Genomic DNA, 65,944 nt, shown 5'->3' with positions numbered 1-65,944 from the left:
AAGTACTTGAAGAGCGCTATCATATCTCCCCTCAGTCTTCTCTTCTCAAGGCTAAACATGCCCAGTTCTTTCAGTCTCTCTTCATAGGGCTTTGTTTCCAGTCCCTTGATCATCTTTGTTGCCTTCCTCTGAACCCTCTCCAATTTGTCTGCATCCTTCTTAAAGTGTGGTGCCCAGAACTGGACACAGTACTCCAGATGAGGCCTAACCAGTGCTGAGTAGAGGGGAACTAGTATGTCCTGGGATTTGGAAGTGATGCTTCTATGAATGCAGCCCAAAATAGCATTTGCCTTTTTTGCAGCCACATCTCATTGTTGGCTCATATTCAGCTTGTGAACTACACAATTCCAAGATCCTTCTCACTTGTAGTGTTGTTGAGCCACATATCCCCCATCTGGTATCTGTGCATTTGGTTTGTTTTTCCTAGGTGCAGAACTTGGCATTTATCCCTATTAAATGTCATTCTATTTTTTTCTGTCCAGCGCTCCAGTCTACCAAGATCACTTTGAATTTTGTTTCAGTCTTCCAAAGTATTAGCTATCCCATCCAATTTGGTGTCATCTGCAAATGTGATCAGCATTCCCTGCACCTCCTCCTCCAAGTCATTCATAAAAATGTTGAAGAGCACTGGGCCCAGGACTGAGCCCTGCGGTACCCCGCTTGTTACCTCTCCCCAGTTTGAGAAGGTCCCATTGATAAGCACTCTTTGAGTCCGATTCTGTAGCCAACTGTGGATCCACCAGATCGTTGTTTCATCTAGCCCACTTTGAGCTAGTTTGCTCATCAGGATAGCATGGGGCACTTTGTTGAAAGCTTTGCTGAAGTCAAGGTATGTTATGTCTACAGCATTCCCACAGTCCACAAGGGAGGTGACTTGATCAAAAAATGAGATCAGATTCATCTGGCAGGATTTGTTCTTGACAAATCCATGTTGGCTTCGTGTAATCACTGCATAGTTTTCAAGGTGCTTACAGATGTATTGCTCTATAATCTGATCCAGAATTTTCCCAGGGGTTGATGTCAGACTGACTGGTCTGTAGTTCCCAGGTTGGTTCCTTCTTTTTACCCTTTTTGAAGATAGGGACAACATTAGCCCTCCTCCAGTCATCTGGCACTTGACCCATCCGCCATGATTTCTCAAAGAGAATGGACAGTGGCTCTGAGAGTTCTTCTGCCAGTTCTTTTATTACTCTAGGATGCAGTTCATCTGGCTGCATTTTAACATCTTTTAAGCCACCATGAATAGTTCATAGGCACTGGAAGGGCTGAACATTAATATTCAAACAAAGAAATATCCCTTGACCTGCCAGAGATGATCCCACTCCTCATTCATGCTAAGTCTCTCAGCCCTTCTTGGTCTCTGCTCACCATTAGGGACAGGTGAATAAGACTGCAATCCCGTATTCACTTACCTGGGAGTAAGTTCCATTTATCTCAATGGGGCTTTCTTCTGAGTAGGCATGCATAGGGTTGCACTGTAAATCTAATTCCCATCTGTGTCCCTTTCAGATGTGTTCACCCATAAGTCTGCACTGTCCCATTTCTGCATTAGTATGCAATATAAAAATGACCCCCCCCCAAATAGCCTTTACATATGTTTTTAAAATACATTTCAAACATATTCATTCCCAAAATACACATTTCCAAATGTAGCCCAGAAAACCAGTGTGGTGTAATGGTTAGCGTGACGGACCGGGACTCGGAAGACCCGGGTTCTAGTCCCCACTCAGCCATGAATCTCACTTTATGACTTTGGCCAGCCACTGACTCTCAGCCTAACCTACCTCGCAGGGCTGTTGTGAGGATAAAATGAGGAGGATCATGTATGCCACCTTGGTCTCCATGGAGGAAAGGCAGAATATAAATGTAACAAATAATAAAATAAATAAATAGTCTGATACATCAGTTTGATACATTAACCAAAGAAATAGTTTGATACAACAAAGTGCCAAGCGTTGCAGTGCAGGATTTGGAGACGTGCAAAACCTGGTAGACGGTCCCAGCAATGCGTATCGGGTCAGTTCGTGCTGGGATGCAGAAAGATTAAATTCCTCAAGCACCCCTACTCACTGTGTAGCCCCTTCCCACTCCAGGGTCCTGATCTCTCACCTGCTAAGAGCAGCATCTGCCCGGACCAAACAGATCCAGGGGTGTGGCCCATCTTGTGGGTTTCCCTGTGTGGGGGGGGGCACTTTGGCAGTACGGTGTGTCTCTGCCCAGCCGGAGCTCTGGAGTCTTTCTGTTCCCTGCCACCAGTGTCCAGCTCCACTGCTGCTGCAGATGCCAGTCAAGCCTTTGAACAAACAGAAACTTGGCATCCCTGATCTCAGGATGGTGTTTTCCCCCGCAAGGGTTGTACTTCCGTAAAGCAAAGCTCTCTCTTTGTGGTCCTGTTTTGCTGTTTTAGCCAAGCCACTCCCGCAGACTATTAGCTTGAACAGTTAACCCCAGCTGCACCTTCCTCTCAGGGCTCGCAACAAAGATGCTAACACAGATGCTGGAGTGCACAAAGTCATGTGAACACAAACACAGAGACAGAGACAGACAGACAGACACACATATACTCTTTGCCCTGCAACCATCTGGGCAGAGATCAGGATGTCTTCTACACTCTACTGGAGATGCAGGAGAGCTGTTGCCAATCACATAGTCATTACTGGGCTATATGGACCAATCACCTGACTCAGTATAAGGCAGTATCCTATGTTCACACCCAGTTTTTTAAAAAACCAAAGCATGTCAGTTTCACCTGAATATGGCACCCTACCAACTCCACACCAATTAGATATAAGAGGGAGACTTTTTTCTCCCTCTCTCATAATCCTAGAATCTGAGGTCATCCCATGCACCTGATTGGTGGGAGATTCAGGATGGATAAAAGGAAGTCCTTCTCCACACAGCACAGAGTTAAACTGTGGAATTCGCTATCATACGATGTAGTGATGGCCACCAACTTCAATGGCTTTAAAAGGGGGTTATACAAATTCCTGGAGAAGGCTATTCATGGCTACTAGTCCTGCTGGCTATGTGCTACCTCCAGTATCAGAGGCAGTATGCCTAGATATGCCAGTTGCTGGGGAACATGGGCGGGAGGGTGCTGTTGCACTCATGTCCTCCCTGTAGGTTCCCTGTGGGCAGCCGGTTGGCCACTGTGTGAACAGAATGCTGGACTGGATGGACCCTTGGTCTGATGCAGCAGGGCTCTTATGTGCTTATGTAGCTATTAACATTCAAAGCATTACACTTTCCCCACTCTGCCAGAAACTCAGTTAAGTTCTGAGTCAGTCCAAGGAGGAGGGCACCATCCCCATCTCCAGACTGATCCTTGTGGTTGACAGAAAAATGTGAGTACTGATATACTGTTTACTGATCTACAGCGAGCTGTGCAGATGACGACAGCATGTGCTTCATCACAGTGAGGCGGCATGGTATATGTAACCTGAAACGTCCATCTGTATGCCATTCCTAGGCTTGCTCCTAAACTGAAACTGCCACACTGAACTGCGTTGGAATGATAGGTAGGGCTGCGTTGCCATTGCCCCTAGATCTAGTTTGGGTGGGCTACCCCAGTGCCAGAAAGCCATTTCCCTAATGACGGCTATCATGGTGGCTGATGAAAGCAGGAGGCTTGCAGGAGGAATATATCAGCTGCCTGGCCAAGCCTGGGGAGACGGGGACTTTTCGGCCACATCCTGAGTGGCAACAGGGCTGGCCCTGTCATTAGGTAGAATGAGGCGGCTGCCTCAGGCAGCAATTTGGGGGTATCATGAAAGGACAGAAAATGGTTAGTTATTTAATTCGTTGGTATTGCTGTGTTTGTATTGCCAGAGAGGGTGAGAGGTGTTTAAGGGACTTCATGCCTCAGGTGTTGAAATAATTTGACTGATTTGGGGCACCATTTGCCACTGTGAATCAGGCAGGAAAATGCCTTGGAACCAGGTCCAGCTTGGAGGGCCCTTGGACAAGACACCCTCCATGGCCCTCTCCCTCGGTGAGTTCAGCTGCCCACCACCGTTGTCACCAGGTCTTGGTCCTCTTCCGCATCACTGCTCCCACGTGCTTGCTTGACTGGCAGAGAACCAGGCATGGGTGTTGCTAGATCTGCCCCAGTTGCCTCCATTGGCCTTAATACACGCCTGCTCCTTCCCTCTGAACACAGCAGGCTTGCAGTTACTAGGTGACCCTAGGACTCGCTCCCTTCGCAGCCTAATAGGGCGTGTAGCATGAAGGCACTGGCCTTCTAAACCAGAGGGGGGACGGCCCCCTTTCCTTCCACAGTCTGCTCCTTGTTTTCATTCAGTCCAGAGCCGCAAACTGCCAGCCGGCTTTCTCGGGGTGTGCCTGACTCTGCAGAGACCTGCCTGGCCCATTGCTCCTGGGCAATTGCACGTGGGCCCCGGGCTACTTTGGGCAGCGAGGCCCTGACAAGAAGAGGAGCCAGTGCCTTGGCTGCTCACACATCAGGGGGCCGGCCAGAGGCCTTCCTCATCTGCTGCTGCCTCCAAGATGGCCCAGGCCCCTTACCTTGGGGGAAAGCAGAAGTGGGTTTGCCAGCAAGCCGGGTTTGAATGAGCAGCGGTGTCTGGTGTTGGGGCAAGGTAATGTACGAGCGTACAGCTTGCCCTCACTTGCGGGCTTGCTTGAGTGTGTCTGGAGCGTCTCAGCTCTGCTAGCATCTTTCTGGAGTGCACCTGCCTTTTGCATGATCCGTGTGGCCAGGCTCTGGTGGGTGCACAGAGCTCCTTGGCATCAGGGGTTTGCACTAGGCAAGAGAAAGGTGAATCGCTGAGGGAGGTGGGTACGGGCTCCTTGCTAGGGATGTACAAAATGACTTACCTGTTTCGTTTCGTGACATCTGAAGTGGGGGGGGAGGTGCTCCGTCCCTCCCCCCAAAATCCTCGCCAGCCGGCTCCGCTCTGTGGCAACTCCGCAGAGCCGCCGGCCAGGGCCGCCTGTAGCGACATCCAGCCACTGCTGGGCTGCGCAGGGACGCAAAAGGCGGCCGCTGTAGTGGCCGCCATTTGCATTCCCTTTTTTCCCTGTGATAGGCTACGTAAATACTTATGTAGCCTATCACGGGAAAAATCATGAAGCAAATGGCAGCCGCAGACGCAGACGCCATTCGCAAAGCAGCACAAACGGCACCAGGTAGGTGCTCCGTTTCATGCGCCTTTCGCGGGGTGGTGGGGCGGGGGGGCTTCGTTCCGCCACGGATTTCAGGGGGCCGAATGCACTGGTATTTGGCCTCACTGAGATCCATGGCGGAATTCTCCACCATCCCTACTCCTTGCTGTTTGGTGTTCAAAACCTATAATGCCTTGGGACTCACAACTGTATGGTGGCATAATAAGCTTTCCTGGACAGGAGTCTACTGTACAGAAAGGTATTTTGAAACATGTTGCTTTTCATGTAACTGGAGAAAAATGGCACTTGCTGAAATAGAGGTACAGGAGCCCTGATGATCTCCATTGCATCTGACCCCCCTGGACTAGCTGGGTTTTTGCCCCCATGTACTCCCCTTCCTGCTGCCCCCTTCAATTTTTCTGCTTGAGGGTTTTTTTCTGAAATCAAATGCCCTCCTCTCCCCTGTCCATATACCCCCCTTTTTTTTTTTTACAAATGGGGGTATCCTTAGGAGACAGGGTCCTTTAAACACACACACACACACACACACACACACACACCCCTTAGAGCCTGAAGCAGCCACCTCAAACAACTGATTTGGATGTCATGAATAAGCAGCAACATAATTAATTATTTACTTCATTAATTGTTATTGTGTTTTCACTTGCTGGGAAGGTGAGAGGTGCTTGCAGGATTTTCTGCCTCGGGCCCAAAATGGGAAATTATGTGGGATAAGGAAACAACTTGGGGCACAGAGAGATCTGTGGATCCAGCGTCTCTCAATCCTAACATATCAGGCAAAGGCACATGGAACCCACCCCTATTGGCCCTGGCTAAACAGTATGGATATGAAAACAGTATGGATATGATCATGCAGCAGATATTTCCAGAGAACACTGGTGTGCGTGTGCATGTGCATGTGTGGGGCTGCTGTTGGTGAGCCTTCAGTGAACAGACCCTGTTTGAAAACATGAAGAGCAGGATGTGACCATTGATTTGCCTGCCTGAAATCAGAGGTATGCCAAGTGAAAAGGCAGGACAGGAGATGATATCCTCCTCCATCCCCTATGAAGGACATGTAAGACAGGCAGATGTTAGAAAGATGGATAAAAAGACAAGATTGTGAGAGAAGCTTTTGGTTATGGATGAACAGATAGATGGATGCATGGATGGGGAGATATCCAGACAGACAAGCAGATAAGGACGTGTCTCAAAAAAGGCAGATGAATAAAAAGAAAGTCATCAGGGACCAAATCACACCCTGCTTGAACCCCTCACATCATCCCTGGTATGTGGTTGGCTAGTATTTATTTATTCATTCATTCATTCGTTGCAGTCATTCAGTATTGTAGGAAATTCATTCTGCACATGCTCAGGGGAATCTCCAGCCCCAAAGGCTAGATCCTGGTTCTAGGTCAGGACCCTGGCTTAAATGCATGGGTCAATGGATGGACAGACATGCTAGTAAAGCCTGCAGCTATCACCTTGTTCTCTTTAGCCTTTGTATACTGTCCAGTACTTTTAGGTGCTTGCAGGTAATTATAAACTGATAGCTTCATTGCTTATATTTTACCTTCATTAAGTAATGAAATGGCCACAATGAGGGGAGCCATCTATTTCCCTCATAAGAAATCAGCTTCAAACTATGCTACACATTCCGTCCCAGGAATGTGGTGCATCCAGGCACAGGTTGAAGCAATGGGGAGGGTGGGGTGTTTTTTAGTGGAAAAACTAGAAAGAAAGAAAGAAAGAAAGAAAGAAAGGGAAGGAAGGAAGGAAGGAAGGAAGGAAGGAAGGAAGGAAGGGGGAAAACCTCAGACACCTTGTTGTCAGAAAACTTTATGTCCAGCACTATGTTGCCCTCTGGTGCCTGTTCATGAAATTACAAGCTCCGTTGCAAGCCTCTTCTGTAGGCATCCTTCTATTCTCTTAGCTGCAACTTCCAATCTCTAACATGGTAGTTTCTGGGCATTGCATCTAAAATGAAGTGCAGCTGTACTAGCTTTGTGCTGAGATTGCAAGACTGCAGGTGCACAAACACACACACACCAGCATTACGAGAAGATGCTTGGCTTCCAGTTGCTCGTTTAATTTGACACAATCTGGGGGCGTACTTGAAATTGAGTTCTACCCCACAGAAATTGACCCGAACTGAGCATTTGCCTTACACCAGGTCAGCCTACTTTGTCCATCCAGCTCAGAATCATCTACTCTGACTGACAGAGGCCAACCAGAATCTCAGGTAGAAGGGTTTCCCATCAGCTGCTACTCCATCCTTTATAAATTGGGAGGTGTCAGGGGCTGTTTTTGTTTTTAATTGCAGCAGTTCATTGTTTAAAAGCATTGCAGGTTGGGTGGCCGCTTACACATTGCCAAAAGACAAATTGTGCCACCAGGAATGAAGATAAGAGATTAGACAGATTTATGCATAAATCATAACATTTGCAGTCTTGGGGTTCTTGATCTTTAAACTGGAGAGCCCTTCAAATAGAGGACCATCCTTTGTAAAGTATGGGCATGCCTTAAAAAAATGAAAAGAGAATCTGACCCCAACAATTCCTTCCCTTCTTGTCACAAAATGTAAGGCTTCTCTATGGACTCCGCCATCAGTCTGTTGGCTGAGCTAATCACAATTTCATGGGATTAGTCTAATCACAAGTTCATGCATCTTTTTAAGTATCTACAAGTCTTCGCCATCATGCTCCAGGATGTTTTGGGTATTGAGGAAGGCTCTCTTCTTCAGAACAGGAGCTAGGATTCAGTGGAGGCTGGTGGTTCCAATGTCAGTGGGGCAGTGAATAGTTAAACTATAGAATTCATTTCCACAAGACATAGCGATGGCCACCAATTTGGATGGCTTTAAAATGGGGTTAGACAAATTCCTGGAGAAGGCTTTCAACGGCTACTAGTCCTGATGGCTATGTGCTAATTCCAGTATCAGAGGCAGTATGCCTATGCACACCAGTTTCTGGGGAACATGGGCAGGAGGGTGCCGTTGCACTCATGTCCTGCTTGCGGGTTTCTGGTTGACAGCTGATTGGTGGCTGTATGAACTGAAGCTGGACTAGATGGACCCTTGGTCTGATCCAGCAGGGCTGGATTTTTATATTCTTATGTTCTTATTCTTCAGGTTTCAGTCAGAACCAGTCAGAACTCTAAAGGAGCTATCCAAAGTGTTTCATACCTTGGATAACTCCTTTAGAGTTATGACTGAAACCCAGAGTGGATTCACTGCCCCACTAACATTGGAGCCACCAGCCTCCACTACTAGAATTTCCGGAAGGATAGGTCTCAAAGGGACAGCAGGGTATGGCCTGGAGCATTGAGGGAGGCCATGCTGGTCCCTACAGATCACTCAACTGAGGCTGAAAGAAACACATCTCGTTGGAAAGGGAAGAGTGAGTCAGTGGCTTGCAGGCCAAGGAGAGGACTCAGGAGGGGAGGGTGCTGTTGGTGGGTTGGTCTGTTATCACTTCACCTCTTGGTAACTGGTTCCCTTCTTTGTGGCAGGGTCTGAAGAGAAAGTGGAGATATGTCAGGTGGAAACAACAAAGGGCATCTCTACCCCAGCCTAAAATTCTGCATTTAAAACGGGGCTTTTGGCTTCCGTTTAAAATGCAGGATCACGACTCCCCTTTTCACGTGCTTCCTTTCCCCCCCCTTCCCCTTCCTTCTCCCCATATCTGAGTCTTCCATTATCTTTCACTAATTTCACTCCTCTTGCCGCTTTTCCTCTTTTCACTGAGGAAACTGAAGCGGAACACAACGGGGGTAATCTGATAGCTCATTATCTGCGATCTATTTAAAAATGGAACAAAGGGCATTTCGTGCAGGAGGCACCTTGGAGGTTGACAGCGTCATGAAAAGAGCCCCCAAACTTCTGTGAAGGAGCAATCTCAATTACAGGATAAAAGCTCAGTGAGAAGGAGCCCAAAGTCAGATTCATTTTTGGTTTGGTTTGTGCTCCTGGGCACCATGGGAATATGATTAAAGCCACTGAGTATTCAGGGAAGCAGTATACATTTTTGAAGGAGAAACAAATACATGAAAATGTTAGAAATCTGCAACATGTGTACTGATTGAAAGATCTGAGTCTGCTTTGCATGAAATGTAGGGTTCTGCATAGCATCAGGTACACCTGGGTGACCAGATATAAAAAAGGGTGGAGCTCCTGTACCTTGTTAGAGCTGAGCACTGTGTGTGTGTGGGGGGGGAGGGGTGAAGAGGGTTCAGCAGGTACAGTGCAGGTTGACCTGGGCTTTCTTCATATGGAGCCTTTATCCTGTGATTGAGATTGCTCCTTCATGGAAGTTTGCGGGCTCTTTAGATGACGCTGTGATCATTCAAGGCGTCTCCTGCACTCAATGCCCTTTGTTCCGTTTTTAAATAGATCGCAGATAATGAGCTATCAAGCTACCCTGTTGTGTTCCACTTCAGTTTCTTCCGTGAAAAGAGGAAAAGCAGCAAGAAGAGGAGTGAGATCAATGAAAGATAATGGAAGACTCTGATACGGGGAGAAGGAAGGGGAAGGGGGTGGGGGGAAAGCAAGCGGGGAGGGGGGGAAGGGAGTCGTCGTGATCTTGCATTTAAAATGGAAGCAGAAAGCCATGTTTTAAATGCGGGATTTTAGGCTGGTGTAGAGATGACCCTGGTGGGCAGAAAATGTACATCTGCTGAAATCCCCCCATACCCTCTGCTCAGCTCTCAAAGGCCAGAACTGCACTAGTGCTTTTTATCAGTATAGAAGTGCGCTGGTGACTGTTGGGCCACATTCCGTATTCGTATACCGCTTTTCGAGCCTTACTTCCCGCTTTTTATTCCATATTGTTCAAAGTACTGCCACAGATGTCATGTTGTGTGCTACGAGGTATACATGTGCAAGGGGGATATAGCGTCACCGTGATGGGATTGTGTTGATCTGACATGAGGTGTAGATCTGGCCTAAGATTCAGGAGCCCAGCCCTTCTTGGCATCTGGCCACCCTGAGGTACACACAGCCCGGCCTTCAGTCCCATTCTTGGCTCGGCTCCCTCTGGGTCAGATACACCTTATGAGAGAAGGATAAAGGGCTTCCACTTACCTCATATATATTGCCAGGGGAGTTCTCAGGAATGACCTGGGTTCAAAAAGAAGAAGATCATCCACTGGTGATTAACTTAGTAGTACCACCACCAGCAGCAATCATTGACTTCTTGAGCTCAGAAAGGCATCAGTGCTAAATTAGCACTGAAAGCTGAAACCTCTGCTGATACGCTTGTGACAGAAAGGACCAACACTGGCTGCATTTTAAAAGTTTGGACAACTTACCTAACCTGATTCGCTCTATTTTCCTAAGGCCCTGAAGCACTCAGATTTCAAGTAGCCTGTTGACTGGTGTGTGTGTGTGTGGATTGGTGTCTGTTACTTGACAGCAGAAGTTTCAAATCTCACCTGCCCTCACCCTTCATCCCATTACCTCATCCTTGAATGTCCTATCAGCACTTTAGAGAATTCTCCTCATTCTAGCCAGCGACTACCCCGTGTTGTGCAAAGTATCTGCACATCAGTTTCTCAGCTCATTAGTTTACTTGGGCTGTGCACTGCCTCGGCCAGAAGCCCGAGCTCCAAGTCGAAGTGGGCCGCTTCGGGCCGCCTCTGGGGTGAGGCAGAGGGGGCATGAAGTGGCATGAAGCAGGTCGGGTTGCTCCGAAGTGCCTCAGCATGATCCAGAAGCCCAGTCCAGCCATGCCTCCGCCACCACCCAGCCCCCAGCTCCTTACCTGGGCCCTCTGGACACATACCAGCAGCCACCTCATTGTTCCGGGGGGAGCCAATTTTAGAATGGGGACACCCTGCATTTCCGGAAATGGATCCTGCAGATTGCAGTGGCTCCCCTGGTGGCAGTGGTGGCAGTCACGGAGGCAGCTCCCCCTACCCCGGAACAACAAGATGGCTGGCGGCTTGTGTCCAGAGGGCCCAGGTAAGGAGTTGGGGGCTGGGTGGTGTGTCGGGGCATCCAGGGGGCACGGGAAGTGGGATTTGGGTGTCCGAATCCTGCTTCAGTGGGTCAGGAGGGGGCCCTGAATCAGCCCGAAGTGAATTGGGCCCACCTCGGAAGCCCAGAAGCAGCCTCCAAGGTGGATTGGGGGGTCCATGCACAGCCTACAATTTACTCACTCAGCTAAGTAAGATTAGTTCAAATTTCCTCTCACAGTGACTCTGAATACTGGGTTAGATCCAGATGTAGTCATAGTTAGGATAGACCTATTGAACCCAGTGAGACTTGTTAATCCTAATAAGTCCCATTGTTTTCAATGGGTCCATTTCACTGCTCAGCGGTTAACCCATAACTCTCTCCTTTGCCCACTGATTCCCCCATCTAACCTAGACCATACTTCTCTGGGGAAGGCAACCCATTACTTAGCTATGTGCTCTTTGAACACCTAGCTCAATGCTGATGCTGAAAATCAATACCAGGTTAAATACAGGAGGCAGTAGAACCGCCTTGCAAAACTCACCCAAGGCCTCACTTGTCCGGAAGGGGGAATATTCCCATAGGGAGGAGGTTGAGGCGGAGATGCGATTATGACTGGGGCAGATGTCATGCTCCTCAGACTACGCGCACCTGAGGGAGAGAGGCAGCTGGGAGTCAAATCTTAACATTCACCTCTCCACTATATGTATGTTCATCACAGCACGGGAAGGGTACAGCGGTTTTTGCACAGACAGAAGTGCCTGTCAAAGGCTTACAGTCTAAATATAGCAGAGCTGGACTGAAATTTCCCCTTTTCATGGGGCAATTCATCTGCTGTGAAAAGGGGGGGGGATTTTTGGCAGCTTTGGGTGGAGAAATTTCTTATTATTTTCCATGGTGGTGGTTGCTTACCATCATAGATACAAGCCATAGGTACAAGCCAGAGATACAAGCCATCAGCCTTCCTTAACAGTTACAGAAAAGCTTTGCTGCTGCATTAGGCAGTCATCCTAAAATAAAGCAACACACACACACACACACACACCGCCCCTGAGAATGCTACTTCATGACTTAGCATCATTGCCATCAGACTGTTCTCAGGAAGGAGCACTGATGGGCTGTTGTGTCACTAATACGGAACACCCCTGCCCCCGCCAATGAACTATTCCCCTAATACGGAACACCCCTGCCCCCGCCAATGAACTATTCCCCTAATACGGAACACCCCTGCCCCCGCCAATGAACTATTCCCCTAATACGGAACACCCCTGCCCCCACCAATGAACTATTCCCCTAATACGGAACACCCCTGCCCCCGCCAATGAACTATTCCCCTAATACGGAACACCCCTGCCCCCGCCAATGAACTATTCCCCTAATACGGAACACCCCTGCCCCCGCCAATGAACTATTCCCCTAATACGGAACACCCCTGCCCCCGCCAATGAACTATTCCCCTAATACGGAACACCCCTGCCCCCGCCAATGAACTATTCCCCTAATATCTCCCCTACATGTTGAACAAATTACTTGCAATGAATGTATTGGTTTATTACATTTCTTGTTTGTAATGGGTTCTATTGTTTGTCATTGATGTCATTGTTTACTAAAAAATTGACACCATTTAAAATGGAAAGAAAAGAAGTGGAGACAAAGCTTTTTGTAAATGCTAAAAGGAAGATCCCCTTCATGGATCACTGCCTTGTTGTGGCGAAGGGGCTTGAGTAACTCAGTGAAGCCATAAGCTATGCCGTGCAGGGCCAACCAAGATGGACAGGTCATGGCGGAGAGTTCTGACAAAATGTGGTCCACTGGAGAAGGAAATGGCAACCCACTCCAGTATTCTTGCCAAGAAAACCCCATGGAACGTATCACAAGGCTAAAAGAGATGACGCCGGAAGATGAGCCCCTCAGGTCGGAAGGTGTCCGATATGCTACTGGGGAAGAGCAGAGGGTATTTCCAAGTAGCGCCAGAAAGAGTGAAGCAGCTGGGCCAAAGCCGAAAGGACACTCAGCCGTGGATGTGTCTGGTGGTAAAAGAAAATCTGATGCTGCAAAGAACAATATTGTTTAGGAACCTGGAATGTAAGATCAATGAATCAAGGTAAGCTGCAGGTGGTCAAACATGAGATGGCAAGATTGAACATCGACATCTTGGGAATCAGTGAACTAATATGGACAAGCATGGGCAAATTTAATTCAGGTGACCATCATATCTACTACGATGGGCAAGAATCCCTTAGAAGAAATGGAGTAGCACTCATAGTCAACAAAAGGGTGGGAAAAGCAGTACTGGGGTACAATCTCAAAAATGACAGAATGATCTCAGTACGAATCCAAGGCAAACCATTCAACACCACAGTAATTCAAGTCCATGCCCCAACCACTGAGGCCGAAGAAGCTGAGGTTGATCGGTTCTATGAAGACCTACAACACCTTCTAGAACTGACACCAAAAAAAGATGTCCTCTTCATCATAGGGGATTGGAATGCTAAAGTAGGAAGTCAAGAAATCACCGGGATAACAGGCAAGCATGGCCTTGATGTACAAAATGAAGCAGGACAAAAGCTAATAGAGTTTTGCCAAGAGAACACGCTGATCATAGCAAACACGCTTTTCCAACAGCACAAGAGGCGATTCTACACATGGACATCACCACATGGTCAATATCGAAATCAGATTGATTATGTACTTTGCAGCCAAAGATGGAGAAGCTCTATACAGTCAGTAAAAACAAGACCTGGAGCTGACTGTGGCTCAGATCATGAGCTTCTTGTTGCAAAATTTCGGCTTAAATTGAAGAACGTAGGGAAAACCACTAAACCATTCAGGTATGACCTAAATCATATCCCTTATGAATATACAGTGGAGGTGAGGAATAGATTTCAGGGATTAGACCTGATAGACAGAGTGCCTGAGGAACTATGGACGGAGGTCCATAACATTGTTCAGGAGGCAGCAACTCAATCCATCCCAAAGAAAAAGAAATGCAAGAAAGCCAAGTGGCTGTCTGATGAAGCTTTCCAAGTAGCTGAGGAAAGAAGGGAAGTGAAAAGCAAGTGAGAAAGGGGAAGATATATCCAACTGAATGCAGAGTTCCAGAGAATAGCAAGGAGAGACAAGAAGGCCTTCTTAAATGAACAATGCAAAGAAATCAAGGAAAACAACAGAATGGGAAAGACTAGAGATCTCTTCAAGAAAATCGGAGTTCTCAAGGGAATGTTTTGTGCAAAGACGGGCATGATAAAGGACAAAGAAGGCAGGGACCTAACAGAAGCAGATGAGATTAAGAAGAGGTGGAAAGAATACACAGAAGAACTATACAGGAAAGATCTGAATGTCCCTGATAGCCATGATAGTGTGGTCACTGAACTTGAGCTGGACATCCTCGAGAGTGAAGTCAAATGGGCCTTAGGAAGCATTACTAACAACAAAGCTAGCAGAGATGACAGTATTCCAGCTGAGCTATTTAAAATCCTAAAAGATGATGCTACTAAAGTGCTGCACTCAATATGCCAACAAATTTGGAACACTCAACAGTGGCCACAAGACTGGAAAAGGTCAGTTTACATTCCAATTCCAAAGAAGGGCAACGCCAAAGAGTGTTCAAACTACCGTACAATTGCGCTCATTTCACATGCCAGCAAGGTGATGCTCAAAATCCTACAAGCTAGGCTTCAGCAGTATGTGAACCGAGAACTACCGGAAATACAAGCTGGGTTTCGAAGAGGCAGAGGAACTAGAGATCAAATTGCCATCATTCACTGGATCATGGAGAATTCTGGAAAAACATCTATCTCTGCTTCACTGACTACGCTAATGCCTTTGATTGTGTGGATCACAACAAACTCTGGCAAATTCTGAAAGATATGGGAGTACCAGAACACCTTACCTGTCTCCTGAGTAACCTGTACGAGGGTCAAGAAGCAACAGTAAGAACCGGACATGGAACAATCGATTGGTTCCAAATTGGGAAAGGAGTATGACAAGGCTGCATATTGTCGTCCTGCTTATTTAACTTATATGCAGAGCACAACATGAGAAACGCCGAGTTGGATGAATCACAGGTCGGAATTAAGATTGCTGGGAGAATTATCAACAACCTCAGATACGCAGACGATACCACCCTAATGGCAGAAAGCGAAGAGGATCTAAAGAGCTTCTTGTTGAGGGTAAAAGAGGAGAGTGCAAAAGCTGGTTTGAAACTCAACATTAAAAAAAACGAAGATCATGGCATCTGGCCCCATCACTTCCTGGCATAGAGATGGGGAAGAAATGGAAGCAGTGACAGATGTTATTTTCTTGGGCTCCAAGATCACCGCAGATGGTGACTGTAGCCATGAAATTAAAAGATGCTTGCTCCTTGGGAGGAAAGCTATGACAAAGCTAGACAGCATAGTAAGAAGCAGAGACATCACCTTGCTGACAAAGGTCTGTCTAATCAAAGCTATGGTTTTCCCAGTAGTAATGTATGGCTGTGAGAGCTGGACTATAAGAAGGCTGAGCGCCGAAGAATTGATGCTTTCGAACTGTGGTGCTGGAGAAGACTGTTACGAGTCCCCTGGACTGCAAGGAGGTCAAATCAGTCCATCCTAAAGGAACTCAACCCTGACTGCTCATTGGAGCTCTATCCATCTTAATATGCTGAGAACCTAATGTCATCCATTTGGAAAGAGGCTCTAGACAGGAAGATTTCAAAACTGACCAAGGTGGAAAATCAAATCTGAGTGGAAAAGACCAAAATATAGTACAGGTCAGCAAATAAGTCCGATGATATGCAGCAAAATCCGGAAAGCCAAACTCACCTTCTTTAACTGGAAGTTGCATCCATCCATCCATCCATCCATCCATCCATTTATTTATTTATTTATTTATTTATTTATTCATTTCATTTCTATACCGCCCAATAGCCGAAGCTCTCTGGGCGGTTCACAAAAATAAAATCCAAGCAACACACAATAAAACAATTTAAAATATACAGAACATTAAAACCACAATATAACAATACAACCACAATAAAACCTAGCAGCAGTGCAGGAGTTTAAAATACAGATTTAAAACAGCAAAGATAAAAATTTAGAAAGCTAAAATGCTAAAATGCCTGGGAAAATAAAAAGGTCTTCACCTGGCGCCGAAAGGAATACAATGTATTGAATAACAATGTTTTGTTTTAAAAAATATTCTTGGTGGAAAGGAACCCCAAAAGAATTTACAAAAGAAAGCATTACATTTTTGGAATTATTTGACAGGTATAAGTAAAGGTATCCCACATATAACATAAACAATTCAAGGTATAGTATTCATCTTAAGTGTATTAACTTTCCCGCATAAACTCAACTATAAAGATGCCCATCAATCTATATCCCATGAAATATCATTGATCAACTTATTTAAATTTAACCTAATCATTTGAGATATATCTCTAGGGATAATTTTTCCCAACTAAGTAATAAACTCTGGGCATCATTGTAATTGCCAATTGGCTAATATACTAGAGTATACCCTTTCTCCAATCGGTATTATTTCTAATTATGACCAATTAATTGAATAACCGGACAAATCACTGAAAGTATCAATCAATTTAATAAAAGCTGGAACTGATGACTGGAGTTTCGAAATAAACAGCAAAAGATCATCAGCATAAAGGCTAATTTTAAATTCTAAGCCAGAATGCACACATCCATGAATACTACTGTTTTGTCTAATAGCCAGGTGTTCCAGGCATATGTTGAATATCAATGGAGAAAGTGGACAACATTGTCTGGTGCCTTGCCCAAGTTAAAAAACACACACACACTCCAAAAATAAACCATTAGTCTTTACTCTCGCTCTTGGAGCTGAGTATATTGTACAGGAAAACTGAAATTAGTCAATGTAGTAAAATACATGTCCAGTGAGTTTTGTCAATGGCCTTTTTCTGCATCCAAGGAAATGGTGGCTGCCTGGTCAGTTCTTTCAGGGTTTAAAGTGACTAGATCAACAACTAAGCTAAGATTATCTGCCCCCTGTCTATTTTTAATAAATCTCACCCAGTCTGGTCTAACCAATGCAGCAATCACTTGTTGCAATCTATCGGCCAAAATTGCTGTTCATATTTTGATATCTGTGTAATAATGGTATAGGTTGATAGTTAGCACAATAGGTATGATCCTTGTCAGGCTTCAGAATCATGGTAATATAAGCATCATTTAACAATGAAGAAAGGGATCCCGCCTCAAAAATCTGCTTATAGAGGCAGCACAGCTTTAGAGTTAAAAAGCTGGAAAGTGTTTTCTACCACTCAGTTGGGAATCCATCTGGACTGGGTGATTACCCAGTGTTTGTATTCATAATTGCATTCATAATGTCCTCCAAATGCAAAGAAGCCAAAAGAAGCTTTCATTGTGAAGAGTCTAAGCATGGAAGATCATTATGAGGGGAAAAAAGCTTCCATATCTTGCTCTGATACCTTGCTTCCGGTGCTGTAAAGATCAAAATAACACTTTAAAAATTGTGGGTTTATATCTATAGGAGAAGTATATACCTTGTGACTCTCATCTTTAATAGCTGAAATGACATTTTGATGTAGATGCTGTTTAAGACGATGTGCAAGGATCTTACTAGGACATTCACCATTTTCCCCATATACCTGTCATAAACAAGTCAGAGCAAATTCCACCTGCTGTGAAAGAATATCATTCAACTCATGCTTAGCATTCTGCAGCTCTTGATAAAGTTGTGCAGTAGGGGAAATGGCAAACTGAGTTGTAGAATCATAGAATCATAGAATAGTACGGTTGGGCCTACAAGGCCATCGAGTCGAACCCCCTGCTCAGTGCAGGAATCCAAGTCAGAGCATCCCTGACAGATGGCTGTCCAGCCTCGTCTTGAATGCCTCCAGTGTGGGGGAGCCCACCACCTCCCTAGGTAATTGGTTCCATTGTCGTATTGCTCTAACAGTCAGGAAGTTTCTCCTGATGTTCAGCTGGAATCTGGCTTCCTGTAACTTGAGCCCATTATTCCGTGTCCTGAATTCTGGGATGATCGAGAAGAGATCCTGGCCTTCCTCTCTGCGACAGCCTCCCAAGTCCTCGAAGAGCGCTATCCTGTCTCCCCTCAGCCTTCTCTTCTCAATGCTAAACATGCCCAGTTCTTTCAGTCTCTCTTCATAGGGCTTTGTTCCCGGTCCCCTGATCATCTTTGTTGCCCCTGTCTAAACCCTCTCCAGCTTGTCTGCATCCTTCTTAAGGATTTCCAGAAAGACAGGGAGCTGCCATTTTAAAAATGGCTCCCGCCCTCCAGAACAAGAAGACGGCAGCCAGCGTGCGCCCAGAGGGCCTAGGAGCTGGCAGCAGCAGCAGCTCCCCTGGCAGTACTGGCAATGGCTCCCCTGGCTGTACTGGTGGCAGTGGCGGCGGCAGCTCCCCACAGCAGTGCCAGCTCTCCCTGGCAGTGCTGGAGGTGGCTTCCCCCAGCAGCAGCTCTCCCTGGTGGCAGGGGCAGTGGTGGCTCCCCTGACAGTGGCTCCCCTGGTGGTGGATCCCGCAGTGGCGGTGCCCCACCATGAAACAAGGTCCCAGGTAAGGAGCTTGGGGCTGCATGGTGTGTCTGGGGGTGGGTGCAAAGCTGGATTCGGATGTCCGAATCCCTCTTCGGCTTCATAGGCCAAAGCAAGTCAGGGCTCCCCCCAAATCGGCCCGAGCCAAATCAGGCCTGCCTCGGAAGCCCCGAAATCAGATCAGGGGGTCCATGCACAGCCCTGATTAAAATACTCTGTAAATTCAGCTAACACCTGAGTTCTAAACTTCTCATCATTAAGAACAGAAACGTTCAGGCGCTAAAGGCTGGAGGCTCAAGGGGTGTCAGAAAATTGCAGTTCCAAACATACTGAGGCATAATCTGACACTACCAATGTGCCAGTCTTGCAGTCTTTTATTTGACATACAAAGATATAGAGACCAAAAAATAATCTAATCTAAAGCAATTTTGGTGAACTGGTGAAATAAAAGTATACTTTCTGTCAGCAGGATGTAAAATTCTCCAAGCATCAATTAAAGCATATTCCATCATGTGAGCCTGGAGTGCCGGTCTCACCGCAGATTGGGTCTTGGGAGGAGGTGTACTCCTATCCAACAGGGGATCTAAAGCCTTGTTAAAGTCCCCACCCACAAGCAAATGTTCACAAGCGATATCAACCAGTTTAGCAAAACAATCACAAAACATAACCAGAGAATCAATATTGGGCCCATATACATTGACCATAGCAATTACTTTATCCATATACTTCCCAACCAGGATCAAAAAGCACACCTCAGTGTGAAGGATCACCCATTGAACTGAAGTAGAAAGCTGGTTATGAATTAAAATCACAACCCCTTTACACCGTGTTGAAGTATCTGTAACGTACACCACACCGACCCAGTCCTTTTGCAGCATGTGTCCACCTACAGCCATCAAATGGGTTTCTTGTAAAAAAAAGCCCACCCTCTAACTTAAGAAATTTCTCCAAAGATCACAAAAATCAATGCAAGAAAAGAAAAGAAGACGACAACAATGATAATAATAAAAAAAGATTGCAGACATGTCACCCTTCCTTAACCAGGAGCCATGGTTTCCCATTTGCTTCCTGTTCTGGTTATTCATTGCTAATCCTCCTGCCCTAGAGCTGGGAACAGTAACCAGAGGTCTGGGACTCCCAGATTCCAAAGTCTTACTTACGGAGACAGCAGAAAAGAGAGCACCCAATTCCAGCCAATACAATGATCAGACCTATGGTCCCCAAAGCGATCCCAGGCACGTACCCTAGGTTCCAGGTAGAGCGACTCAAAAGAGAAAACTCTGGAAGAGGAAAACACATATTTAGGTACTTCATATTGCTGTCATTAAGGACTGACTTCAAACTGGTTTGTGATCCATTTTCAAAAATAACTTGATAGCTTGGGTAAATGCAGGGAATTATATTTATTAAGCATATACAGCCTTGATGTAAAAGGGACAAAGACAGAAACGGGCAATAGAATGGAGTTTGCATTGCACCCTAGAGTCAAACGGTCCTGCAGTTGCAGCGCTATGGTTGCTGTTTGGTCTAATTCTGTTCCCTTGGACAAATCTAGAGAGGAGCAATAGTAGCATGCAGTTTGAGGGGTGGAGATAGGAAAGGGAAGCCACATCCTTTGTGCATAGCTGCACTGCTGCAGTGCAGTGATGCTGCCTTTGAAGATGGTTCAGCAGCTGCAGCTTGTGCAAAATGCTGCGTCTGGATTGATAACAGGGACAAAACTACGGACTAATATCCCTTTTTAAGAACTTGTCCAAAAGTCTACTTCATTTCTATGAACCTGGGCAGTATTACATGCGACTAACACAGGCACATTATTTCCAAAGTTTGTGCAAATAAAATACATCTACAATTTAAAGTTGTATGAGTGTTCAGTGCTATCTTGGTGTGTGTTTTTAATGATTTTATGAACTGGGGTTGTATAATCTTCTTTGATACATGTGCAATACCACATACCACAGCATCTGAAAATAATTAGTATGTATTTGTCTACAAATGGTGTAAATTTTCTGTCTTTGTGAAAAAGAGGCCTGATTGTGTTATATGAATGACTATGTTTTATACCATGCTGGATTGGCTGTGCATGCACACACACACGCACTGATGCATGCCTCCATATTTGAAACAGATCCCCATGCTGTCAGTGTGGTGTTTTTCCTGGAAACGTGCATGATTGCTGTGAAACGCTGAGCTATGCAGTTGCATGAAAAGCTTCCTCCACATATCAAGGCTTAGAGCAACTCGTGGCCTTCCAGATGTTTTGGCCTACAACTCCCAGGATCCCTCTCCATTGGCCATGTTGGGTAGGCCAGATGGGCAGTGTAGGCTGGTGGCTCCAATGTCAGTGGGGCAATGAATCCTCTCTGGGTTTCAGTCTGAACCAGTCAGAACTCTAAAGGAGCTATCCAAGGTGCTAAACCCATTTTGGGGATTGGTCCAGTGCTTTGGATAGCTCCTTTAGAGTTCGAGCAGGTTCTGACTAAAACTCAGACTGGACTCACAGCCCCGCTGAAATCAGAGCCAGCAGCCCCCACTGGTTGTAGGCCATAAAAAGGGAGTGCCCCAGCCCTGCCTTAGGGAGTAGGGGGTTTGCAGCCTCCAGGCAGATTTGAGCTGCAGCACCTCTCCTCTCAGAAATAGGGGATCATGCCCATAAGTAGTCACTAACACTTTCCTGGCCATACACACACATGGAGCAGGGGCAGGAGGGCAGGGGTGTCACCAGATAAATTAGGCTGGGATTACTCACGTGTCACAACTAGCTCACTGGGGTTGCTCATGGCACTGCTAGCAGGGTTCTGGGCCTCACACGTGTAGGTCCCGGCATCATCTTTGGTGATGGCAGTTAGAGTGAGGGTTCGGTTCCACTCAGAAAGTATAGCCTTCTGGGGGACAGGATTGCCGCCTTTGAACCAGGAGACAGTGACATAAGAGCTGTCGGAGGTCATGCACTTTAAGGTGATTTCTGTGTCCTCCACCACCACGGATTCTACAGGTTGCAGCAACGGCCTGGGCAGTATTCCTGCACACAAAATAGAAAGAGGTCATCCTTGGCGGGTCCTCACAGCCTCCAGACTTGGGCATGGTATTCCTGCTGCCTCTACAGGTACGGATGGGTGGAGCCACAGACCCCTACAATCTAGGCTTGCCACAGGCCAGATTCATCCGAGTACCAAGGTAACCCTCTATGCCAGAAATGCAAAGCTTGGGAAAGAATCTGGTTGAGAGAATGATGGCCAAGAGGGTCTTGAACCAATCAGGATATATACCCTGGAGCACAAATTGCAACAAGGGGAACTTATCTGTATACAGTATACAGTATCTGAGGAACTAGACCCTTCTCAAACCTGAGGCAGGGGGATTGGATTTGGGGTGAGGGTCACTGAACTAGATAATCAGGGGAAACACTCAGCATCCTTTACCTCATTGGTGGAGACAGCTCAGGGAGCATAAAGGGGTCAGAAAGGCTGGAGAACAAGTTCATGCATACCTGAGACCTCTATGTTCACATGCCCTATTGCAAGGAGTACCGCATTTCCATCCATTGTCACTGTATACATTCCAGAGTCCCCTTGCACTGAACTCTCAATGTGAAGGGAGCAGTCTGGTCCCATAGTCTTCCTCCCAGTGTTGGCATCTCCAGTAACATAGAAGGAAGTGTTTTCATCATGGGCCAAGATCAGTTTCACTGACTCAGCTCTCATTCCTTGGTACCAGCTGCATCGTGCAAAGGATTCCGGGATGACTCCTGGTGTTAAAGTGATGCTCTTTCCTTCTATTGGGTTTGAGGGTTCCAATATGACTGGAATTTTACTGGTGATGATGTCCTGGCCTTCAGTCAGCAGGATGGAAGGACTCAAGATGGAGCCTGGCATGTGGGGTGAAACAGAAGAATCTTCACTTTGCACCATGGACTTATTCTAGGTAATAACAACAGATGTAACAACACTCATGATGACAATTCAAAGAGGGCCTTGGACTTGAGCATGCTCCGGGAGAGAGCAGAGGACAGGAAGGCCTGGCGTGCTATGGTCCATGGGGTCACGAAGAGTCAGACACGACTGAACGACTGAACAGCAACAACAACAACAAAGTACAAAATAGGTCTTTCACTCCTCCAAAGAGACTATGCATATGCCTCAATGGACGTGATGAGAGTTGTTTTCAAGTAAACATGCACAGGATTGTGCTGCAGGGGTATTTCCCCCTGCTCCCCCCACACCCAGATGGCTGCTCTAGAAGTAATTGTATGCCTCTTACTATATCAATAAAGCCCGGACCTCATCAAGCTAAAGAGCGTGTAGATTGATCATTGCTATTAATAGGTAGGTTGATCCTATGAATTAGGCAAAAGCAAAGGGAGAAGAGGGGACAATGCTTCCAAGAAAGCCACCGAATCACCGAACTGCAAATCATAGAAGAAGCAAGAGGGACTTGCAGTGTTGTCTGAAGGTGATAAGGTGATGGTCAGAAAAAAGTAATTCCATGAAGGAGGCCCAGCCCAGCGACAAAGCTGGATTTGCGGAAGACAAGATCAAGGGAGTGCCCAAGGGAATGCAGCGAGCATGGCAGGGGGCAGCTGTGTAATTGAGACCGTGGCTATGACTCATGCTGAAATCATCGAGACACAACTAGGGAGGAAAAAGGCAAGCTCAGATTTGAGATGAAAGCTGTGAGGGAACTGGGTGACGTAGTGTAACCCACTGGTATATTTCTTTTAAAGAATTCTGAGGGGGATCTTCCTGCACATGCTCAGTTAGAGAGTGAGATGAGGAGTTGCTACCATTATGGGCCGTTACCTCAAAGCAGTTTGGAAGAAGCTTGTTTTCCCCTCTCTGTAAGGCCCTCAACCCTTGAGACAGGTTAGTAGTAAGGTTTCCTTTAAACTTTTTAAAGAGCCATGATTTCCCCAAACTCTACGACTTCTTTGTCTATGTTCTTTGATATTATATAAAGGGCTGTCTGTAAAGTTTGTTCCTGTGTTACTGGACTTTGATCCACTTTGAGAAGACTGCTGTGGAGCTTTGAAATGAGAAGAGACTATTTTCTCTTTTTGGCCAGCAGAAAGAGAGAAAATAGCTTCAGGGAGAATGAAAACACATACACACACACACACACACACACACACACACACACTGTGGACCCAGTCTGGAAGATAGAACTTTGGGAGGGCTGTATTTGTTTGATTGTTGTGTGATATATGAATGGTTATTTATATAAAATTCATATATGTGTATTATTATTGTTAACAATTAAGAAACTAAAATAATATATGTTAATTGTCCCTGTATAAGGCCTTCGCTGTGAGTCTTATTATTCATCTCTGTAAGCTGGTCTGGGAGTCTTGTGTGGCTGGAAAGTGGGGGAAAATGCTGGAAAGGAAAGGAACATGTCCCCTAATGCTTGAGGCTGCAGAAGACACAGGGGTGGAGAAAGATTAAGAAGGAACCCTGAGAAAAAGGGGGAAAGTCTCTTTGGCAGAGCAGGAAGAGTCTAGCCGCCCACCCCCATTGCCTTGGTACCTTTTCACTGCGGAACCCCAGGGTGAAAGGGCCGATGGCTCTCAGCAGGCCCCTTGCCGCCTCTGCCTGACCACAGGCTAACACAGCCTCTGTCAACCTGAGGCCCTCCAGATGCTTTGGACCTCAGCTACCAGCCAGCAAGGCCAATGGTCCAGAAATGCTGGGAGTTTTAGTCCAAAACATCTGGAGTGCGCCAGGAAGGCTGTGCTAATGGGGCTGAGCCAGCATCGCCCTTTCCTCCAGGTCTTGGTGATCCTTTAGCACTGGGGATTTAATTGCTCTGGCCTCTAGTCCAGAGTAAAGGGACTGCGGTGGCTTAGTGGTTAAGACGCTGAACTGCAGACTGGAAAGACAGCAGGTCGAGACCCGAGTGCTGTGTGACAGAGTGAGCTCCCGTCTTCAGTCCCAGCTCCTGCCAACCTAGCAGTTCGAAAGCAAGAAATTGCAAGTAGATAAATAGGTATCGCCTTGGCGGGAAAGGTAACAGCATTCCGTGCACCTCGATGTTCAGTCATGCTGGCCACATGACCACGGAAGTGTCTTCGGACAGCGCTGGCTCTTCGGCTTAGAAACGGGGATGAGCTCCGCACCCTAGAGTCGGACACGACTGGTTGGGGACACCTTTACCTAGTCCAGAGTACACAGTACACAGTGTACATAATATGCCTCTAAACAGGTAGCTAGGCGAGCTGGGAGTGGTAGGGCTTTTTCCTGTCTGAACATGCCCACGGTCGCTCCTTAAGCCCCTGCCCTGCTCAGATTGATCCACCTGGTGTGCTTAGCACTCTGTATATGTAAACACAGATGAGTTACCCCTTCACAATATACTCAGTAGCCTCCCTGCTGTTATAAAGACTTGTGGAATGTGGAGCTCCTAGTTCCAATCTTGCAATGCCTTTTACATCAGAGAACCAGAGATTTCTACCCAAATCAGTGACTGAGAATGTGAGTGTGGGGATATTAGTCATTCTGGAGTAGTTAACATGGAGTGCCAGAGTGTGCTCTGGGATATGTAGTGTCAGGAGCATCTTTTAGACACACACCCACAAGGTAAAATCTAGCATAAGTCCAGGTTAGAGCAGACCTGTTGAAATTAATGAGACTTGAGTTAGCCATGACTAACTCAAGTCTCATTCATTTCAACAGGTCTACTCTAAGTGGGACTTAGGTTGGATTTTACCCGCAGAGAGAGGGAGTCCCAAGGGTCCAACACTGCAGTTCGAAATCGTTATTATTATAGGCCATTTGGTCACCACTACTGGGACCAAAGCCCCATTTCAACATCAACGTCGTCGTCATCCAATTTGGGAAAAAAGCTCCCACCTCCTTGCCCCATCTCCTGGTAGGTCTCAATCCCTCTCACCTGCGAGCAGCGCTGCCTGCCAGACGCCCTTCCACCCAGGAGGCCCCCGAGAGTGGCTCGGACGCTCCTCCTGCCTCCTCATCGTCAGCCGGATGCCTGGGTCCCTTCGGCCCCCGCACCCCAGCGGCTACCTGGGCTTGTGGCAGGCTCCGATCTGGGCGGGCGGGGCGGAGACTTGGCAACCGAGAGACCCCGCCCGACCCGGAGCCAGTCAGGTCGCCAGACGCGTCCACCCGGAGACGAGAGCCGGAATGTAGGTTCTGGGCAGGGAGGAGGGCGAGGGCGGTCCTGCCCGGCAGCAGAGCGCCCGAGGCGGGGAGGCCAAAGGAGCGAACGCTGCCGGCGCTCGAGACGGGAGCGGGGCGGCGAATCCGGGCGGAGAAGCGCTGGGGGTGGAGGCAGAGCGAGGAGAGCAAGCAGTCGCCCTTCGCAGCCTTCCGGGGCCAGCGGGGGAGCCCCCCGGAACGACGCCGCCCCCTGTGGCGTGGGCGCGGGCGACCCTCCGGCGCCGCAGTCGCGCGTTTCCGCAGCGCTTCCTCCGGGTCAGCGCGGCTCCCCGGGAGACGGGCCCGAGGGACGGCGCGCCGAGCGGCCCCTCTCCTCTGCCGCCGCCGCCGCCCTTCGTGGCACCGCGCCAGCCGCCCCGGGCCGGGGGCAGCTGCCTGCAGCGTGGAGGGCGCGCGCCTCTGGACGGGCAGCGGCGGCCGAGGCAGCCCCGGGAGCGAGGGCCAGGCAGGCCCGGGGCGGCCCGGCCCGCGGGGGCTGCTGCGGCGCCAGACCTGGTGCCGGAGCCGCCGCCGCCTCCGCTGGCGGCAGGAGGAGACAGCCGGCAGCGCCCAGTCGCTTGGCTGCAAGCCGGTGCCCCCAGCCGCTGCTTGGGCGCGATGGGAGGTGTAGTTCGACGTCTGGAGGGCGCGAGGCTGGGGGGCTGTTCTGTTGGGTCGCTCCGCGTATGAGAACGGGTCAAGGGAGCACCTGCGTGTAAGGGGGAAACCCACGCGATTCGAATGGTGTGAATCGGGGCGTTGCTAGGCCCGGGCCATGCGGCCCTCACCCCAAGCCTATTTCCCCAAGCCGTAGATCTATTCCACAGCTTTGAGAATCCACTGATGCCAATGGAAGTATGTTTTTTCTCAGCTTAATTGCCATCTAGGGGGCAATTTTCAAGGGGGATTGCAGACGGGAAGGAGACAGTCAACTCTCTCCTTTCCACATGCCTCAGCACCCTTAATCATCATCAGCAGCATCAGCTTCCCCTGCATGGTGGTAACAACAACAACAACAACAATAATACTCTTTTCCTATTGGTTTGGGATGATATGTGTCAGGGGACAAATTAATTTAAGAATTTATTTTATTTGGATGAGAAATTCGTTGGCTGGCTTTGCCTCCTGTGAAATTTAAATAAACCCTAGCAATTATTTCAAAATTTGCATATAAAGATATAAATTACCATATGTAGATTTTATGCACATATTTTAAGTGCCTAGCAACATCCCTGGCTGTGGATGGAAAAGCAGTGTGTGTCACCTTATGGACTGGTAAGTGGTTAAAGAACAGGAAGCAGCGTGTAGAAACAAGTGGACAGTTCTTGCAATGGAGGGATGTAAATAGTGGGGTCCCACCCAAGGATCTGTATTGGGGGGGGGGAATGGACTAGAGCTTTTCAACTTGTTCATACGTGATTTTGAGTGAGGTGGCCAATCGCCTTTGCCCCTGTGTAGAAGACAATGGAGCTCGAGGGTGCTTTGTTGCTTACACTCTGTATCATCAAAGACAAATGGCCTGTCCTGGTTCACACTTAATGACAACCCAGGTATGGGTTGAGTGTGGGTTGTCATTGAATTGTGGGTTGTTGTAATGACAACCTGCAATTCAATGTGTGAACCTTGCATTACGGTTTAAATATGGGTTGTTCACCATGAACAACCCAAGAAGAGAACTCATGGTTTATTTTTAGGCTGTGAACTCCGGGTTGCTTGTGGTTAACAATCCATAGTTCAAACATAGTGCAGGGTTCACACATAATGACAAACCATGTTTCAACAACAACCCACGATGCAATGACAACCCATACTCAGGCCATACTGAACTGACTGAGTTGCTGTTACGTGCAAACTAGGTCAGACACTTTGCTCCTGAACCATCAATAAACATTTATTTAATCAAAGATATGGATTACAACAAATGCAACAAGAACATTATCAGGCTTTAACCCTTTGCCTTCATTGTGATCCTAATCAGAATCAGGGGGCCTGCTAGTTGCAATAGGAGGTAAGCTTCCAGTGCCACCATGGGAGCGATTCTTATACAGACCACAGTGGGGGCAATGGATGAAAGCCCACTTCCCCCAACACACATACTATGGTCTCAGTCCTGCCCAGGCCCCTCCACACCAGCTATTTATTTATGAAATAACAACAGCGCTCACACATGGGTGATGGACATAATTCAGTGTTCCAGAGTGAGGTACAAGGCAAGTGGACAGAATACAGAGAAAAGAGAATGTTGCTGTGACATCATGCTTCTGTTCCTTCCTAGGCAGGCATCTTGGTCATGCGCTTCTCTTATAGTTGGAAGAATCTTCAGAATCCTCCAGAAACACAGATCTACAGACACGAAGGCCCTGTGTGCCATGAGGACCACACCAGCAGCAGCTGCAGACAAGAGCTCAATAATCCTGCATTCTACCAGCTCTTGGCTCATGAGCAGCCAGCCATGTGCATCCACCAATACATCAAGCTGTGTCTATTTCCCCCTGCAAAATGTTCTTATAAGTGGTATCTCTGAGCATAGGCAGAGAAGGATGGTTGCTCCAATGCCAGTGGGACTGTGAATCCACTCTGGGTTTCAGTCAGAGCCAGTCGGAATGCTAAAGGAAGTATCCAAGGTGCTGAACCCATTTGGGGGATAGGGTTCAGCACCATGGATAGCTCCTTCAGAGTTCTGACTGGTTCTAACAGAAAACCAGAGCGGATTCATTGCCCATTGACATCAGAGCCACCAGCCTCCACTGCTTCCCTCCCCAATTAACAAACACCCCACCCCCAACTGATTAATTTAGGGGCTTGGCTTTTTGAAAGACTGCATGACTTTTATGCTAGTTTGAGCCCCAGTAGCACCCATTCCCCTGTAAATTAAGTGGCATTAAATAGGCCTAAACAAACAAAAAGATTAGTCCTACCAAAAATTGTTTCCTCCACATTGTAAAGATGATGTGACGTAATGCTGGACTTTGACCAGGGGGTTCTGGCTTCCAGTCCTCATTCAACCATGAATCTTACTGGGCATTGTTGGACCAGTCACCATCTCTCAGCTCAGCCTACCTCGAAGGATTTATGTGAGGATAAAATGGAGCAACCCCATAGAAGACTCACAAGAGTGGGGTACAAATGTGATTAAAAACGGGAAAAAGTGTTGAGGTTGGGAGACTGATTGTGACTAGAGAGAAAAATGCATTCTGCACATACTCTAGGAAGCAAGGAGGGGGGGGTTAGATTAAATACCCTCCAAGGTTCCTTTCCAACTCTTTAATTCTATGATGAACTCTTCACAGGTTGAGCATCTTCCTCTGCCATATAAGGGAAGGGGACTGGAGCAGTAGAAAAGCACTTTGCCCTGAGTTTAATCTCAGCCTCAAGGAGATTGGAGAAAAGAAGAAGGGAGAATATTCCCCCCCCCCTGCAAATAACAGCTCTTCCTGGAAAAACTTGGCTGGTTGCATCACTCCCTCCCTTTCCTGTATTCTCAGAATACACTACAAAAAGCCCACTTCAGGTACTGGTGATGCCCTTAATCCAGAAATTAAACTCCTTCCAGCATTTAGAGGCTGCCCCTTCCTTGTGTACAGGGTGTGGGTGGTGTCCTTTTACCCACAGAAGTCTCAGTTTCAAATGTTGATTCAATCTGTGCCTTAAACAAGAAAAGAAATCATTTACCAAGTTAATGAGATGTACAAGGAAGTAAAAACTGTCTGAGAGAAAATCCAGGTCAGGCTTCTCCAGTTGGGCCAACCCAACTAAGTCTTGTGTTTTACATTCTCTTCACATTTTCCGTTGGGACCCCTTTGATATTGGTTCCTCAGACTTGGGCTGTATCCATTCCTGAATGGCAGGGTCTATGTTCTGTGTCTTTTGTTGTCTCAAGAAGGAGAGGAGGCCAATAGGGAGACAAGTGGGAATGAGCCTGATGCAGCTAAACTCAGTTATGAGTTTGGCCGGCCCTACCACTGGGCAGAGTGAGATAGCCCCTTCAGTTAGCGCATGTGGCAGGCAGGCAGTGGCAGCAAGTTTGGGAGGACAGAACTGTGTGTGTGATGTGGTCTGTCCTGCCCCTAGGGTGGCCACTTCTGCTTTGCCAAAAAATTGCACCACCCCAAAAGAGGAGAAAAGAGGACACCAATTGGCATAACAACTGCATATGCTTTAAATAACTTATTTGAAGAGAAATACAAGTCATCTCACCATAGCGGAGAGATTGACTAGCTGTCCTGTGTGCCTGCTCAGTCTGCTCTCCAGGTGCTGCTAAGTATTGATGGACAATGCCAAGGCCCCTGCTGCTCTCTCTCCATGTGGTTCTTTGACTTTAAACCCCTTGGGCCCATCAAACAGTGTCCTCTGTCAGTTCTCCAAAATAATGGACTGTCCTCTGTAAAGCAGGCCACCCAACCACCATACCTTCACTGCCTCAACTGCCTGATGGACTAAGTTGTGGTGGTAGATGCTGTCCTGTCTCTAGTGCTGCAGGAAGATTCAGCTCTCAACTGACTTCCATATGTGGAGTGGAGAAGGGGTTGCCGTCTCATCCTTCACCACAAGAAGCAAAATGTCTTGGACAAGTCCTGAGTAAGCCCCATTGAAAATCACTGCAACATGTTGGCGACGACTAACATATGTCCCATAAGGACTGCAGGAAGCACATGGACGCATGTATATCTCTGGCTGTTTTCTCTTCTTCCTGAAGCCAAGCTGGCTAGGAAGAAAAGACTTCTCTCATTTCCTAGCAAGGAAGCATGAGAGATGGGTGAATTTGTCGCTTACATTCATTTTTTAAAAAATCTCAAGTTCTTTCCATCCTCTTTGTGAATGAATTTGGGGAATGTGGTGCATTCTGATAAAAAAAAATGAACTGAAACAAAATTCCCGTCCATCTGCACTGACCAAATTCAATGGATACAGCTATTCCCAGCACGGAGGGGACCACATTGTACCTGCCTGCCATGTAGCTATTAAAGATGAAGAGCCTGTCAGGAAAAAAAGAAGTGGCAAGCCCAATTCAGGCCCACAAACATGAATACACAGGGGCCCAAGTCTAGACTTGGAAATGCTAAGCACTCATAGCCCTGGGCCTGGATGGATGAATCTGTCAGTCATCCTTTCTCCTACATTTGGATTTTTAAAATCTCAAATTTGTTCCATCCCATTGATGAAGAAATTTTTGAATTTTGGTACATTCTTCTCAAAAAATGAACCCAACAAAATTCTCACCCATCCTTAGAAGGCACCCAGTGGTGGGCCAACTGGTGTTTGTTGGTGGCCTTGGTTTGGCCCCTGGCCAACTGTTTGCTAACTTCTTCCCTACTTTCCTCCTTGCCCTGAAACCAGATGCAAAGAAATTGCCTAGGGATAAAGGGCTCCTTTCATCTGCTAGATGAGTATAGTTTTATGGTGAAGTAATTCCTGAGTATCTGCAGGCCAGGTTGGGCTTCCAGTTGTCTATCGCTGCCCTAGACAAATAGACCAGACTTGGAAAGTATACAGTGAATTAACCCATTGTGTTAATCATGTTGCATGTAACTGACCCTCATTTATTTTCTCACTCCAGGTGAAGGCTGCAATTGTATAATCACTTACTTGGGAGTAAGCCCTATTAGTTTCAATGGGATGTACATCTGAGTAGACATGTATAGGATGGCACAGTAAGTGCACATGCCCCTGATTTGGATTGGGACCCACATATACTGAAAGGCAAGGATTAAACCGCTCCACCACAACTCCACCCAAGCTATTCACTTCCTGCAATTCTGTACCCTGGAGTATAGGGATTAAACAAAAGCGGGGGAGTTTCCATCAGTGTTTGCTGCAACAGACTAACACTTCTGGAAGATATTTACACACAGAGGTTCTATGCGTGTGTTTCAAATTGCCCTTTGAACAAAAGCCACCATATTTGTGCATCTGTGTGTGTTTGTGTGTGCGCGCGTGTTCGTTGGATCAGGGTGGACACTTTGATTCTGAATAAATGTTTATTTAATCAAAGGAATGGATTACAAAAACAACATGAACAATAGCAGCTTTCAGCATATGTACTAATTAAAAGCATCAGATTTCTAAAATGAGGGGATAACACAGCATACAATGAGATACGTGCTGAGTTTTTAGTACTCACATAGGTCACTTGCTTATTCTCATTACAAAATAATGAAGCCAGGTGAGTAGTACATGATGCAGACTTTGGACAGACCAAAAAAATGCTCAGAAATCTGGTCAGGGACGGAACAGAAGACAGCCCTGGGTGTCCTTGAAACCTCTAAAGACATCAAGGGGATCTCTGAAAGACAGGCTGCTATTCTGCTCTTTCCCTCCTAGATGGGTTTTCTGCTGTAAGAAAAGAGATGGAAGAAACAGTGGGGAAATAGGGGAGGATTACAGTTGGATCACAGTGTCACCAGGACCCCCCTCTCCCAGTTCAATTTTGTGAACGAAGCAGGGCAATTTCACAACAGAAGCCTCATCTGGAAGCGCCCAGAAAATGGATGGAAAGCTCACCTAAGAGACCTCTAGGTTTGCAGACGTGATTTCAGATCTCACAGGTCCATCCTTTGTCATCATGTAGGTTCCAGAGTCCTTTGACATTAAATTTGTGATGTGAAGGGAGCAGTACGGCCCCATGGTCTCTCGTCCGGTATGGGCAGGCCCGGATGCCTGTCCAGTACGTGGAGGTAGGTAATAGGTCATGATCAAGTTTCCCTCCTCAATTGTCCCTCGGTACCAGCTGCAGCTAACAGATTTGTCTGAGACAGCTATTGGTGTTAAGCTGACATTTTGTCCTTGCATCGGCTTTGCTGGGTCTACCGTGATAGACATTTCAGCTGGGGTCTTGTCCTGGGTTCGAGTCAACAGCAAGCAAGAGCTCAGGGTGGAGGCTGCAGTGTGGGGGAAAAACACACACAGAGAAAGGGAAGAATCCTCACCTTCTAGACCAGGTTTTCCAGCCTTATGGCCTCCAGATGTGTTGGACTGCAACTCTCACCATTCCCAGGCAGCATGGCTATGCTGGCTGGGGATGATAGGAATAGCAGTCCAACTCATCTGGAGGGTACCAGGTTGGGAAAGGCTCTTCTTGGAAATAGCAGGGAGTTTCCAGCACTCCTGTTTATACTGCCAGGAGAGCTTTCAGACCCTTTAGTGCAAATTAACTTAAACCCCTCTTCGTTGTATCTTTTCTAGACAGAGTTTAAGTGGTGCAACAGTAACACGCATCATCTTCATATTAATTAACACTCTTTTCTCCATGAGAATAATAATGAAGATGCAGAGCCTTCATTGAGCAGGGAATTGGAATATATGATATCTGAGGTCCCTTCCAACTCTAGGATTCTATGGGCTTCTCTAAACCAGGGCTTTATCCTGCACCTTTACCAGGGCTTCTGCTGCTGGATTCTTTGTGTGATTAAGATCAGCTCCTTGACATGTGCTTACACTTGCTTTTTTCAGGGATTTCCTTTCTCTGCAAGTTCTTTATGTTCCATTATAAAGCCACTAGATGGCACTGTGATATAGCAGAATTGCAGAAGTATATGCAGCTATTGCAGCTTTTCATCACGCTTCTAGAAAAAATATTGGACTTTCCCCAGTCTTAAAAAAAAAGGGGGGGGGATAAAGGTTATAAAACATGAGAGAAGCCCTGGAGGTTGATGACATTGTATAAAGGACTGCAAACGTTGTGACTGACCAATGACAAGTGCATGATAGACGCCTCATGTAGAGATGACCTATGATTCAAAGATAATATAGAAATGATGTCATTGCTAGTGATAAATAAAAATATTTCCTGGTTCAGTATGGCCAAAGTCTGAAAAGCAGCATTCTTGTGTTACATGCCCCTGTGGTTTACATATTCCAGTTCAGGCTAGCTGCTGCTACACACACCCAGCACCAGCCAATCTCTCCTGGGTTTTTGACATTTGATGCCAGTGGTTCTAATCACTGAGCAACCTTTGCTTGTGACCTTCACCAGCCTGGCTCTATTTCCAAGAAAAGACAGAGATACCTGCTCTGAACTCAGAGTCTTTCAAAGAGCATCAAGTATTAGAACAAATTTCCATACAACCAGAACTCAAAGGTGGTCAGTTTTGCCATAATTCTCAACCTACAGAACCACAGAACACTTCAGGCCAGCAGTTAAAAATCAAGTGATAAACAGAGATGTTAAAAATGATGTGCCACCTAGTTGCAGCTTATTGAGAAAGGTCCCTCAACAAAACTGAAAAAAAGAAAAAAAAGAGAGGAAAAAATCAAGATCCATTTCATGGTGCTCTCCTTGTCATGGTCAATGCTTTTTGTTTGTTTGTTTTTTGGCCAACTGAGGCAAATTAGAAATTTGCAGAGTATCCCTTCCTCCTTCCCCCACCAAGAATACCAAGTAGATCCCTTGCATGCCAGAATGTACTATCAGCTCTGGCGGGTGTGCTCCAAAAAACAAAAGAAAACAGAAAAGATTCGCCAATATGACCACACAATTTTTAGCTCTCTGCTGTCGTCTGTGTAAACTGCAGCCCAGTCTCAAAAGCATTTGAATGTGGACTTTTCAGAATTCACAAAATTCCTTGAACTTAACTACTCTGTGGGCAATGCTGGCTCCAGGTTTTTGATGGCCCTTGGGGAAGGCACCCTCAATGGGCCCCTCCCTTTACCTGCTCACCACCCCTGTTCCCCTGCTATTACTCCTCATCCTCTTTTTCATCTTTACTAGCCCTTGCTTGTTTGACAGGCAGGGAGCCAGTGAGGACATAGGCAATGGAATCCACTGCTCACTGCTACCATCTAATACACACATTTTTTTGCAAGCAATTCTCCTAATGCATGTATGAGCATTATTTCTGTGATCAGCTAGGCCAGGCTAGGGCTGCTTACTTGACACCACCTCAATCCCCAGGGTGGCAGTCGCCTTCTGACGAGAGAGCAAATTCACTGCTTGGCAGGCATACTTCCCAGTATGCTGCAGCGTAACATCCTGGATGAGGAGCTTGGATCCTCTGCCTTCTTCCTTCCCATTGAGAAACCAGCGATACTCTGCTTCAGGAAATGCACTGGCTTTGCAGGAGAGACTGAGGTTGGAATGCTCAGCATAGAACTTTGCAGTCGGGTGGATCACAGGTGAGTCAGGACCATCTGGGACAAAAACAGGATGCAGACCCATTGGGGTCTGAGCTTCAGAGTGTTAGAGCCCCCCTCCCTTCCCACTCACAGTGCAAAAGATCCCTTCACCAAAGAGAAATGTGCTCTGAAAAATAGAATATTGTTTAGGAATGAGCTTCTAATCAGTGTTCCAGATGAAGGTGCAAGAGAGGTGGAGAGAACACAAAGTGAACATTACTGGGACACGCTCCTACCCCTGCTTTATCCCTTTTGCCCTTCCTAAATATATATCTTGGGAACTTGAATGTCTTATAGGTGGAAGATTCAGTGTGGGAAGTTCTCTGGACTATGGTGACCTCTCACTTTAACCGACCTCGCAGGGTTGTTGTAAAGATAAAATGGGATAACACTGGAGAAGACTCCATGAGGGATATTGGAGAAATCTGCAATGGATTCAAATGAATTTGGATTTCTGTGAATCTGATCTGTGGATGGTAGGGCCAGGCTTTCAAAGGGGATGAGACAAATTAATGGAGGATGAGGCTATCAGTGGCTGCTAGTCCCATATCAGAGGCAGCATGTCTCTGGTTACCAGTTGCTGGGGAAGGCTATTGCCCTCATGTCCTGATTGTGGGCTTCCCAGAGGCATGTGGTTGGCCACTGGGTGTAACAGGATGTCTTCGTTCTCATCCAGCAGGCCCCGTCTTAAGTTCTTCGGGTTTCATACAAGGGTGTCTAGTCTAGGGATGTCAGAGGAATCCTTTTGGGTGGTGGGGCTTGCCAAGCTTGCCTTGTTCCTCCCCCCCACTGACTTTGGTCTATTTCCCACAAACTGGCCTGACTCAATCTCCATCAAGTTGGGCCAGTTTGCGGATTTTCCATATTTTTTATTTGTGCAAATTGTGGCTGACATTTGCACTATTTGTGTAATTTTTGCAAATTGTGGCTGAAATTTGTGCAAAGTGCATACATTGGGGCTGAAATTGGTGCAAATTATACAAATTGCAGCCAAAATTTGTGCAGAACTCAATTTGCACCAAAAAAAATGCAAAACGTTCCCAGAGTTCAGGAAAATCCCATGGCTCAGTCTGCAAATCCGAGCCAAGTTGGGCACATCCGGGAACTTCGGCAAGCCAAAAAAGAAACAGATTTCCCCATGATAGACACCCCTAGTGTAGTCCTGGGTTTCACTTCCCAGAGCCAAACCTGAGAGGTATGAAAGAAAACAGCACTTTTCATGAGCAGCAGCTACCAAGAAGCACAGACAGGACAGGATCTAAGAGTCTGGGGAAGGCAGAGATCACTGGGGCCAAACAAGCATACTCACAGATCACAGCAATGTATGTAACGTCACTCATTTCAGTGGAGGCTGGATTGGACACTTCACACTGATACTCCCCAGCATCGCTGAGGTTAACGCTTTGGATGGCAAGAGTCCTATTATTGTCAGACAGCTGGATCAGAGAGCTATTGCCGAGAAGTTCTCCATTCCAGAACCAGTGGACAGTCGCGAGTTTAGAGGTGGTGTCACAAGTTAGACGGACAGAGTCAATGAGCTCTCTGACAAAAGGGCTTGGGAAGGCAGACACGGTGGGCTTGGTCAGAACCTCTGGAGCAGGGGGAGGCAGAAACTCTGCAGGCAGAAGAGACAGAAAGTTATCACCACTGCTGGGTGTTCCTGTTTGAGTTGGGATGCTGGAGAAATCTGCTGCAGACCCCAATAAGGCTGGATTCCCAAGAATCCAACTTCTGGAGTCTGCAGCGGACTGGACCCGCCTTACCGGTGTGTCCTTGGATTTAATGCAGGGCAGCTCTCCATCTTTCTAAAAGGCGTGATAGGCTAATGGCAGCTGCCATTAGCCTATCATGGAAAAATTATGGCCATAGTTGGAATATTTTATGCCATTTGTGGCTCTTAAGCACTTACTTCTACACAAATTGCAGCCATTTACACCTTTTAGAAAGATGGAGAGCAGCCCCGTGAATTCCAGAGGACGTGCCAGGGCTCTGGCGAAATCCACAGGGCCCAAGATGTCTGGATTTCCCTGCAGTGGAACCCCCCAGACCAGACATTGGGAGGGGGAGTTGCCCATCCCTAGTGTTTGAAGGGGGAGAGGGAGGGATGGGTTAAGCTTAACGATACTTCTCCTTCAGCTCATGCTTTCATGTCCCTCCATCCTTGCCCCTCAATCACTGCACTGGAGCCAAATTATATGGAGGCAGAGATTAAGTTTTAAACTACAGCTGGACCTCCCTGCCATGTAGTCCTCCACCATCATAGGTGAGGTCATAAGCAGGGCTGGTGTAAAGGGTAGGCATGGTGAGGCACCTGCTGAAGGTCTCACATCCCAGCAGGGGCCCACTGAGAAGAGCTCCCTGGATGTGCTCCTCCTCTTCTCCACCGCAAATTTATGTATGTATGTATGTATGTATGTATTTTCTTAATTGCCCATCTGGCCAGTCACCCGGCCACTCTGGGCGATGTACAATAGTACAAACAGTCTAAAACAAACATTAAAACATCATATTTCTAAAAAAAATACCCTAACCCACCCCAAATGCGTGCCAGAACAACCAAGTTTTCAATGTGTGGTGGAAGCTCATTAAAGCTCATTAACTTGTGTGTTCCTCTACTTTTCACTCTGGTGCAGACAAGGGAGTTGCTGAGAAGGAGGAGCAGGAGATGCCATTGCCTGCTTGCTCCCTGAGTTTCTGTCTGTCATGCAAGCAAATGGTAGCAGTGCTGCTGCTAAATCAACAGCAGTAGACAGACCTAAATGTGGCAGGTTCACATGACCCTCAACAGAAGTGCTCAGGAATCTCATGGGGAGACTGAACTGAAGACCCAGTTCTGGATGGATGAAAGAGTCAAAATATCTAAAGGCACCAAAGGAAGTTCTAAAAGGTGGGTGGGGGGATCATACCTGAGACCTCTATGTTCACATTTCCTATTGCAGCCACAAGTCTTTCTTTTACCCCTGACTGTGTAAGTGGACCAGCAGTGCCGGATATTCCCTTACTCTCTGGAGAGGAGACAGCTCTAGGTGGGGTACAGGGGACAGACTGGCTGAAGAATGAGCAAATCATACCTGAGACCTGTATGTTTGCATATCCCACTGAAGTCACACCTCCTTCTTGTGTCACAGTGTAGTTTCCAGAGTCAGCTGATGTTAAACTCCTGATGTGAAGGGAGCAGTCTGGGCCCGCTCTCTCCCGCCCAGTGTGGGTAGCTCCATTACGCTGCCCTAGAAGATTCGGGGGTAGGTAATAGACAAAGATCCGCTTTGCTAGATCAGTTGTCCTCCCTCGGTACCAGCTGCAGCTGATAACATTTTTCAAGTTTCCTCCTGGTGTTAGGGTCACATTCTGCCCTTCTATTGGATTTGCTGGTTTCCATGTGACAGGGACTTCTTTGGGGCCTCCCCTCTGGGCTCGAGTCAGCAGGAAGCAAGAACTGAGGATGGAGGCTGCAGTGCAAGGGGAGAAAAAGAAAGAGACGGGCCTTACTCTCAACCCAAAGATCCACAGAAGCTAATGCCATAATAGCTTTGCTAGTCTTTAAGGTGTCACAAAACCATTTGGGTGATTCCAGACGAGGCTGTAATGGTGCAGCTGCACCATTGCATTGTCTCAAGCCCCTCTGGTCCCCTCCTTGGTCCAGACCAGACTGGCTGCTGCTACCCACAACCAGCACAAGCCAGTCCCTCCCGAGTCTCGGACATTTGGTGCCAGTTGCTCCAACCACCTAGCAATGGTTTCCAGTGGGGTAGGCAATACCGGGGTATATGCACCAATAATTTGGTGTAGTATAAGGCAGCTTCTTAGGTCCAGTATTAATAATGTCCCAATTGCATGCAGTACAATAGAAAGCACATTGGGGTGATCAAGATTCCCAGGAAGAAGCTGTTACATCTAGTCCCAACTAGACCCAGTCCCACCCCTCCTCCATGCAAGTCCCAGCCCTTCTGGGTCTTTGTTCACCATGTACCCCTTTCCCCGTCCAGGGTCCTCATCTCTCACCTGCTACAAGCAGCATCTGCCAGGAGTTCATCCAGCCGGGGGTGCAGCATGGCATGCCCATCTTGTGGATGTGCTTGTTGGGGTCACTTTGGCTGCCTGGTATGTCTCTACAGACTGTCCGTTGCCACTAGCATCCAACTCCGCTGCTGATGCTGATCAAGTCTCCAACAGATGAGCAGGAACTTGGCAGCTGAAATACTGTGTCCTTCTCCTCCCAGGGCTGAGTTTCTTCCACAGTTTCTACTTCCTCCAAGCCAACCAGCACCCTCCCCTTTGTGCTGTTCCCACAAACATCTTGAAAAGTGTAACACAAAACAGGATGAGAGCGGAATGAGGAAGAGATGTGGCCAGCTGGAACCCAGCCACTCTCCCCCCCATGGGCTGGCAGCAAAGAAGAGACAAACACAGTTGTAGCAGCTTTCAGGCAGTTTTCAGGGAATTGATCATGGATGTGACTGGAAGAGATGCAAAGTAGCAAAGGGGCCAGGTGTGCAGGCCTGTCCTAGGAGCCCTGCCAGGGAGCTGTAGATAACCTTGCAAATAAAGCAGAGAAGCTGCCAGGAGCAAAGATACAAACAGTGATGTATTGGGAAATTTTGCCATGCAGGTACTAACAATCATGACAGTCTGCATAGCCATGCCTGCAATGCAGGCAAATGTGTGGACCCATATCAACAAGCCAGCGTGAGCAGCCTTCATCTCCACCAGGAGCCCGCAGGGACCTCCAACTGTGCTGCAAAGCTCTCTACTACCTGCTCCCTTCTAAAAAGTATTTTTAATTTAAAAACTTGAAAAACATTAGGGTGCCTGGTTGTCCTTCCTGTTCCTGAACCTGCCACTGATCAGCTGCTCAGGGAGCAGGAAGAGAAGGAAAGAGTTCCTTCTTGGACCCATCCAATCTTTTTCCATAGACGCAACCTTTTCCTTTTCCTCTCTCTCTCTCCCCCTCCACTTCCTGCCTCTAACCTAGTTATTTCTCTCAACCCAAACCGCTTCCTTCTTCTTTCTTTCCCTTCCTAGCCGCTAGCCTTGCTGTTTCTCTCTCACCCACTTCTTTACGTTGGTTCCCTTCACTCTGAGCCTCTAGCCTTGCTATTCCACCCCCTTTTTACCTCACTGTTTCTCCCCGCTCCTCACCTCAAGTCTCACACTTTGTCTCCCTTCTACTCCTTTGCCTTGATATTTTCCACTCTCTCCCAGCCTCTAGCTTTGCTATCCCCCCCCCCCCCGCTCCCATATCAAATCTCTTTGGCAGTTGTATCTCCAACTCAGCTCTCTGGGTCTTCCTCCATCTTTATGTCAAACTGCAGTCTATTGTTCTTTTCACACACAGACCTGCTAGGAAGAGAGAATCCAGATGGGGAATCTCTTCTGAGAATCACCTAACCTTCTCAGCTCCCACAGAGATACAGTATTGGGTTGAGCCAGGGAGCAAGGAGGCCACAACATCTCCTGCTCCTCCTTTTCACCACCACCAGTGTATGCAACAGAGTGAGAGGTTGATGAAGAAGCAGGTTGCAACAGTGAAGAGAAGCAACAACTCCAGGGAGCTCTTGTCAGTGGGCCTCTGCTGTGGTGTGGGCCCTTGGCAGGTGCCTCACCATGCCTTCCCTTGATGCCAGCTCTGCCCATCTTGGCCTGCCTTGAGACACCCCCTGTCACCTTAAAGAAACACTCGAGTAATAAAGGAATTTATTACTAATAAATAATAAAGAGTAATAAAGGAACTGGCAGAAGAACTCTCAGAACCGCTGTCTATTCTCTTTGAGAATTCATGGAGGACGGGGGAAGTACCAGATGACTGGAGGAGGGCTAATGTTGTCCCTGTCTTCAAAAAGGGTAAAAAGGAGGAACCTGGGAACTACAGACCAGTCAGTCTGACATCAATCACTGGGAAAATTCTGGAGCAGATGATAAACCAATCCATCTGGAAGCACCTTGAAAACAATGCAGTGATTACTCGAAGCCAACATGGATTTGTCAAAAACAAGTCCTGCCAGACGAATCTGATCTCATTTTTTGATCGAGTCACCTCCCTTGTAGACCATGGGAATGCTGTAGACTTCATATACCTCAACTTCAGCAAAGCTTTCGACAAAGTGCCCCATGATATCCTGATGAGCAAACTAGCTCAAAGTGGGCTAGATGAAACAACGATCTGGTGGATCCACAGTTGGCTACAGAATCGGACTCAAAGAGTGCTTATCAATGGGACCTTCTCAAACTGGGGAGAGGTAATGAGTGGGGTACCGCAGGGCTCAGTCCTGGGCCCAGTGCTCTTCCACATTTTTATGAATGACTTGGAGGAGGAGGTGCAGGGAATGCTGATCAAATTTGCAGATGACACAAAATTGGGCGGGATAGCTAATACTTTGGAAGACAGAAACAAAATTCAAAGTGATCTGGATAGACTGGAGCGCTGGGCAGAAAACAACAGAATGACATTTAACAGGGATAAATGCCATGTTCTGCACCTAGGAAAAACAAAGCAAAGGCACAGTTACAAGATGGGGGATATGTGGCTCAACCACACTACAAGCGAGGAGGATCTTGGAATTGTTGTCAAACACAAGCTGAATATGAGCCAACAATGAGATGTGGCTGCAAAAAAGGCAAATGCTATTTTGGGCTGCATTAATAGAAGCATCGCTTCCAAATCCCAGGAAGTACTAGTTCCCCTCTACTCAGCACTGGTTAGGCCTCATCTGGAGTACTGTGTCCAGTTCTGGGCACCACGCTTTAAGAAGGATGCAGACAAACTGGAGAGGGTTCAGAGGAGGGCAACAAAGATAATCAGAGGACTGGGAACAAAGCCCTATGAAGAGAGACTGAAAGAACTGGGCATGTTTAGCCTTGAGAAGAGAAGACTGAGGGAGATATGATAGTGCTCTTCAAGTACTTGAAAGGTTGTCACAGGACACGGAATCATAGGCTCAAGTGACAGGAAGCCCGATTCCATCTGAACATCAGGAAAAAATTCCTGACTGTTAGAGCAATACAACAATGGAACCAATTCCCTAGGGAGGTGGTGGGCTCTCCCACACAGGAGGCATTCAAGGTGAGGCTGGACAGCCATCTGTCAGGGATGCTGTGACTTGGATTCCTGCACTGAGCAGGGGGTTGGACTCGATGGACTTGTAGGGCCCCTTCCAACCCTACTATTCTATGATTCTATGATTCTATGACTCCCGGGGGCCCTGGGAGAATGTAAACATTTAGGCATTGGGCTGACTCAGGGAAATTTCCCTGGGTGGGGGATGTCCTCCCACCTCTCTCCATGGCTCAGATTCTGCTTTATGACATACTTCCATCGCCAGGGAGCTCACTCCTAAGGGGTGGGGCCAACTGTGACTTCTCCAGAGAGAGAAGACTTGATGGGGTCTCCCCCAGGTTCTCGGGGCAGAGGAAAGAACTGAGGCATCCTGCTGGACACAAAGATAACCCCACCACCACTGTCACTGTGCAAGTGCCACCTACCTCTAACTGGGAAGCAGGAGTATCATGTGGGTGCTGCGTAGGAGCTGGGGCCTCCCTGGGTGTGGCAGATTCTGGCAGGCAGTGGTCCTAGCAGGTGAGAGATTGGGGTCCTGTAGAGAGGTGAGGGGTGGAGAAATATGGTGCCTCATCACCACTGTTGATGTAAGATGCAACTGCTGGTCTAGCTTGCTTCAGTTCATGACACTGCTGAGTGCGCGTGCACACACCATTTTGCCCTTTGCCCCAGGCAGCCGAATGTCTCGGGCTGCTCCTGAGGAGATCTCCCTCAGCAGTCATGGGACATGAAAGCAAAATCAAAGCTCCGGGTTCAAAGACAGTACGCTGTCCCACTCGATGCAAGCCAGTGGAGGAGCAGCGCCCGCAGAGGGCTGCCGCTTTCCTGCCCTGCTTGTGAGCTTCCCAAAGGCATCTGGGTGGCCTCTGTGCCCTGGCTAGGTGAGATGTCCTCAGGAAGGAGCCTGTAGCATTCCCAAATGGTTCAGTGGCAGGCAGAAAGGGGCTGCATCTGGTAAAGCTCAGTCAGGCTCAGGAGAGCAGTCATGGCAACATAAGGAACAATCAGGACCCTGGACAGCACACTGTGTGGGCAGGATACTGACTGGAGCATTTCCTCGCAGGGAGAGCTGTTGTCCCAGTAAGGGGGTGGGAGCAACTGAGGCCCTGAGAACATTCTGGCCCAGAATATTCATAGGCTCTGCTGGACATGACCTGTAGACCTTAAAGGGCCCAAGGTTATTTCTGTAGCCTCCTGTTCCCACATGGCCAAGGGGCAGGAGAAATTGTGCAGGAGTCAGAGTCTGAAGTTGCAGGAAGGTCTACATCCTCGCGACTGGAAGATATATGAGGGGATGCTGAGAGGTCTCCCTCAAGTGGGGCAACCAGTGGCTCATCGGACTCAGAGTTCTCCTTGGGGCCTCTGAGGATGCTGAACTAGATGAACCTTTGGTCTGATCCAGCAGGTCTCTCATCTTATGTTTTCATGTGCCTCATAATACCTGTAGCAAGGTCATCCATAATGGACAACTGTCCTATTGTACTTATAATAGTGACACTCCATCATGTCAAGTCCCTCTGGAAGCTTTAAAAAAAAACAACGTATAGAAATGAAGGAGCTAACTAGCATTTGGAAGAGCTGTCCTCATCCTCAAATCTCATCAGTGTTGGCATCTCGGCTGCTCCTGCTTGGAGCTGCCCTTTCCCTGTCTCTCTCTCTCCCCCACACCCCAACTTTTTCCTGCAGCCCACATCTTCAGTTCTTGCTTCCAGTTGACCCCAAGTCAATCAGACCATGCAGTTAAGATCATGTTGGACCCAACAATACCTGTAGCAGGAAAAAATATCACCCTGATCCCAGGAGGATATGTGAAAGACATTGGCATCTGCTTCTGGCTACGAGGGGGCAAGGATGAGAAGCATCGGATCTTCACTTATTTCCCGCTCCCGTACTTTGTGCAACAAGAAGGACCCGCCTATACTGAGCGGGAGACTGCAGATGGAAACTGTTCAATGCACATCAGTCAGCTAAAGATGGAGGATACTGGAAATTATACCATGTTGAAGAATAAGCTTAGGGGATTTGATGAACATCAAGAGGGGCACATATACTTAGAAGTTCAAGGTGAGGGGTAAATGTTTTATTGACCCTTTCTTATCCTTTAGAACAGCCTTCCTCAACCTAGTGCCCTCCAGGTGTCTTGGACTGCAAGTCCTATCATTCCAAGCCATGAAGGGAGCTGCAGCCCAACACAGCTGGAGGGAGCAAGCTGGGGAAGGGTCCTATAGAACAGTGGCTCTCCAAGATCTAGGCAGTGGACTTTCCCATCAGCGGATCATTTTAACAGGAGGTTGACCTTAGGACCCTTGAGTGCAATGCATTTGAATTAGGAGCCTTCCCAGGACCTTTGACATTTCTGTCTGCTCCTACAGTGACCTCTCCACCACCCAATCTAAGGAATGAACATTGGGCCTGACAGTGAAAAAAGAAAAGAAAAAAGAACACACACACACACACACAAAAGAAGTGCCCCAATGTTCTCAATTTCTGCAGCAAACATGCGAGAAGGAAGTGGGATCATGTCCACTTGCCCCACTCCCATTGCCCAGGAAACAGAGGCAGTGTAGAACCTTGAGGCAGCATGGAATGATAGCTACACTGCCAGGTTTGAGCTGGCCCTGGAAAGGGTGCCTCCCAGCCCCCCCCCCCACAAACCACCTTGGCTGCTCTTTTCTGAGATGTCACCCTGACCACCCCACTTTTTTGTCCTCCACCAGCCACCCTTGGCTGACCCACTTCCTTTCTCCTCCCACCCTCAGGCTGCCCCAGTTTCTCTGCCTTTGTTACAGTGGGAACATGTCTTTCTTTCTTTCTTTCTTTCTTTCTTTCTTTCTTTCTTTCTTTCTTGTGCTCAAAGTAGTACACAAAAAAGTATATGTCACTGCCATAACTATAATACATTGCAATATAATCTCAATTCAGTTACAGTTCATTTGAAACATATCAACATTTAAGTAAGCACAAGACATAACCAGTAAGTTAATTAACAATATCCAGCATCAACCATGACAGGTACTTGCATGAAATAATTCTTTAAACCATTTACGTGAAAGAGGTCTAATAATAAGATACTCATCCCCTCAAACTCACAGCAAGAAAGGGAATGGGAAAACCATAAGGCACTTTCGACAGCCCATCCTCAAGCAGCAGAAAGAGATCCTCCTCTCACCAAGGTGCCAAAGCTGGAGCCAAGAAAGGGCGCCCTCATCCTCACGGCGCCTTCTCTGTTGGCTGTCTCTTGGCAGCGGAGCACTGGGAGAGGCAAGATGGAGAAATTGTCTCCCTGGGCAGATGTCCCGAAGCTGTCCTGGAGATAGCACAAAAACCTTTGCAATAGGGATGTCTGAGAATGTAATTAATTAATCAATTTGTTCCATTGATATGCTGCGTTTCCTCCAAGGAGCTCATCGTGGCATACATGATCCCACTAGTGACTGGAAGCTTTGATGTCAGTGGAGGCGTGAATCTGTTCCAGTTTTCCATCAGAACCAGTCAGAACTCTGAAGGAGCTATCTTTCACACCTTAGATAGCTCCATTAGAGTTCTGATTGGTTCTGACTGAAACCTGGAGCAGATTCACCGTCCCACTGATGTGGTCACCACCAGCCTCCACTGCATGATCCACTTTCTCCTCTCTATTTTGTCCGCACAATAAACCTGTGAAATAGGTTAGGCTGAGATTCAGTAAGGCCACCTAGTGATCTTCATGACCAAGTGGGGACTAGAACCCAGATCTCCGAAGTCCCAGTCCAGCACTCTTACCACTCCAGTTGCCACACCACACTGGCTCTCAGTTTGCTTAACATTGGAACTCCCCCAGTTCGCAACCCTAAAGTGAACATGAGCACATTTTCTGGACAAAGCTTGCATATTCCCGAGCTTGCAATTGCATCCTCAACATGCATTCATCAGAAAAATGCACACCTTAAAAATGTGCATTTGGTGGGGAAGATTCACACTAGTCTCCTGCCCCCCTGAGAAAGCTTAAACTTTTGGAGAAATTCTCCCACCTACCCGCACCCAAATTTAGGGAGCAATTCCTATTTGTCTCCTACAAAACGTTGAAAAAAGCTGAGGCTCTGCTTTCCAGTTCTCACAAAGGGCCTTTCCTTCTGTCTTCCCTAACATTCAGAAAATCTAGACAATCCAGAAATTAAACATGCCCATCATATTCCTTTCGGAGTCGTTGCATGGACTACTCTCGGAACTCTTATTATGTTGATCCTCATAGGAGGCGTGATTTATTGCCGGTCCTACTTCGCAACTTCCATGTAAGCACCCAATCTGCATCCCCATTGTGTCTTGTGGATTTACCTTCTGCAATGGTCCCCACCTCACATAGTGTCAGGTGTCGAGGGGTGGGGATGGAGAAGTCTAGATGCCTTATCTCCTGTGAGCTGCAGTACTGGCCTGAGTGCTGTCAGCTGACCTGACAGGCCGAAACCCTCCCTTTCAGGCTGGTCTGGCACTCTGAGCAACCCATACCATCAGGTCACAACAACACACTCTTACCGCATGTCCTGGTCTGATGTGCCTAATAGTGCAGGGGTGGAGGGAAGGTAGATCTCCAGATGTTTTGGACTCCAATTCCCAGAAGGCCCTGCCAGCATGGCTACCCCTGTAATAGTGCACAGGTAGCTGAGTGACAAGTGTCAAGGGTCTTGAGCTGAAAGCCACGGTATGCTGTGATTGTACTTGTAGCATCCAATTGGGAATGAAGAAGATCAACAGGCCAGGCCTTAGAATAACCACACATGCAGTTTTATTACAAAGAGGTGGGGGGGAAAATAAACATGTACATAAGGAACACCCAGATAGGACTAACAGCAGCTACAGAGTTCTTTCTATAGAGGAGACTCGCTGATATACCCGGCGTTGCCCGGGATGTAATTTTGTCATAGGCACTATTTGTTAGAAACACAATAAGGTAGGTTTACGCTTCTCAGAAAGGCTCCATAAGAAAGGTGAAAAGGAAAATTGAGTTTGTTTTTTTTAATTCTTATAAAGAGCACACAGCACAATTTTCGCTTATTGTTACAAACTAATTCTGGAAGGTATAACTGTACGTGGGAAGCAGCATGATGGGTAACATGATGGTGACGGCGCCAACAACTATGGACCTAAAGTTAAATATTAGGAAAGTGGAAGTTCATTGTAAGGCTTGTTTATAAACAACATTTGTTGTTTTTCCAGTTGGAGCAAAGATATACAACTGATTCGGGGACCCCACTCTAGAACACGCAACATATAACTGCCCATGGGAGAAACATGGAGAATAAAGCCCTAAGTCTCCACTCCACTGTGTCCTCCAGCCCCTCAGACTGGTGAGCACACACCACACCACATTTCACATTAGTGTTAATCACACATTACTAACAGATACATCTGGCATTGAAAGGGGTGAAGATATTTAACACTAACTTGCTTCCTTGCTGGATATTGCAGGAACAGGGGAGAGAAACTAAATGCTCTCCACAGGCAGAAAAGAAACCATGAGTAAAGGGGAGGGAACAAAGGGCAGCCAGCCAATCCAAGGCAAAGGAAGACAGAGTGAATGGGAGAGAGACCAATAGAATGAAAGATGGCCAATAGGATGACTGGTAGCTGAAATCAGAAACCTGGCCTGCACCATGACTGAGAGGGTGTACTTGCTGGTAAGGGAAAGTATAAACAAAGTAATAATGTAACCCAGTGACTCCTGTGATATGCTCTGGCAAGTGAGAATGTGAAGTAAAAGGGGCAGCAAGTGTAGGGCCCAAATGGCAGGCTCAGTGGGCCCCTACAGTGTGATTACACCCAGGGCAGCTCCCCCTTATTCCCTGCGTTAAAGACGGCCCTGCAGCCCGCCACAAACACACAAACCCACACACAATTTTTGACTTTTGTATATATAGACGTTTGGAGGCATAGAGAGAACAGTAAAGCACTCTACGTGGGGTTACCCGTGAAGACGGTTCAGAAGCTGCAACTGGTACGAATGCGGCGTCTCGCCTGATTAAAGGCAGCCGCCGGTGAGATCACATCACTCCAGTGCTGAAGGAGCTGCGCTGGCTACCAGTTGTTTTCTAGGCCAAATTCAAGGTGTTGGTTTTGACCTTTAAAACCCTATATGGTTCCAGCCCAGCCTATCTCAAGGAGCACCTCCAGCAACATGAGATAGGCCACTCAACAAGATCAGCCTTGGATGGCCTTCTCTCTGTCCCATCAGCCAGGACAGCTAGGCTGGTGAGGACGAAGGAGAGGGCCTTCTCTGTGGTGGCTCCCACCCTGTGGAACTCCCTCCCTAGGGAACTCCACCATGCCCCCTCTTTAATGAGCTTCCACCACGCACTAAAAACATGTTTGTTCAGGCAGGCATTTGGGGTGGGCTAGGGCAATTTTAGAAATGTGATGTTTTTAATGTTGAATTTTATTGTATGGACAGTTTTTATTTTTAGTTCTTCTGTGTATTCTTTCCACCTCTTCTTAATCTCATCTGCTTCTGTTAGGTCCCTGCCTTATGCTACGCTATTTGCGTTCCCCTTATTTTCGCCGTCTTAGTCTATGTAAATGTTTACGTAGACTAAGATGTGCCAAAATAAGGAATGCAAATGGTGGCAGCCGTGGCCGCTGCCATTTGCCTATGCGCTTTTTTTTTTTTTTAAGTCAGCCATGATAGGCTACGTAAACATTTACATAGCCTATCATGGCTGACTGCAGGGACGCAAACGGCGGCGGCTACGGCTGCCGCCATTTGCGTCCCTGCTAGCCAGCAGCTGGATGTCCAGCTGCTGGCAGAGCTGGCCGGCGGCTCCGCAGAATTGCTGTGGAGCACAGCCGGCCAGCCAGGATTCCGGGGGGGGGGGAGGAACAGAGCGCCTCCCCCCCTGGTGAGGATTCCGGCGAGAGGGACGGAACGCCTCCCCCCTAACCATAAACATAATTTGTGAAAGGTAAGTACCTTCCGTACATCGCTAGATCTGAGCCACAGTCTGCTCCAGGTCTCTTTACCTGTCTCCTGAGAAACCTATACGAGGGTCAAGAAGCAACAGTAAGAACCAGACATGGAACAACCGATTGGTTCAAAATTGGGAAAGGAGTATGACAAGGCTGCATATTGTCGCCCTGCTTATTTAACTTATATTGAGAGTACATCATGAGAAATGCCGGGTTGGATGAATCACAGGTCGGAATTAAGATTGCCGAGAGAATTATCAACAACCTCAGATATGCAGATGATACCACCCTAATGGCAGAAAGCGGAGAGGATCTAAAGAGCCTCTTGTTGAGGGTGAAAGAGCAGAGTGCAAAAGCTGGTTTGAAACTCAACATTAAAAAAACTCAGATCATGGCATCTGGCCCCATCACTTCCTGGCATACGGAAGGTGAAGAAATGGAAGCAGTGACAGATTTTATTTTCTTGGGCTGCAAGATCACCGCAGACGGTGACTGTAGCCATGAAATTAAAAGACACTTGCTCCTGGGGAGGAAAGCTATGGCAAACCTAGACAGCATATTAAGAAGCAGAGACATCACCTTGCCGACAAAGGTCCATCTAATCAAAGCTATGGTTTTCCCAGTAGTAACATATGGCTGTGAGAGCTGGACTATAAGGAAAGCTGAGCGCCGAAGAATTGATGCCTTCGAACTGTGGTGCTGGAGAAGACTCTTACGAGTGCCCTGGACTGCAAGGAGGTCAAATCAATCAATCCTAAAGGAAATCAACCCTGAGTGCTCATTGGAAGGGCAGATACTGAAACTGAAGCTCAAATATTTTGCCACCTAATGCGAAGAGAAAACTCTCTGGAAAAGACCCTGATGCTGGGAAAGATTGAAGGCAAAAGGAGAAGGGGAGGCAGAGGATGAGATGGCTAGATAGCATCGCTGATGCAATGAATATGGACTTGAGCATGCTCCGGGGGAGAGCGCAGGACAGGAAGGCCTGGCGTGCCGTGGTCCATGGGGTCACGAAGAGTCAGACACGACTGAACGACTAAACAACAACAACAACATCACCCAGAGTGGCTGGGTGACCAGCCAGATGGGCGATTAATAAATTTAATAAATAAATAAAATTTAATAAATAAATAAATAAAAACAGAGCAAGAATGGTCATGCTGGCTCAGGATAATGGGAGTTGTAGTCCAACACATCTGGAGGGCACTGATTTGGAGAATGTAGGCAAGGGACCTAATTATAGGGACTAGAAAGTGGATATATTTGTCTACAGGTGCACAGGTAATTGGCTGTGGTTAGTGAAGAGAAGGAGGTAAAGAGTGGTTAAAGGAAAATAGGAAATAAGTGGGAATACTGCCAGCTCCAAAGCAAAAGGAGTAAGAGGGCTCTTCCTTAGGCTTCTGTTGTGACTCAGGATTTTGTCTTGTGGACTAGGGTACCAGGAATACCGATAGTTCCTTAGTTATGGTTTGTTGCCAGTCCTAGCCCTCAAATTATATTTCTTGTGTCAAGGGCACAGAGAAGCAATACCTAGTTAGGTTCCCTTTGAGCCTCTATTTAGCTACCACCCCATCTTGCCAGTGACTTTGTGGATCAGACAGTGTCCATGCAGTGGGGGATGCAAGGGAAAAAGTGGCATTTTCCTATCCACATGGCATGACATTTTCAGGTATTCTGCTACTCCTCATGCACACCCTCCCAGGGCATCAGACATGCAAAATTTCAGATAGATTGGACAAAGTGTCCCCATTTTAAAGGTCCCTTTGTATATCCATCAATTTCACTGCTCCCTCCTTCCCTCTCTCTTCCTACTCTCTGTAACCTTCCTGGGACCTGTACATACTGTTCTAGACTGCTTCTGTGTTTCACCTTAGTTGAAACCAAGGACAGACAAATCAAATGAATGAAAAACAAATGAACTCATTCATTCTAATGCTCCTTTTTCGGTTTGTGTAATGAAACAGACAAGGATTCTCTGGCATCTGCCCATATCTGTTTTTCTCAGATTTTTACTTTTCCAATCTTAAATTTGTTCCATCCTATTTCTGTATCAGTTTGTGACATTTTTAAAAATGTTCATGAAAATTCATGTGCAGTTTCATGGGCATTTCTCCCAATACACACATTTTGGTGCTCAATGTTCTTTTATATATACATTTTGCAAGCAGCTTTCCTTAATATAATACTGCTTGGCAAGCACTTTCCCCTAGTATACACATTTTTACACATTTATTGTGTTTCCAACACAACCCAAGTAGATTGTAATTCATCATTGATGGAATCAGATTTCCACCCACCCCTCCATCAGAAAAGTACACAAAAATGTCTGCTGAAATTTATGCAGCTTCTACTGGTACACAATATTTTGTGTATTTGTTGTAGTGCTACACAGCAGAGGCTGAAGAGAGACTGGAGATGTATAAAAGGGTTTTGGGGGGTGGCAAAGGAAAATTGCATATATATATATATATATATATATATATATATAATTTCCCACTAATTCTCATATGACTGAGTTTGCATACAATTCTGGAAAGTAAAAAAGAAAGATCTGCAAGTGCACGGAATCTGCTCAGCTCAGAAGATGCCTGTCAGCTGCAGAATCTGTGGGTCGAAATTACAGAAATCCAAAGTTATTTGAAACCATTTCAGATTTCTCTGACATCCCTGGTCCTCAGCAGGTAATACTCAGAGGAACATAGACACCAGAGACAGATCTTCAATTCCTGAAAAGCAGACAGGAGGCAACCCTGGATAAGCTATGGCGCAGTTGAGAGTGGTCATCAATACACTTCTCAGTCATTCCAGATCCTCTTGTTCTTTCTTTAGGGAGAGATGGGAAGACAGAGAAACACCCAGTGTGGCAAGCTAAAGTAAGTAGTAGGCCTACAGGAAAAGACTCAAATTTTCTCCTTTTGCAACACGTTCCATTTCACAAATTAAGCCTCAGGTCCACATGAAGTTTCTTAACCCAGTGCTTTGAGCACTGTCAACCTGGAAAGCACTGTCAAAACTTCCCAAAAGCAGGCAACTGGAGGACTCCTGTGCTGTAAATTGGACAGGTTACACAAAGACCCTCACTCATCTCATGGCAACTATCCAGACCAGGTCCCAATGTCTGCGGTGTTCAGTGCATGGGGCAAAGGTTGGAGAATGGGGTGGGGCAAATAGATATTGGGAGAGGTGAAATTCTGCTCATGGGATGAGAGAAATGCCTGCCCTGTGTGTACATCTGAGATCTTCTCATTTCCTTAGAATGGTGAGTCTATACAAATGGTAAAGCACCCACAGCATCAGGCCTTGGTAAGTACAGAATGGGAACTCCAGGGTGGGACATGAGTTGTGGGTGGATGAGCTTTTCAGCATGCCTGTACTGCATATTCAACCCATTCCAAGACCTCCCAGTGGACACTGAGGACCATGATACAGCAATAAAGCCAGGCTTGCACAACTTGCAACTCATTAAGCCAGCCTCCGCCAAGGTGGAAATGGAATGTGGGCACTCAGACTTCAAATTCCCACATTCTCAGACAGATGTAGGTGGTCTGGTGCCCTCCAGATATTTTGAACATCATCTGCAGCCAGCACAGCCAATAGTCAGGAAATCTGGGAGTTGCAGTCCAACACATCTGGAAGGTGCCAGATGGCCTACCTCTGCCTAGACTACAGACCATTGAAGTTCAAATGCCATTGAATTCCATTTATACCACTGAACGTTAGTGGGAGTCTGGTGAATTCAGTTCAGTTCAGTTTCCTATGGCAGAAATGCTCAGCTCTGTCCCTGAATTCAGAGGGGAAAGGCACCTCGTCAGTTAGAAAAGTAGCCCTCCAGGTTCTTGAAGGTAAGTAGAGGTGGGATGTCGTCGGTGCTTCCAGTTCTGGTTTCTGTGCTCTGATGCGAGGCTGGCTCTCTTCCAGGTAGGATGGGAGAAGATCATCCCAGTCCATAATATTGTCTGCATACATGTACAGAAGAGTATCAGCCAGCCCCATGGACTTTGTGGCCACCAGCCAGAAGAAGAGCATGAGCTATTTGGAAATCATGATGAAAAAATCAAGCAGATTTTGATAGCTTATTAATCACCAAGCCTTACATCTCTCCAGATCTCCAGGAAAAAACAACCATATCTGCTTATGAAATAAAAGCATCCAGTGCTGATTTCTGTCTGCATCTGTACTCTTTACTCAGGAACTCTTGGGATGGCTCTCTCCATATTTCAGGCCTAGCATAAGAGCAATCTTTATCAGGATCAGTGGTGTGTGTGTGCGCACACGCGCGCACGTGTGTGCATGTGTGTGGCTCCCAAACTGCAAGCCAACATTGCATGCAGCCCTTGGGACTTCCCTTAGATCCTACTCTGAGTGAAGAAATCTTTAAATCTTTCTCTAGGAACACTTGGAATACGGTGTACAGTCCTGGTTACCACACCTAAAAAAGGATATTGTAGAGTTGAAAAAGGTGCCAAAAAGGGCAACCAAAATGATTAAGGGGCTGGAGCTTCTCCCCTGTGAGAAAACACTACAACATTTGGGGATGTATAGCTTAGAAAAAAACATGAGTGGGGGAAGACATGACAGAGGTGTACAGAATTGTGCGTGGTGTGGAGAAAGTGGATAGGAAGACATTTTTCTCCCTCTCTCATAATCTAGAACCCAATGTGCTCATCCTGTGAAGTTGAATGTTGGGAGATTCAGGACAGATAAAAGGAAGTCCTTCCCCACACAGGGCATAGATAAACTATGGAATTCACTACCACAAGATGTAGTGATGGCCACCAATGAGATGGTGTTAAAAGCGGATTAGTCAATTCATGGAAAATAAAGCTATCAATGGCTACTAGTCCTGATGGCTGTATGCTGTCTCCCATATCACAGGCAGTATGCCTATGTACTATGTGTCCCAACCACTGAGGCCGAAGAAGCTGAGGTGGATCAGTTCTATGAAGACCTACAACACCTTCTAGAACTAACACCAAAAAAAGATGTCCTCTTCATCATAGGGGATTGGAATGCTAAAGTAGGAAGTCAAAAAATCACCGGGATAACAGGCAAGCATGGCCTTGGTGTACAAAAGGAAGCAGGACAAAAGCTAATAGGGTTTTGCCAAGAGAACACGCTGATCATAGCAAACACGCTTTTCCAAAAGCACAAGAGGTGACTCTACACATGGACATCACCAGATGGTCAATATCAAAATCAGGTTGATTATGTACTTTGCAGCCAAAAATGGAGAAGCTCTACATAGTCAGTAAAAACAAGATCTGGAGCTGACTGTGGCTCAGATCATGAGCTTCTTGTTGCAAAATTTCGGCTTAAATGGAAGAATGTAGGGAAAACCACTAAACCATTCCGGTATGACCTCAATCATATCCCTTATGAATATACAGTGGAGGTGAGGAATAGATTTCAGGGATTAGACCTGATAGACAGAGTGCCTGAGGAACTATGGACGGAGGTCCGTAACATTGTTCAGGAGGCAGCAACGAAATCCATCCCAAAGAAAAAGAAATGCAAGAAAGCAAAGTGGCTGTCTGATGAGGCTTTACAAGTAGCTGAGGAAAGAAGGGAAGTGAAAAGCAAGGGAGAAAGGGGAAGATATATCCAACTGAACGCAGGGTTCCAGAGAATAGCAAGGAGAGACAAGAAGGCCTTCTTAAATGAACAATGCAAAGAATTCGAGGAAAACAATAGAATGGGAAAGACTAGAGATCTTTTCAAGAAAATCAGAGATCTCAAGGGAATGTTTTGTGCAAAGACGGGCATGATAAAGGACAAAGAAGGCAGGGACCTAGTGCGGTCACTGAACTTGAGCCGGACAACCTAGAGAGTGAAGTCAAGTTGTGGGCCTTAGGAAGCATTACTAATAACAAAGCTAGTGGAGATGACAGTATTCCAGCTGAGCTATTTAAAATCCTAAAAGATGATGCTGTTAAAGTGCTGCACTCAATATGCCAACAAATTTGGAACACTCAACAATGGCCACAAGACTGGAAAAGGTCAGTTTACATTCCAATTCCAAAGAAGGGCAATGCCAAAGAGTGTTCAAACTACCGTACCATTGCACTCATTTCACATGCCAGCAAGGTAATGCTCGAAATCCTACAAGCTAGGCTTCAGCAGCAAGTGAACTGAGAACTACTGGAAGTACAAGCTGGGTTCCGAAGAGGCAGAGGAACTAGAGATCAAATCGCCAACATTCGCTGGATCATGGAGAAAGCAAGAGAATTCCAGAAAAACATCTATCTCTGCATCATTGACTACGCTAAAGCCTTTGATTGTGTGGATCACAACAAACTGTGGCAAATTCTGAAAGAGATGGGAGTACCAGACCACCTTACCTGTCTCCTGAGAAACTTGTATGAGGGACAAGAAGCAACAGTAAGAACCGGACATGGAACAACCGATTGGTTCCAAACTGGGAAAGGAGTATGACAAGGCTGTATTATCACCCTGCTTGTTTAACTTATATGCAGAGTACATCATGAGAAATGCCGGGTTGGATGAATCAGAGGTCAGAATTAAGATTGCTGGGAGAATTATCAACAACCTCAGATACACAGACGATACCACCGTAATGGCAGAAAGCGAAGAGGATCTAAAGAGCCTCTTGTTGAGGGTGGGAGAGTGCAAAAGCTGGTTTGAAACTCAACATTAAAAAAACGAAGATCATGGCATCTGGCCCCATCACTTCCTGGCATATAGAAGGGGAAGAAATGGAAGCAGTGACAGATTTTATTTTCTTGGGCTCCAAGATCACCGCAGACAGTGACTGTAGCCATGAAATCGAAAGACGCTTGGTCCTTGGGAGGAAAGCTATGGCAAACCTAGACAGCATATTAAGAAGCAGAGACATCACCTTGCTGACAAAGATTCATATATCAAAGCTATGGTTTTCCCAGTAGCAACATATGGCTGTGAGAGCTGGACTATAAGGAAGGCTGAGTGCTGAAGAATTGATGCCTTCGAACTGTGGTGCTGGAGAAGACTCTTACAAGTCCCCTGGACTGCAAGGAGGTCAAATCAGTCCATCCTAAAGGAACTCAACCCTGACTGCTCATTGGAAGGACAGATACTGAAGCTGAAGCTCAAATATTTTGGCCACTTAATGCAAAGAGAAAACTCCCTGGAAAAGACCCTGATGCTGGGAAAGATTGAAGGCAAAAGGAGAAAGGGACGGCAGGGGATGAGATGGCTAGATAGCATCACCGATGCAATGAATATGAACTTGAGCACACTCCGGGAGAGAGCGGAGGACAGGAAGACCTGTCGTGATATGGTTCATGGGGTCTCGAAGAGTCGGACACGACTTAACGACTGAACAACAACAACAACAACAACAACAACATGCCTATGTACACCAGTTGCTGGGGAACATGGGTGGGAGGGTGCTGTAGCACTCATGCCCTACTTGTTGGGTTCCCATAGGTAGCTGGTTGGCCAACCTAATTTCACAGAAGCAGGTGGAAGCAGCTCAAGAAGACACTTGAGAGCCCAAACTGATGTGATGTGGAAGATCGACGATCAGTTCTTAGACACACCCTCGTTCAGTACTTTTTCTTCATGTTAGCACATTATTATGTTGATCAGGGTGGTGGTGCTGGGGGAAGGAGTATTTTAAATTCCCTCCTCAATACTTCCATTAGCCCCACTGGGGAAAAGAACAAAATGTCAGGAGATTAGACTCCAAACCTCCCATGTCATATATTGCTAGAACCTTCATAGTACAGTTTACTGTCTTTGTTTCTGAAGTTTCCATCAAGTGACCTTTGACAAGAGGCAAGTAATATTTACAGAGTGATATTATGCAACACTGTGTACCATGTGCTTAAACAGTGACAGTCCTGCACCAAATCAACCCATGTTCTCTGCTGAGAAAAACTGAATTCTGTGACTTGTATCAATGGCGCAAATTAAATATATTTTAATACACACCTTTATTTTGCATAATTTATTCTGTTTCTGCTAGTCATGGATTCCTGAACACGCTTGGGGATTCTCTGGATCACACCAACGGCCACTCGGTCAAGAACGTGGTGGCTGGCTGGAATGCTGCAATCACTGGGGCATTATATCGGGTGGCTCCAAAACACCTTCTCCCGCTGAACAGGGCTTGGACTGCGCCATGGTTAGGGATTGCGGAGAATTCCACCACGGATTTCAGTGAGGCTGAATGCACTGGCATTTGGCCCCCTGAAATCCGTGGTGGAACGGCCTGCCAACCCCTGCCCCCCCGGATCCCCCCCCCGGGATGAGGCTTACCTGGGGCGGATGTTCCGGACAGTGGCAGCTCTGGCGGCGGTCTGGCGGCAGCGGCTGGTCTTTAGACTGGCTGCCGCAGCCGCCATTGCCATCCGCCCTTTGCCGTGATAGGCTACGTAAGTATTTATGTAGCCTATCACGGCAAGCCGAGAAAAAAACCCCCACAAACCACATATGCAAATGGCGGAGGCTACGGTGGCCACCATTTGCATTCCCTTTTTTTCACAGTTTTAGCCTAAGTAAATATTTACGTCCCCTTCATGGATCACTGCCTTGTTGTGGCGAAGGGGCTTGCGTAACTCAGTGAAGCCATAAGCTATGCCGTGCAGGGCCACCCAAGACGGACAGGTCATGGCAGAGAGTTCTGACAAAATGTGGTCCACTGGAGAAGGAAATGGCAACCCACTCCAGTATTCTTGCCAAGAAAACCCCATGGAACGTATCACAAGGCTAAAAGAGATGACGCCGGAAGATGAGCCCCTCAGGTCGGAAGGTGTCCAATATGCTACTGGGGAAGAGCAGAGGGTATTTCCAAGTAGCGCCAGAAAGAGTGAAGTGGCTGGGCCAAACCCGAAAGGACACTCAGCTGTGGATGTGTCTGGTGGTGAAAAGAAAATCCGATGCTGTAAAGAACAATATTGTTTAGGAACCTGGAATGTCAGATCAATGAATCAAGGTAAGCTGGAGGTGGTCAAACATGAGATGGCAAGATTGAACATCGACATCTTGGGAATCAGCGAACTAAAATGGACAGGCATGGGCGAATTTAATTCAGGTGACCATCATATCTACTACTGTGGGCAAGAATCCCTTAGAAGAAATGGAGTAGCACTCATAGTCAACAAAAGGGTGGGAAAAGCAGTACTGGGGTACAATCTTAAAAATGATAGAATGATCTCAGTATGAATCCAAGGCAAACCATTCAACATCACAGTAATTCAAGTCTATGCCTCAACCACTGAGGCTGAAGAAGCTGAGGTTGATCGGTTCTATGAAGACCTACAACACCTTCTAGAACTAACACCAAAAAAAGATGTCCTCTTCATCATAGGGGATTGGAATGCTAAAGTAGGAAGTCAAGAAATCACCGGGATAACAGGCAGGCATGGCCTTGGTGTACAAAATGAAGCAGGACAAAAGCTAATAGAGTTTTGCCAAGAGAACATGCTGATCATAGCAAACACTCTTTTCCAACAGCACAAGAGGCGACTCTACACATGGACATCACCAGATGGTCAATATCGAAATCAGATTGATTATGTCCTTTGCAGCCAAAGATGGAGAAGCTCCATACAGTCATTCAAAACAAGACCTGGAGCTGACTGTGGCTCAGATCATGAGCTGCTTCTTGCAAAATTTCGTCTTAAATTGAAGAACGTCGGGAAAACCACTAAACTGTTCAGGTATGACCTAAATCATATCCCTTATGAATATACAGTGGAGGTGAGGAATAGATTTCAGGGATTAGACCTGATAGACAGAGTGCCTGAGGAACTATGGATGGAGGTCCGTAACATTGTTCAGGAGGCAGCAACGAAATCCATCCCAAAGAAAAAGAAATGCAAGAAAGCAAAGTGGCTGTCTGATGAGGCTTTACAAGTAGCTGAGGAAAGAAGGGAAGTGAAAAGCAAGGGAGAAAGGGGAAGATATACCCAACTGAATGCAGAGTTCCAGAGAATAGCAAGGAGAGACAAGAAGGCCTTCTTAAATGAACAATGCAAAGAAATCGAGGAAAACAACAGAATGGGAAAGACTAGAGATCTCTTCAAGAAAATTGGAGATCTCAAGGGAACGTTTTGTGCAAAGACAGGCATGATAAAGGACAAAGAAGGCAGGGACCTAACAGAAGCAGATGAGATTAAGAAGAGGTGGAAAGAATACACAGAAGAACTATACAGGAAAGATCTGAATGTCCCTGATAGCCATGATAGTGCGGTCACTGAACTTGAGCCGGACATCCTCGAGAGTGAAGTCAAGTGGGCCTTAGGAAGCATTAGTAACAACAAAGCTAGCGGAGATGACAGTATTCCAGCCGAGCTATTTAAAATCCTAAAAGATGATGCTGTTAAAGTGCTGCATTCAATATGCCAACAAATCTGGAACACTCAACAGTGGCCACAAGACTGGAAAAGGTCAGTTTACATTCCAATTCCAAAGAAGGGCAACGCCAAAGAGTGTTCAAACTACCGCACAATTGCGCTCATTTCACATGCCAGCAAGGTGATGCTCAAAATCCTACAAGCTAGGCTTCAGCAGTATGCGAACCGAGAACTACTGGAAGTACAAGCTGGGTTTAGAAGAGGCAGAGGAACTAGAGATCATATCGCCAACATTCGCTGCATCATGGAGAAAGCAAGAGAATTCCAGAAAAACGTCTATTTCTGCTTCATTGACTACGCTAAAGCCTTTGATTGTGTGGATCACAACAAACTGTGGCAAATTCTGAAAGTGATGGGAGTACCAGACCACCTTACCTGTCTCCTGAGAAACCTGTACGAGGGTCAAGAAGCAACAGTCAGAACCAGACATGGAACAACCGATTGGTTCAAAATTGGGAAAGGAGTACGACAAGGCTGCATATTGTCACCCTGCTTATTTAACTTATATGCAGAGTACATCATGAGAAATGCCGGGTTGGATGAATCAGAGGTCAGAATTAAGATTGCTGGGAGAATTATCAACAACCTCCGATATGCAGACGATACCACCCTAATGGCAGAAAATGAAGAGGATCTCAAGAGCCTCTTGTTGAGGGTGAAAGAGCAGAGTGCAAAAGCTGGTTTGAAACTCAACATTAAAAAAACGAAGATCATGGCATCTGGCCCCATCACTTCCTGGCATATAGAAGGGGAAGAAATGGAAGCAGTGACAGATTTTACTTTCTTGGGCTCCAAGATCACCGCAGACGGTGACTGTAGCCATGAAATTAAAAGACGCTTGCTCCTTGGGAGGAAAGCTATGGCCAACCTAGACAGCATAGAAAGAAGCAGAGACATCCCCTTGCCGACAAAGGTCCGTCTAATCAAAGCTATGGTTTTCCCAGTAGTAATGTATGGCTGTGAGAGCTGGCCTATAAGGAAGGCTGAGCGCCGAAGAACTGATGCTTTCGAACTGTGGTGCTGGAGAAGACTCTTACGAGTCCCCTGGACTGCAAGGAGGTCAAATCAGTCCATCCTAAAGGAAATCAACCCTGAGTGCTCATTGGAAGGACAGATAATGAAGCTGAAGCTCCAATATTTTGGCCACTTAATGCAAAGAGAAAACTCTCTGGAAAAGACCCTGATGCTGGGAAAGACTGAAGGCCAAAGGAGAAGGGGACGGCAGGGGATGAGATGGCTAGATAGCATCACGGATGCAATGAATATGAACTTGAGCACGCTCCGGGAGAGAGCGCAGGACAGGAAGGCCTGGCGTGCTATGGTCCATGGGGTCACGAAGAGTCGGACACGACTGAACGACTGAACAACAACAACAAATATTTACATAAGCTATCACGGCGAAAGAAAGGGCAACGCAAATAGCGTAGTGGGCACTATTTGCGTTCCTTTTTTTTCTTGCCATAATAGCTTACATAAATATTTACGCAGGCTAAAACGGTGGGGAAAAAAGGAATGCAAATGGCGGTCGCTGTAGCCGCTGCCATTTGCGTATGCGGGATTTTTTTTTTCCTTCCAGAAGGAAGGCTGCCCAGCAGCAGCTTTGCAGAATCTCCGTGGAGCAGAGACAGCCAGAGAAGGATTTTGGGGGGAGGTGCGGAGCGCCTCTCCCCCACCGCGAATCGCCTCGTCGAAAAGGTAAGTGACTTTCTTACATCCCTAGCCATGGTTCAATCCATGGTTATGAGCTCTGAAACAGGAGGTGAGACTGCTAGAGCACCAGTGGCGGAAGTCTCGCTCCAAAGATGATCAGACACGGGCTAGAGCTGTATCTTCAGCCTATCACGTGGCAGTGAAGGTAGCAAAAAAGGAATGTTATGCTGCCTCTATCGCGTCTGCAGAGTGCTGTCCCAGGAGGCTGTTCCAAGTGCTCCAGAGCCTGGTCAGTCCAGTTGCTCTAGAACTGCTGGAGCATTCTAAGGCCTCCTGTGAGGCCTTGGCAAGGCACTTTGCGGATAAAATTGATCAGATTAGGAGTGTTATTCCGTGAGCTGTGGATACAGTTAGTGAGCAAGAGGCAGTCTGTGGCAAACCAGTTGTGAGGGATCAGTTCTAGCTTCTTCTTTCTGATGAAGTGGACAAGGTACTTTCAACTGTAAAGCCGGCCACCCGCTTACTTGATCCTTGCCCATCTTGGCTCATTATGAGCTGCAGAGAGAGGCTGGGTGAGGGGATCAGGGTGGTGGTGAACACCTCCCTTGAGGAGGGAGTGATGCCATCAGCTCTCAAGGAGGCAGTGATAAGACCGCTTTTAAAAAAGCCCTCCTTGGATCCCCATGTCCTGAACAACTTTTGCCCAGTTTCGAATCTGCCATTTTTGGGCAAGGTGATTGAGCGGGTGGCGGTGATGCAGTTGAAGACACACTTGGAGGAAGCTGATTATCTAGATCCATTTCAATCGGGCTTCAGGCCTCGGCTTGGGACAGAAACAGCCTTGGTCACCTTGGTGGATGAATGATATGAGGAGGGCTCTGGATAGGGGTGAATGCTCCTTCCTTGTTCTCTTGACCTCTCAGTGGCTTTTCATACCATTGACCATGGTATCCTCCTTGACTGTCTGGAGGGGTTGGGCATTGGAGACACCGTATTATGGGGGCTCCAGTCCTTCCTCTCCAGCAGCTACCAGAGGGTAGCACTGGGAGAGGAGCTGTCGGACCCGTGGCCGCTCACTTGTAGGGTGCCACAGGGTTCCATCCTCTTCCCGATGCTATTTAACATCTATGTGAAGCCGCTGGGGGCTATCATCAGGAGGTTTGGGGTGCAGTGTCATCAATATGCGGATGACACGCAGCTCTACCTCTCATTCAAATCTTCACCAAGGTTGGCCGTAGAATCCCTGTCCAAATGTCTGGAGAGGTGAGTGGCTGGATGGGGAGGAATAAGCTGAAGCTGAACCCTGACAAGTCCAAGGTACTTTAGGTGGGAGACAAGAGGAGGTTGGGGGATGTTGACCTGGTGTTGAATGGGGTACGGCTACCCTTGAAAGACCAGGTCCGCAGTCTGGGGGTCATTTTGAACTCCCAGCTGTCCATGGAGGCTCAGGTGTCAGCTGTGAGCTGGACAGCACTGTACCAACTCCATCTGATATAGCGGCTGTGCCCGTACCTTCTGCTCCCATTGGTAGTACATGCCCTGGTCTCCTGTTGTCTAGACTAGTGTAATGTGCTTTATATGAGGTTACCCTTGAAGATGGTTTGGAAGCTGCAGCTGGTGCAGAATGCGGTGGCTCGCCTGATCAAAGGCAGCCGCCGGCATGATCACATCTCTCCGGTGCTGAAGGAGTTGCACTGGTTACCAGTTGTTTCCTGGGCCAAATTCAAGGTGTTGGTTTTGATCTTTAAAACCCTATATGGTTCTGGCCCAGCCTATCTCAAGGAGTGCCTCCAGCAACATCAGACAGGCCGCTCAACAAGATTAGCCTTGGATGGCCTTCTCTCTGTCCCATCAGCCAGGACAGCTAGGCTGGTGAGGATGAGGGAGTGGGCCTTCTCTGTGGTGGCCCCCACTCTGTGGAACTCCCTCCCTAGGGAACTCTGCCATGCCCCCTTTTTAATGAGCTTCCGCCATTCATTAAAAACATGGTTGTTCAGGCAGGCATTTGGGATGGGTTAGGGTATTTTTAGAAATACAATGTTTTAATGTAGAATTTTATTGTTTTAAACTGTTGTATTATTGTACATCGCCCAGAGTGGCTGGGTGACAGGCCAGATGGGCGATTAAGAAATTTAATAAACAAACAAATAAAAAATGCGGTACATCTCAGCATAGCTGGGAAGATGGTGGCCAGATGACCAGTGTACCTGCTTAGACTGCTTTCCAGGTGCAAACTGTGGATGATGGGCAATGTTGTCCCTTCTTCTGGGTCTTTATCTTTAAACCTGACCTGAACCAGACAGGTCTTCAAATAGAGGACTATACTCTATAAAATAGGTCATGTGGCCAGCCTACAGAAATGGGATACCCAGTGAGCCTGAGATAACCGCCAGCCAGCATGGAATTATGCCCAAAACTAGTCATCCTTGTTGGGTGACTCTTGGTACTCTGAAGCCTGATTTTATTCTGGCTAACAATCCTAGCAATGTATTCCACTGCAGGATTTTTTTTTTAGGTCCAATGAACCAGGGCTCACTTACTATTTAGGTCTACTGCTCCTTGTTCAACAGGTTGTTCACACAAGGCTTGAGTGAGACCACACACCAAGCCTCCCCAACCTGGAGTCCTCCAGATGTATGAGACTGCAACATCTATCATTGCCATGCCCACCAGCAGGGGATGATGGGAACTGCAGCTCAACACAACTTTTCTCAACCATCCCAGCCCACATGTTTCTCTCTAAGGAAACACAATCCCACTGTTGACAGTACTCAGCACTAGCTTCCTTTGGATGTGGGAATTCTGGTGTCTGATGGTGATTTTTGTAATGCATTGTTTGCATGCAAATGTACAACAGAGCATAAGTGTAGGCAAAGAGGCAAACTGGTAAGGCAGCAGATGTATTATCCCACATCAAACCTTTGGAACGATATCCGCCTCCAAGGAGGCTCTCTCCTAGGGCCCCTTAATGAAATGTTGGCTGACATGGGAACTGACTTTCTGCACTCAGTCTCAACGCAGCCCCAGATCCAAAGCAAATGTAGCACCTTTGCAAAAAGGGGCAGGTGGAGAGATATGGGGATGCCCAGCGTACGTGAGAAATGCTGGAGCAATGCACAGTGGAGGCTGGTGGCTCCGATGTCAGTGGGGCAGTGAATCTGCTCCAGGTTTCAGTCAGAACTCTAAAGGAGCTATCCAAGGTACAGAGCATCTTGGATAGCTCCTTTAGAGTTCTGACTGGTTCGGACTGAAACCCGGAGTGGATTTACCACCCCACTGACATTGGAGCCACCAGCCTCCACTGGCAATACATCATAGTTCCCTTTCTTGCTCTCACACATCCATTCCTTGTGTCTTCAGGTACCAAGCCAGCAGCAACACCAGAGTCAAAAAGGAGAACTGGTTTATCTGTAGGAGCCATTGCAGGAATTGCTGTTGGATGTCTTGTTGCGGCCGTACTTGTCATAGCACTGATTTCTTACCAAGCCACAAGAACCCCTGAGAGGTAAAATCTCTTAATTTATCTTTTCTTTTTATTTCAAATGTATTCCTCTTTAATCTTTCAACACAATAGCAACAACAAAACTTAAAGAGGCTAGCAAAAAGAATGTAATTGAAACAGTAGGGGAAGTGGGCAAAATGATGAACAGAAGAAAACACTGGCAGAATACAAAGGTGAAATAAATCAAGAAGATTGAGCAGAACATCAAAACAAGGGAAATAACCCCTTTTATAGAAGGAGGACCAGCTAAGAGATCAGCTGGTATCAAAAGAATTCTGGAAGAATGTGGGTATTGCCTTGTGTCTAAAGGTACTCCTTGCCAGGCAGGGCCTCCCTGGTGAGGATTTTCCATAGAGTTGGTGCCACTGTTGAAAAGGCTCTGTTGCTAATGGACACCCACCAAAGTTTAGTTGGCAGGGACACCTGAAGCAAGACCTCAGCTGTTGAAAGGAGAGCACTGTGAGATACATCCAGGAGGGGGCAGTCCATCGGCATTTCTTTTATGCTGGATTCCTTGGATCTTTGTAGGTTTTTCTTATTTTTTCTGGCTTCCATCTTTCTGACTTGAACTGATTTCCTCCACATGCATATTCTGGATTTCCTCTGTGAGTTAGTCTATTCTTGTGGCATTAAATCTGATACATAATCATAATCTCATATATACAGTACATCCTATTACATTCCATCTCCCATGTATGAGCCAGTTTTAAGTGCTGTACAAGACTGAGGCAGGGGAGAAAAGCCCTCCCCACCAAGTCAAGGGACACAGTACCAAAAGGCAGCCTGGTTATTTTGATACATGAGACAAAAAATCCCACAAGCACCTCTCACAATATCTTCAAGTGAAAATACAATTATATCAAATTAAATAAGTAACCATTTGCTGCCTTTCACAGTGCCCAAAATCCGCTGGCTGAGACCTCCGCCTCACTTCGCGTAATGGTAAGGCCAACCCCAGTTCTATATATGTGATTTTCAGACCAGCCTTCCTGAACCTGATGCCCTGCAGGTGTCTCGGACTACAACTCCCAGCATCCCCCAGCCAGTAGTCCAACACATCTGGAGGGCACAAGAGTGGAGAAGGCTGCCTTGGATCAGTCCGCTGAGGATCAAAGTACATGCGATGTGGGAGATCCGTGACTAGATCTCTGCTCATTTTTGTTTTTACTTTGATGCAGGCCTCCAAATTTGATCAGAACAATGGCTCTGGGGCAGGGGGCATTAAACTTTTCCCCCATTGTAGCTTTCAATCTCTTTTCTCCCAAGCTATTGCTAGCCCCATGCAGTAAAGCATATCAGTTCAAGCAGCTGTCTGAGGCTGTTGTGTGTGTGTGTGTGTGTGTGTGGGGCACATGGGGGGGAGTATTAACCATCTCCTGCCTGCCACCATTGGTGCCACTCAAGGGAGGCGTTCACCACCACTGTAATCCCCTCACCCAGCCTCTCTCTGCAGCTCATAATGAGCAAGATGGGCAAGGATCAAGTAAGCGGGTGGTTGGCCTTACAGATGAAAGCACCTTGTCCACTTCATCAGAAGGAAGAAGCTGGAACCGATCCCACAAAACCGG

At 47.0% G+C, this 65,944-nt stretch overlaps 3 protein-coding genes across 5 annotated transcripts in view; all 3 read right to left on the bottom strand.

Annotated features, from left to right (window-relative positions):
• Positions 1-2,254, bottom strand: part of LOC146337648 (cell adhesion molecule CEACAM20-like) — a 12,784-nt gene extending 10,530 nt beyond the window's left edge. Inside the window, exon 1 of the mRNA XM_084816293.1 lies at positions 2,110-2,254. Within this exon, the coding sequence (XP_084672419.1) occupies positions 2,110-2,161 (52 nt within the window). The 5' untranslated portion in view covers positions 2,162-2,254. The remainder of the gene's footprint in view (positions 1-2,109) is intronic.
• A 3,506-nt stretch (positions 2,255-5,760) lies between these two features.
• LOC146337647 (cell adhesion molecule CEACAM21-like) lies at positions 5,761-25,655 on the bottom strand. Of its 2 annotated transcripts, none has more exons than XM_084815047.1 (8): positions 25,500-25,655; positions 22,105-22,482; positions 21,364-21,636; positions 19,775-19,894; positions 11,622-11,728; positions 10,205-10,240; positions 8,446-8,637; positions 5,761-7,892 (listed from the first exon to the last, which is right to left on the bottom strand). In XM_084815047.1, the coding sequence occupies exons 1-7, from the start codon at positions 25,579-25,581 to the stop codon at positions 8,599-8,601; spliced, it is 1,035 nt and encodes a 344-aa protein (XP_084671173.1). In that variant the 5' UTR covers positions 25,582-25,655; the 3' UTR covers positions 5,761-7,892; positions 8,446-8,598. The 2 variants fall into 2 exon arrangements, with proteins under 2 accessions (XP_084671173.1, XP_084671171.1); XM_084815045.1 differs by having other exon boundaries at positions 7,181-7,892; positions 8,491-8,637.
• Positions 25,656-31,727: 6,072 nt separating this feature from the next.
• Positions 31,728-39,047, bottom strand: LOC146337646 (pregnancy-specific beta-1-glycoprotein 2-like). 2 transcript variants are annotated; one of them, XM_084815041.1, is made up of 6 exons: positions 38,879-39,047; positions 37,948-38,325; positions 36,186-36,491; positions 34,634-34,891; positions 32,267-32,643; positions 31,728-32,098 (listed from the first exon to the last, which is right to left on the bottom strand). In XM_084815041.1, exons 1-5 carry the CDS (start codon positions 38,937-38,939, stop codon positions 32,267-32,269), a joined length of 1,380 nt encoding a protein of 459 aa, XP_084671167.1. In that variant the 5' UTR covers positions 38,940-39,047; the 3' UTR covers positions 31,728-32,098. The 2 variants fall into 2 exon arrangements, with proteins under 2 accessions (XP_084671167.1, XP_084671168.1); XM_084815042.1 differs by having other exon boundaries at positions 31,728-32,095.
• Positions 39,048-65,944: the final 26,897 nt, after the last annotated feature.

This window comes from Heloderma suspectum, chromosome 10 (genome assembly GCF_057233095.1).
Source record: "Heloderma suspectum isolate Gila_16-S chromosome 10, 16-S_ref, whole genome shotgun sequence".
Lineage (NCBI taxonomy): Eukaryota > Metazoa > Chordata > Lepidosauria > Squamata > Helodermatidae > Heloderma > Heloderma suspectum.
The sequence above is the reverse complement of the archived record's forward strand: the minus strand, read 5'-3'. Positions and strand labels throughout refer to the sequence as shown.

Bases quoted from the DNA above. Each gene is read 5' to 3' on its own strand.
- LOC146337647 (XM_084815047.1), bottom strand. From the start codon at position 25,581: ATGAGGAGGCAGGAGGAGCGTCCGAGCCACTCTCGGGGGCCTCCTGGG. The intron at 22,483-25,499 runs GTGAGAGGGATT...CCCACATGCCAG, and splicing joins GCAGGCAGCGCTGCTCGCAG to GCTCCATCTTGAGTCCTTCC. The intron at 21,637-22,104 runs GTATGCATGAAC...TTTTGTGTGCAG, and splicing joins TGTGAACATAGAGGTCTCAG to GAATACTGCCCAGGCCGTTG.
- LOC146337646 (XM_084815041.1), bottom strand. From the start codon at position 38,939: ATGGGCATGCCATGCTGCACCCCCGGCTGGATGAACTCCTGGCAGATG. The intron at 34,892-36,185 runs GTGAGTATGCTT...TTTTTGTCCCAG, and splicing joins TACATACATTGCTGTGATCT to ATGGTCCTGACTCACCTGTG. The intron at 32,644-34,633 runs GTAAGCAGCCCT...CCCACACTGCAG, and splicing joins GGGGATTGAGGTGGTGTCAA to CCTCCACCCTGAGCTCTTGC.